Source organism: Triticum urartu, chromosome 3A, assembly GCF_056163025.1.
Source record: "Triticum urartu cultivar PI428250 chromosome 3A, HENAU_Tu73, whole genome shotgun sequence".
Taxonomy (NCBI): Eukaryota; Viridiplantae; Streptophyta; class Magnoliopsida; order Poales; family Poaceae; genus Triticum; species Triticum urartu.
In genome coordinates, this window is record NC_141875.1 from 51813208 (window position 1) to 51885296 (window position 72089).

The following is a 72089-nucleotide window of genomic DNA, read 5'->3' on the forward strand; positions in this document are numbered from 1 at the left end:
CACGATACTTCTTTCGGTCGGTAAAAATTCATTATAAAATCTCCCGAAGCTTTTGACCACCGTACCACGACACAATCCTCCGTTTTTGTTTTGAGTTGTTTCTACAGCATATTTAGAGCAAGATGTCATCTCAAGACTCCGACGGAGAGAGCTATGTCTCACATCCCATTGCTGACCCAAAGACCTTTGGGGACCTATCTCCTTATGGTCGAACTACGTATGATGAGGAGGATGCTCATTTTATGAGGATCGATGATTCAAGTTCGGAGGAGGAGGATGTTCCTCTACCTCAACCTGGGGATATGCACGTGAAGTTCAAGAAGTCTAGTCTTCCGAAGAGGGCTAACCCGTCTAATAACAGATCTATTCCTTCTCATTTTCGACAGAAGAGCAAAGGAGATTTATGTGACAAGATCTTGCAGCTGGAGTTGGAGGTCAATGATTTAAAGGAGGAAATTGCTCTCCTCACTACAATATGAAAAGGCTGAAGGCACAATTGTCATCACCACCACCATCTTCTTCACCACCAAAGGAGAACTGAGCATCGGGTATGGGCACTCCCCTTGGCAACTCCCAACTTGGGGGAGGTGCCCCGGTATCGTATCACTATCACACTTCTATCTTTACTGTTTTTCTTAGTTCGATCCTTTTGGTTATATCTTGATCTAGTAGAATAAAGTTTAGTATGATCTAGCTATAAGTTTTTGTGTTGATCCTTATCTATGTAATCGAGTCTGCGAGCTATATATAATAAATATTAGTCTTGAGTCGAGGCATTGGTTATCATGCTATGATCTTGAGGGAATAAAAGAAAAAAATAAAGAATAAAAAGAAATAAAGAGATCATATTGATCTTATGGAGAGTAATGACTTCACATATAAAGAGTATGATGAATAAAAGTTGTTGAGAGCTGACAAACATAGTTTTGGTCATCGTTGCAATTAATAGGAAGTAATAAAGAAAAAGATATTTTCACATATAAATATACTATATTGGACATCTTTTATGATTGTGAGCACTCATTAAAATATGGCATGCTAATAAGTTGATGTTGGACAAGAAGGACAACGTAATGGGTTATGTTTTCTTATATCCAAAATAAATTATATTGTCATGGATCATCCAACATGTTGAGCTCTCCTTTTCCCCCTTATGCTAGCCAAATTCTTTGCACCAACTAGAGATACTACTTGTGCTTCCAAATATCCTTAAACCCAGTCTTGCCATGAGAGTCCACCATATCTACCTATGGATTGAATAAGATCCTTCAAGTAAGTTGTCATTGTTGCAAGCAATAAAAAATGCTCTCTAAATATGTATGATCTATTAGTTTGGAAAAATAAGCTTTATACGAGCTTGTGATATGGAAGAAATAAAAGCGACAGACTGCATAATAAAGGTCCCTATCACAAGTGGCAATATAAAGTGACGTTCTTTTACATTAAGATTTTATGCATCCAACCATAAAAGCACATGGCAACCTCTGCTTTCCTCCGTGAAGGGCCTACCTTTTATTTTTGTCTTGTACCTTATACAAAATTCATGGTGATCTTCACCTTTCCTTTTTACACTTTATCCTTTGGCAAGCACTATGTGTTGGAAATATCCTGATATATATATCTAATTGGATGTGGGTTTTCATAAAGAATTATTGTTGACGTTACCCTTTAGGTAAAAGGTTGGGAGGCAAAACTATAAGCCCCTATCTTTCTCCGTGTCCGATTAAAACTTCATACCCATAAGTATTGCGTGAGTGTTAGCAATTGTGAAAGACTAAATGATAGTTGAGTATGTGGACTTGCTGAAAAGCTCTTATATTGACTCTTTCCGATGTTATGATAAGTTGCAATTGCTTCAACGACTGAGATTATAGTTTGCTAGTTCTTCAATGAAGTTTCTGATCCATACTTTACATTGTGAATAGATTGTTACTTTAGCATAAGTACTGCGTGAGTGTTAGCAATTGCGAAAGACTAAATGATAGTTGAGTATGTGGACTTGCTGAAAAGCTCTTATATTGACTCTTTCCGATGTTATGATAAGTTGCAATTGCTTCAATGACTGAGATTATAGTTTGCTAGTTCTTCAATGAAGTTTCTGATTCATACTTTACATTGTGAATAGATTGTTACTTTATATATGTTGCTACTCTAAGAATGATCATGATGCCCTCATGTCCGTATTTTATTTTATCGACACCTCTATCTCTAAACATGTGGACATATTTTTCGATATCGGCTTCCGCTTGAGGAAAAGCGAGGTCTAAGATTGGGGAGTTGATACATCCATTTTGCATCATGCTTTATATCGAAATTTATTGCATTATGGGTTGTTATTACACATTATGTCACAATACTTATGCCTTTTCTCTCTTATTTTACAAGGTTTACATGAAGAGGGAGAATGCCGGCAGCTGGAATTCTGGGCTGGAAAAGGAGCAAATATTAGAGACCTATTCTGCACAACTCCAAAAGTCATGAAACTCCACGAAAGTCAATTTTGGAATATATAAAAAATATTGGGCAAAGGAAGCACCAGAGGGGGGCCACCCACCGTCCACGAGGGTGGAGGGCGCGCCCTACCCCCTGGGCACGCCCCTGCCTCGTGGGCCACCTGGAAGCCCCCCGATGCCCATCTTCTAGTATAAGGTGTCTTTTGCCCTGGAAAAAATTAGAAGAAAGTTTTCGGGATGAACCGCTGCCCTCTCGAGGCGGAACCTTGGCAGAACCAATCTAGGACTCCCGCGGAGCTGTTCTGCCGGGGAAACATCCCACCGGGAGGGGGAAATCGTCACCATCGATCCTCCCAATGGGAGGGGGTCAATCTCCATCAAAATCTTCACCAGCACCATCTCCTCTCAAACCCTAGTTCATCTCTTGTATCCGATTTTTTTCTCAAAACCTCAGATTGATACCTGTGGGTTGCTAGTAGTGTTGATTACTCCTTGTAGTTGATGCTAGTTGGTTTATTCGGTGGAACATTATATGTTCAGATCCTTCATGAATATTAATACCCCTCTGATTATGAACATGAATATGATTTGTGAGTAGTTACGTTTGTTCCTGAGGACATGGGAGAAGTCTTGCTATAAGTAGTCATGTGAATTTGGTATTCGTTCGAAATTTTGATGAGATGTATGTTGTCTTTCCTCTAGTGGTGTTATGTGAACATCGACTACATGAAACTTCACCATTGTTTGGGCCTAGGGGAAGGCATTGGGAAGTAATAAGTAGATGATGGGTTCCTAGAGTGACAGAAGCTTAAACCCTAGGTTATGCGTTGCTTCGTAAGGGGCTGATTTGAATCCATATGTGTCATGCTATGGTTAGGTTTGCCTTAATTCTTCTTTCATAGTTGCGGATGCTTGCGAGGGGGGTTAATCATAAGTGGGATGCTTGTCCAAGAAAGGGCAGTACCCAAGCACCGGTCCACCCACATATCAAATTATCAAAGTAACGAACGCGAATCATATGAGCATGATGAAAACTAGCTTGGTGATAATTCCCATGTGTCCTTGGGAGCACTTTCCTTTATATAGGAGTTTGTCCAGGCTTGTCCTTTGCTACAAAAAGGATTGGGCCACCTTGCTGAACCTTGTTAACTTTTGTTACTTGTTACCCGTTACGAATTACCTTATCATAAAACTATCTGTTACCGATAATTTCAGTGCTCGCAGAGAATACCTTACTGAAACCGCTTGTCATTTCCTTCTGCTCCTCGTTGGGTTCGACACTCTTACTTATCGAAAGGACTATGATAGATCCCCTATACTTGTCGGTCATCAGTGTGATATGTGCAGATGGGAGTAAGTGTTGATAGTTAAGAGAAAGGTTTTGTTCTAGTAGTTGAAATAATTTTGTAGCCTTTGTTCTGTTTAGTATAGACAACCAAGACTTGTCGTGGGACTATTTTTAATGAAATGATATTAACTAAGGATAACTGTGCACAAGAGAAAGTCTCTCAATACTTGGGAGTTGAGAAAAGTGTAGTAGAAGTGATGATTGAATTGCTCAACCCCATTGTCAATTTCAATAGACTTGATAGCACTTGTGGATTAAATTGTCTATAGGAAATTAGTTGAAGGGTGAACAAGATTATGCCAAAAATCTGTGTTGTATCTCTTACATGGTGCTTCAGTTCCTTGCTCGTGCCATGGCCCTGCTACTATATGCACGTGTATGTGTGTAAATGTAGCTTCGTCACCTTTCTTGATGTTATGCCGAGGACCGATACGTCTCCAACGTATCTATAATTTTTGATTGCTCCATGCTATATTATCTACTGTTTTGGATGTTTATGGGCATTATTATACACTTTTATATCATTTTTGGGACTAACCTATTAACCCAGAGCCCAATGCAGTTTCTGTTTTTACCTTGTTTTAGGGTTTCGAGGAAAAGGAAAATCAAACGGAGTCCAATTGACCTGAAACTTCACGGAACTCATTTTTGGAAGGAAAGAATCCCAGAAGACTTGAAGTGCACGTAAAGGAAGCTTCGAGGAGGCCACGAGGTAGGGGCACGCCCACCCCCCTAGGGCGCGCCCTCCACCCTCGTGGGCCCTCGTGGCTCCCCTGATGTACTTCTTCCACCTATATATCTACATATACCCTAAAAACATCAGGGAGCACAATAGATCGGCAGTTCCGCCGCCAGAAGCCTCCGTAGCCACCAAAAGCCAATCTAGACCCGTTCCGGCACCCTGCCGGAGGGGGCAATCCCTCTCTGGTGGCTATCTTCATCATCCCGGTGCTCTCCATGACAAGGAGGGAGTAGTTCTCCCTCGGGGCTGAGGGTATGTACCAGTAGCAATGTGTTTGATCTCTCTCTCTCGTGTTCTTGATTTGGCACGATCTTGATGTATCGCGAGCTTTGCTATTATAGTTGGATCTTATGTTTCTCCTCCCCCTCTACTCTCTTGTAATGAATTGAGTTTCCCTTTGAAGTTATCTTATCGGGTTGAGTCTTCTAAAGATTTGAGAACACTTGATGTATGTCTTGCCGTGCGTATCTTGGTGACAATGGGATACCACGTGATTCACTTGATGTATGTTTTGGTGATCAACTTGCGGGTTCCGCCCATGAACCTATGCATAGGGGTTGGCACACGTTTTCGTCGTGATTCTCCGGTAGAACTTTGGGGCACTCTTTGAGGTCCTTTGTGTTGGTTGAATAGTTGAATCTGAGATTGTGTGATGCATATCATATAATCATACCCACGGATACTTGAGGTGACATTGGAGTATCTAGGTGACATTAGGGTTTTGGTTGATTTGTGTCTGAATGTGTTATTCTAGTACGAACTCTAGGGCTGTTTGTGACACTTATAGGAATAGCCGAACGGATTGATTGGAAAGAATAACTTTGAGGTGGTTTCGTACCCTACCATAATCTCTTCGTTCGTTCTCCGCTATTAGTGACTTTGGAGTGACTCTTTGTTGCACGTTGAGGGATAGTTATGTGATCCAATTATGTTATCATTGTTGAGGGAACTTGCACTAGCGAAAGTATGAACCCTAGGCCTTATTTCCACGCATTGCAATACCGTTTACGCTCACTTTTACCATTAGTTACCTTGCTGTTTTTATATTTTCAGCTTATAAAAACCTTTATCTACCATCCATATACCACTTGTATCACCATCTCTTCGCCGAACTAGTGCACCTATATAATTTACCATTGTATTGGGTGTGTTGGGGACACAAGAGACTCTTTGTTATTTGGTTGCAGGGTTGCTTGAGAGAGACCATCTTCATCCTACGCCTCCTACGGATTGATAAACCTTAGGTCATCCACTTGAGGGAAATTTGCTACTGTCCTACAAACCTATGCACTTGGAGGCCCAACAACGTCTACAAGAAGAAGGTTGTGTAGTAGACATCAAGCTCTTTTCTAGCGCCGTTGCCGAGGAGGTTAGCGCTTGAAGGTATATCTTTAGATCTTACAATCGAGTCTTTTACTTTCTTGTTTTATCACTAGTTAGTCTATAAAAGAAAACTATAAAAAATGGAATTGAGTTTGCCACATACGCTTCATCTTTTTAATATCTTTCGTGAGTATGATGGGAAGGAAAATTGTGCTCAAGTACTAGAAGAAGAATTACATAGAATGCTTGGCATAAAATATGTCAATGATGAGCATGATTGCAATGTTGTTAGTACGAATTCTTTGAATATCCATGATGCTAATGATATGCAAAGCCACAAGCTTGGGGAAGCTATGTTTGATGAAGATGATATTTTTTGTCCCCCAAGCTTTGATGTGCAAATTTACTATGATGAAAGCATGCCTCCTATCTATGATGATTGTTGTGATGACACGTATGCTTTAAAGAATAATAATAACCATGAAACTTGTCATCTTGATCTTAATTTTCAATCACATGATAGTTATTTTGTTGAGTTTGCTCCCACTATTATTCATAAGAAAATTGCTTATGTGGAGAGTAGTAAAATTTCTATGCTTGTAGATCATGAAAAGAATGCTTTAGGTGCTGGTTATATTGTTGAATTCATTCATGATGCTACTGAAAATTATTATGGGGGAGGAACATATGCTTGTAGGAATTGCAATAATATCAAGTTTCCTCTCTATGTGCTTAAAATTTTGAAGTTTTGCTTGCTTTACCTTCCTATGCAAGTTGATTCTTGTTCCCATAAGTTGTTTGCTCACAAAATCCCTATGCATAGGAAGTGGGTTAGACTTAAATGTGCTAGTCATATTCTTCATGATGCTCTCTTTATGTTTCAATTCTTATCCTTTATGTGAGCATCATTGAAATCATCATGCCTAGCTAGGGGCGTTAAACGATAGCGCTTGTTGGGAGGCAACCCAATTTTATTTTTGTTCCTTGCTTTTTGCTCCTGTTTAGTAATAAATAATTTATCTAGCCTCTGTTTAGATGTGGTTTTATTGTTTTAATTAGCGTTTGTGCCAAGTAGAACCTTTGGGAAGACTCGGGGAAATTCTTGTTGATCATGCTGTAAAAAACAGAAACTTTAGCGCTCACGAGAATTGCTGCCATGTTTATTTGGAGAGTTCTATTTAGTTAATTCTTTTTGCAGATGATTAATAGATAAATTCCTCAGGTCCATAAATTTATTTGAGAATTTTATGAGTTCCAAAAGTATACGTTTGATTCAGATTACTACAGACTGTTCTGTTTTTGACAGATTCTGTTTTTCATGTGTTGTTTACTTATTTTGATGAATCTATGGCTAGTAAAATAGTTTATAAACCATAGAGAATTTGGAATACAGTAGGTTTAACACCAATATAAATAAATAATGAGTTCATTACAGTACATTGTGATGGTGATTTGCTTTCTTATACTAACGGACTTTACGAGTTTTCTGTTAAGTTTTGTGTTGTGAAGTTTTCAAGTTTTGGGTAAAGATTCGATGGACTATGGAATAAGGAGTGGAAAGAGCCTAAGCTTGGGGATTACCAAGGCACCACAAGGTAATATTCAAGGAAAACCAAAAGTCTAAGCTTGGGGATGCCCCGGAAGGCATCCCCTCTTTCGTCTTCGTTCATCGGTAACTTTACTTGGAGCTATATTTTTATTCGCCACATGATATGTGTTTTGCTTGGAGCGTCATTTTATTTTAATTTGTTTTGATTGCTGTTTGAGTAAATTATCAATATCTGAAATTATTAAATGAGAGAGAGTCTTCACATAGTTGCATAATTATTCGACTACTCATTGATCTTCACTTATATCTTTCGGAGTAGTTTGTCATTTGCTCTAGTGCTTCACTTATATCTTTTAGAGCATGGTGGTAGTTTTATTTTGAAGAAATAGATGATCTCTTATGCTTCACTTAGATTATTTTGAGAGTCCTTAAGATCATGGTATTTGCTTAAAATCCTAATATGCTAGGTATTCAAAGAATAGTTAAAAAAATTCTTATGAGTGTTTTGAATACTAAGACAAGTTTGATGCTTGATGATTGTTTTGAGATATGGAGGTAATAATATCAAAGTTGTGCTAGTTGAGTAGTTGTGAAATTGAGAGATACTTGTGTTAAAGTTAGTGATTCCCGTAGCATGCACGTATGGTGAACCGTTATGTGATGAAGTCGGAGCATGATTTATTTATTGATTGTCTTCCTTATGAGTGGCGGTCGGGGACGAGCGATGGTCTTTTCCTACCAATCTATCCCCCTAGGAGAATGCGTGTAGTACTTTGTTTCGATAACTAATAGATTTTTGCAATAAGTATGTGAGTTCTTTATGACCAATGTTGAGTCCATGGATTATACGCACTCTCACCCTTCCACCATTGCTAGCCTCTCTAGTACCGTGCAACTTTCGCCGGTACCATAAACCCACCATATATCTTCCTCAAAACAGCCACCATACCTACCTATTATGGCATTTCCATAGCCATTCCAAGATATATTGCCATGCTACTTTCCACCGTTCCGTTATTATGACACGCTCCATCATTGTCATATTGCTTTGCATGATCATGTAGTTGACATCGTATTTGTGGCAAAGCCACCGTTCATAATTCTCTCATACATGTCACTCATGAGTCATTGCACATCCCGGTACACCGCCGGAGGCATTCATATAGAGTCATATCTTGTTCTAAGTATCGATTTGTAATTCTTGAGTTGTAAGTAAAAAGAAGTGTGATGATCATCATTATTAGAGCATTGTCCCAGTGAGGAAAGGATGATGGAGACTATGATTCCCCCACAAGTCGGGATGAGACTCCGGACGAAAATAAATAAATAAAAGAGGCCATAGAAGCCCAAATAAAAAAAGAGAAAAAAAGAGGCCATAAAAAAAGAGAAGGCCCAAATAAAAAAATGAGAGAAAAAGAGAGAAGGGGCAGTGCTACTATCCTTTTATCACACTTGTGCTTCAAAGTAGCACCATGATCTTCATGATAGAGAGTCTTCTATGTTGTCACTTTCATATACTAGTGGGAATCTTTCATTATAGAACTTGGCTTGTATATTCCAATGATGGGCTTCCTGAAAATACCCTAGGTCTTCCTGAGCAAGCGAGTTGGATGCACACCCACTAGTTTCTTTTGTTGAGCTTTCATACACTCATAGCTCTAGTGCATCCGTTGCATGGCAATCCCTACTCACTCACATTGATATCTATTGATGGGCATCTCCATAGCCCGTTGATATGCCTAGTTGATGTGAGACTATCTTCTCCTTTTTTTTGTCTTCTCCACAACCACCATTCTATTCCACCTATAGTGCTATATCCATGGCTCACGCTCATGTATTGCGTGAAGATTGAAAAAGTTTGAGAACATCAAAAGTATGAAACAATTGCTTGGCTTGTCATCGGGGTTGTGCATGCTTTAAATATTTTGTGTGGTGAAGATAGAGCATAACCAGACTATATGATTTTGTAGGGATAGCTTTCTTTGGCCATGTTATTTTGAGAAGACATAATTTCTTAGTTAGTATGCTTGAAGTATTATCATTTTTATGTCAATATGAACTTTTGTCATGAATCTTTCGGATCCGAATATTCATGCCACAATTAAGAAGAATTACATTAAAATTATGCCAAGTAGCACTCCGCATCAAAAATTCTGTTTTTATCATTTACCTACTCGAGGACGAGCAGGAATTAAGCTTGGGGATGCTGATACGTCTCCAACGTATCTATAATTTTTGATTGCTCCATGCTATATTATCTACTATTTTGCATGTTTATGGGCTTTATTATACACTTTTATATCATTTTTGGGACTAACCTATTGACCCAGAGCCCAGTGCCAGTTTCTGTTTTTACCTTGTTTTAGTGTTTCGAAGAAAAGGAAAATCAAACGGAGTCCAATTGACCTGAAACTTCACGGAACTCATTTTTGGAAGGAAAGAATCCCAGAAGACTTGAAGTGCACGTAAGGGAAGCTTTGAGAAGGCCATGAGGTAGGGGGTGTGCCCACCCCCTAGGGCGCTCCCTCCACCCTCGTGGGCCCCTCGTGGCTCCCCTGACGTACTTCTTCCGCCTATATATCTCCATATACCCTAAAAACACCAGGGAGCACAATAGATCGGGAGTTCCGCCGCCAGAAGCCTCCGTAGCCACCAAAAGCCAATCTAGACCCATTTCGGCACCCTGCCAGAGGGGGCAATCTCTCTCCGGTGGCTATCTTCATCATCCCGGTGCTCTCCATGACGAGGAGGAAGTAGTTCTCCCTCGGGGCTGGGTATGTATCAGTAGCTATGTGTTTGATCTCTCTCCCTCGTGTTCTTGATTTGGCACGATCTTGATGTATCGCAAGCTTTGCTATTATAGTTGGATCTTATGTTTCTCCTCCCCCTCTATTCTCTTGTAATGAATTGAGTTTCCCCTTTGAAGTTATCTTATCAGATTGAGTCTTTAAAGATTTGAGAACACTTGATGTATGTCTTGCCGTGCATATCTGTGGTGACAATGGGATACCACGTAATTCACTTGATGTATGTTTTGGTGATCAACTTGCGGGTTCCGCCCATGAACCTATGCATAGGGGTGGGCACACGTTTTCATCGTGATTCTCCGGTAGAACTTTGGGGCACTCTTTGAGGTCCTTTGTGTTGGTTGAATAGATGAATATGAGATTGTGTGATGCATATCGTATAATCATACCCACAGATACTTGAGGTGACATTGGAGTATCTAGGTGACATTAGGGTTTTGGTTGATTTGTGTCTTAAGGTGTTATTCTAGTACGAACTCTAGGGCTGTTTGTGACACTTGTAGGAATAGCCCAACGGATTGATTGGAAAGAATAACTTTGAGGTGGTTTCGTACCCTACCATAATCTCTTCGTTCGTTCTCCGCTATTAGTGACTTTGGAGTGACTCTTTGTTGCACGTTGAGGGATAGTTATGTGATCCAATTATGTTATCATTGTTGAGGGAACTTGCACTAGCGAAAGTATGAACCCTAGTCCTTATTTCCATGCATTGCAATACCGTTTACGCTCACTTCTACCATTAGTTACCTTGCTGTTTTTATATTTTCAGCTTACAAAAACCTTTATCTACCATCCATATACCACTTGTATCACCATCTCTTCGCCGAACTAATGCACCTATACAATTTACCATTGTATTGGGTGTGTTGGGGACACAAGAGACTCTTTGTTATTTGGTTGCAGGGTTGCTTGAGAGAGACCATCTTCATCCTATGCCTCCTACGGATTGATAAACATTAGGTCATCCACTTGAGGGAAATTTGCTACTGTCCTACAAACCTCTGCACTTGGAGGCCTAACAACGTCTACAAGAAGAAGGTTGTGTAGTAGACATCAAGGACTTCGCTGGCCAATGAACGATCCACTAAGAGTGATAGCTTGGATTTCGGCTATGAGTTTGTTACTGTACGTAGTGGCAACACTACAAACGCATATTATTCGGTTTCTCTTGAAATGGTGTGTATGTGGTAAATAAAGGGAACTGATCAAAAGAGCTCACAAGAGACATATACCATAGGTCCAAAGTTCCTAAACATTAAGCCACAGCGAAAACCTATGCATGATCACTTAGTTGGCATAATCCCTTCACGTGACAATTAAAGTTCCCACACACAATGATTGGAATAAAGTGCTTAAGAGCCTTGAGAAGAAAATGATTGTGAGTGTGCTTAAGAGTAGATCATCATATTTTATTACATGCTTTCACTCCCTAACCTATGTTTTATTGGCTCTATCTAAAGAAAAACTCTTCCATGCATTCCCGGCAAGCAAGTGTTGTCTAGAATAAATAGAATAGAGTGTTGCAAAGTTGTTTTATCTAGTAGATAAACAAATTTGTGTTGATTATCTTTGCTTCACTAACACTTGCAATATAACCATGACATCGCTAAAACTATTCTAAGTTTTCATGTCAAGAAGCGGAAGGTTATCTAGGCGTGCCGATTGTAAGTGAACCAAAACCTTCTCATTATTTCGGTTTAAACAACTGAGTTTCTTATGATCCAGATTTCTCTTTATGTTGCTCGAGGACGATCAAGTTTAAGCTTGGGAGTTTTGATGAGTGATATTTTTACACTCATTTCACCTTTGTTTAAACCGTGATATTTCAATTAATAAGAGATATTCGCTCTGATATTGGTACTAATGACTAATGAATGCAAAGGATTCCACAAATCCTATCTTTGATGTGTTTCCACAGGAAATGGGCTAAAGAGGAAGTAAATCACATGTGGAAAAGGAATGGAAGAAGAATGGAGGAGGAGAGGATCAACAAGAGGCATCTGCGCAGAGACAATAGCAAAGATGACGTTCCATACGAGCGCGACCATCCGTCTGAGCACCTGTATGTCATGGATTTCGAGGAAGCACGTCCACCTGAACAACTTTCATTAAAGAGGCCTCATCGAAATGTGAACAGACGAGCGAGCATGGAGTAGAACACAACACCCATAACCTTCTTCATCATCATCCACAAACCCTAGCCGCCGCCATCTCCATAGCCATCTGCACCACCACCATAGTGCTCATCCATCTCATTCATACTTGTAATCATGCATCGCACAAGGCATCCATTGTAAAACATATTGCAATCTATCAATCTTATGATGTGTTCTTCAATGTTTTCTTCCCGCAATCTAATCTCTATGTGTAAGTAGTTCGGTAAGGTACGGGTTGAGGCATAAGCCTTGCAACCTGTGGTATTTGTTGAGGGATCAATGGAAGACTTTGATATAATGTCCTGTATGTGTGAACTAAAATTGTTCCATGAAGATGTCTCTTGTCTTGTCCGCGATCTTCATCCCTGCAGGTACCCAGGATCAGGGAGATCGATCGCCGATGAGGCTAGGAGTAGGGAGACGTGAAGTGTTATATCGAACACCTATGACAGTAAGGTTTAGTAGGGTAACATGGATCCAATCCTTAGGAGAAATGATGTGTATTCATTAAACGCTCAAAGCTCTTGTCTGAATTTATTATCTTAATTATCGAGGTAACCCCGCATGACGATAGGGCCTACGGTAGGACAACTGATGCTTGATGCAGGAGTTGTGCCGGTCAAGATGTTATTTGGACACATCCCCCACTTCGATCTGTAACAATCACATCTCGACAGCTGACTTCCAGCGCAAAAACTAGTATCTTATTTGATCCAATCACAAATACCAGGTTGTAAGCATAAGACCTCATGCCATACCTCTTTTTATTATAAGTGTTTGAATCACCATTTGCTTGCTGATCCGGTCAAAAGCTGGATTTTACACTTTGACACAAGTTTGCTAGAGACAATCGCTTCAAGGGAATCTCCCTCTCGTGGGTTCGATAACCCAGGGTCACCTCTGAGGAAATAGGTGTGGGATACTCTTTTATGTTCCAATATCGGATCAATAAAAAGGAGATGTCAATGGTTGGCTCTTTGGCGAGTACCGTGACGATGGTGGTGGCTTTTTCGAGGTGTAATGGTGGGTGACCCGAGCGTGCTCTCTGTCATTGGCAGTGATGGCGCCCCGATCTGGGTCTAGGGATCGAATCTTGTCGCACTAATGCTGAAAACCTCATAGTGGCATGAGGGAGTTGCCGAGTGAAAGCTCCACGCTTTGTCGCCAACGACGGTAACGCTCGTGTGGGCTATTCTCTTCTTGAAGACGTTGTCGAGATGCTCCTCTCCATGTCAGGGTTCCAGGTGAAGACCCTTGTTCGTTATGGACTAGGCAACGGCGACGTCTGGCGTCGTTCTCTCTCCTGATGGCATTGTCGTGGACTTCGGTGTTTAGGGTGTAGTGTGGTGTTGTATTCCTGTGTTCTCCTTCGGTCACATAGTCACATGTGTCCTGCAAGATCCGGTTATTCTAGGATCGGTCTTGTAGGAGGGCTACCTCATCACCTTGTATCGTTTGACCACGTACTTTGTTTGATTGTTGCTTATATATAAAATGGGGCGAAAGTTTGTTTCAAGAGAGATCACATCTTTACAATTTCCATGACGAACAAGAAAATTTCTCAACCATTTATTTGGTGAACAGAGTTATAACAGCTGAGATTTCATCTTGAACGCGGATGAAAATTGATATCAAATTATAGTCAAATATAATTCTCATCTTCGTGTTCATTCATATCACGTTACAAAATAATAATAATCATACCAATAAAAAATTCATATCCCACGTTACTCGCTCAATTGGTCTCATCAAATTATCAATCTCTCCTCGACATCTCTCATCCTTCTCGCAAGAACATATCTCACTTGATCATGTATCCATATCACGTGGCTGCCAAATTCCATCCAAACGGGACATAGGCGTGAGCCACTGCCGCCTAGCGCATCCTCCTTTGCTTCATCTCTTTCCCAACCAGTAAAAAGGTGGGGTGAACCAACTTATGGTTGGACGATTAGGAGGAGAGTGGTATTTCCACCTCATTAGGATTTAAGTCTTGTGGTTGGATAATTAAGAGGACAGTGATATCCCCAGCCCATCAGGATTTAAGTCTTGATGCTCACATTTATTCTTGATTTATTTCTGGATTTCCAGCGATGCTTGTTCAGTGGAAAGACGTTTCCGTCGACTATGAGACGTGTATAGTGACTTTGTAAAATTCAAAATAATATGCCGACTCAGTCTCTCGAAGATCCTCATAAGGATAGGGTGTGCGTGTGTGTGTTTCTAGGGATGAATGTATGCGCGTATATATATGAGCGCTTGCGTCTGTACTGTGTTAAAAAAATAAGAGGTGACACCAGCCCCTTCCAAGCTAAAAAAACCGCACAAATTTTATTTTATTTGAGAATAAAAGAACCGCACTAATGATGAGTTCCTTTCGCTAAACACATTGCGTGTTCGCTTGCACCGCACGGGGACTGTGACGCGAGTTCCAGAGATTCACAATCTCCAAATTATCAGACTCAAAAACCACTTCAGCATAGCCTCGAAGATGCGCAAAAAGAACTCCATCACGTAGAGCAAGGGCTTCGGCTATGAGAGGATTTGTGATTCCCGGGTAAGGTTTGCACCAAGCCGCTAAGAAGGAGGAGCGGGTTCTTGCAACCCCTCCTGCCCCGCCCCTTCTAGCTTCCATTGCAACACTACCATCAGTGTTAATCTTGATCCAGCCCGGTTCCGGTGGTCTCCAACCATGACCCGGAAGAATACGCGCATGATCGCGGGGTAGCTCAAGTACAGCAAGAGCTTCTTGAGTTTTCTTCATAGACTGAATAGGATCAAGTTCTTTCTTATCATGTGTGGCATTGTTCCTTGAAGTCCAAATTGCCCACATAACAGTAACCAATTTCGCTCTCTCGGAATCAGAGAACATAGGGTCACATATGACATCTCTCGACCAGGTCAGGGGGTGTAGCTCCAGTCTCTTGATAGCAAGCCAATCCGGGGCTGCATTCCAGAATCTCCTGGCATGGGTGCAGTCTAACAATGCATGCTTCATATCTTCCTCTACATGAAGACATAGTTTACAGGTGCCAACAGTGGTGATATGACGAAACCTGAGGGTAGATTCAACCGGGAGAATTCCCTGCAGGACACGCCACCAAAACACTCTCACCCTTGGCAAGACCTTGAGTTTCCATAATCGAGACCATAGCTGTTTGTCTGTCATTGAAGTTTCAGTGATCGCCTCTTCCTCTAGAGCACGCTGCTCGTTATGAGTCATTAGAGCACGATACGCGGATCTTACAGTATAGCAACCCGATCTTTCGAGAGCCCATGCCAACACATCATCACCTCCCCCTCTCCTCAGAGGGATATTAAGAATGGCATCCGCGTCAGGGGTGATGAAGTTTTGACGAATCACATCAGTTTTCCACAACCAATTGCTAGTATCAATAAGGTCTGAAACGGTTTGCAATTGTGTGTTGTTGCTTCTGACTGTTGGGGACATGGAGAGGGTGCCGGGGATCCACTTGTCCTGCCAAATGGACACCGCCCTGCCATCTCCTATGCGCTTGATGAGCCCAACTTGCAAAGCATCCCTCCCAGCTATGATTGCCCGCCACATTGCCGACGAAAAGTGTGGGGTCGTGGCTTGCATAAAATCACAATTGGGGAAATATCTACCCTTAAGAACTTTGGCGCAGAGAGAGCTCAGATTTGTCATCAATCGCCATCCGTGTTTGCCAAGGAGAGCTATGTTGAACAGCTCAAGATCCCAGAATCCCATACCTCCCTTTCCCTTCGGCATTGTCATAGCATCCCAAGCCTTCCAGTGCATAGAATTGCGGTCCAGGCTGCTACTCCACCAGTATTTTGCCAAAGAGGAAACAAGGCCTTTGCACACCTTCTTAGTTAGTTTGAAGCAACTCATGCTGAATGTAGGGATGGCTTGGGCAATAGCTTTTATACGAACTTCCCTACCAGCACAAGAAACCATTCTCTCTGATCCACCTTGGAGCTTACTACGGATCCTCTCTCCAATGTGATCAAAAGTACCACTTGTAATTCTTCCCACAGCACTAGGCAGACCCAAATATCGCTCGCTATAAGCCTCAGCGGAAATGTTCAGAGATTGTTTCAGCAGCAACTTGTCCGGAGCAGAAGTGTTCGGGCTGAAATAAACTGAGCTTTTCTCTTTGTTGACTGCCTGTCCGGAACCCCTCTCGTAGATACTCAATATATTATTGAGTCTTTGAGCACTCTCCACCTTTGCTTGCATAAAAATGAGACTATCGTCCGCAAACAAAAGGTGATTGATCCACGGAGATCGATAGCTAACCCGGATGCCTTTGTCGACACTCATTCCACCATAGTGGTTCAGAAGTGAAGTCAATCCTTCTGCACAAAGCAGAAAGAGATACGGAGACGCCGGGCAGCCCTGCCGCAAACCCCTCGAGGGAGTGAAGAAAGGAAGAAGTTCACCATTCACACGAATTGAGAATCTTACTGATGTCACACACTTCATGACTAAGCGAACAAACTCCACACAAAAACCAAGCCTCAACATAATCGCTTGCAGGTAATGCCATTCGACCCGATCGTATGCTTTCATCATGTCCAGCTTGATAGTGCATACCGCATTCCCCCCCTGTTTCCTCCTTCTCATAGCATGCACACTCTCATGTGCAATCACCACATTGTCAGTAATCAGGCGGCCAGGGACAAACGCACTCTGTTCCACCCCAATAATGTCATCCAAAAACTCTCGAACACGATTAGCAATGGCCTTGGAGGCAATCTTATATAAAACCGGGCAGAGAGAAATCGATCGATACTGAGTGATATTCTGTGGGAAGTGTACCTTGGGGATTAGAGTAATAGATGTGTCGTTCATCCCCGTGGGTAGTTCTCCCCCATTTAGGAAATCAAGTACCGCTGGAACAATGTCATCTTTGAGCAAATTCCAGTGGCACTGAAAAAACCCCGCCGTGAAACCATCCACCCCCGGGGCCTTTGATGGGGCCATCTGAAAGAGGGCACGGCGTACCTCCTCTTCCGTAAACGGCTTCCCAAGTTCATCGTTCATCAAAGGTGTCACCCGGGGCGATACATTTTGTAACAATTCCTCCATCTAATGAAAACCTTGCGATGTGTACAACTTCTCGTAAAACTGTTGAACCTCAGCTCGGTCTTCATCGGATTACTGCATGTCGTACCATCCGTACGGACCAGGTTTTCTATATTATTCATGCGCTTACGTTGGGCAGCCTGAGCATGGAAATAGCCTGTATTTCGGTCGCCCTCTCGTAGCCATGGAACACGTGATCACTGACGGAGCCAGATTTCTTCTTGATGCAGTGCTAACTTCAGTTTCTTAGCCACTATTTTCTCTTCATCTGATGGCCCCCCTCGCAAGAAATTAACACGTAATCGGGATAGCTGCTCCCGCAACTTCTGTATCTTGCGCGTCAAGCATCCAAATTCCTTTGCCCCCCACGCTGCAAGGTTGCCCTGTAGCGTCGTGAGAGCTCGAACCACACCCTTTAAACCTTCTCGGCCTGCACCCTTTTGCCATGAATCGAGCACCAATTTGTCATAGTCCCCATGTGTTTGCCACATGTCCTCATATCTGAAAGGTTTTGGTCCTCTAGGTGCTGCCGACCCCAGGTGCTCGCGAAAATCCACAAACACAAAGCAATGATATGATTCTGTTGTTACAATATGTCTCACCTTGATGTGCGAGAACATCTGTATAAGAGCAGAATTACCAAACGCTCGGTCTAGCCGGGCTTTCACATTTGATCTCCCAGGCTGCATATTATCCCATGTATATTTGGTCCCCGACCAGCCCAAATCAATAAGAGAGCACTCGTCCGTCACCTCCCGAAAAGCCCGCATTTGCCACTCCGGCCTAGGACTTCTGGAAAAATTCTCCGAGCCACACAAAGTTTCGTTGAAATCACCTACACACATCCACGCATCATGTTGGATCGCATGTAGCGTTCTCATGAACCTCCAACTGTGATGACGATCTTCCACTTTGGGGGCTCCGTAGAAACCCGTTACCCGCCATTGTTTCATGCCATCACACTTCTTCCGCACCATAAGATCAATATGGCCAGAACTGTAACTCTTCAAATCTGCGTCCAGTTCCCCAGACCAGAACATACCAACCCCCCACTAAGGCCAACACTGCTTACTGCGAAGCAACCAGCGAACCCTAGTAGGAGTTTCAAACCCTCCACTCTTTGTGCAGAAATCTTCGTCTCCATCACAAACAGGAGAACGGGCCCTTCCTACTTCACAATATTGCGAAGCTCACGAACTGCCGCTGGGTTCCCAAGCCCCCGGCAGTTCCAGCTTAAACAACTCATTTGCTCCCGGCGGGGCTGCGCCGCAGCCACCGCTGTTTCCTCCGAAGTCTGAGAATTAGTAGGTGTAGGTTTCTTCTTTTTTGGATCCGGCTCTATCTCGACCTCTCTGTCCACACCCTCCGACTTGTTCTCTCCCTCTTTGAAGACCACCATAGCATTAGTGGCCTCTTTTTCTTGCACCTGCTGTTCGGTTGGAACGGACGGCAGTGCTATTTGCCTATATACTTGCTTCTGTCCTCGAGGGACTCCCTTCCTTTTGTTCTTTTGAGTGCTCTTTTTAGGGGGAGAGACAACCTCCGGATAAGCATCTGTTTTAGCATTCATCGTACGAGCTTCCTTGTTGCTGTTCTGACTGGATTGCTGCTCTTTGGACGAGCCCTCACTAGTCGCTGATTTCTTTTTCTCTTCCGATGCTCTCAGACTAGTCTTGAACGGTAAATCACCGTTCTCATCCCTCGACCCAGGCGTCGGACAATGAAGGTCAGAGTGCCCCAGACGCCCGCAAGAGAAGCAGAAATTGGGCACCTGTTCATACTGAATATCGTACCAGTCCCTGCCGCCCCTCGCCGCTGAATCGATCAAGATCCATCTGCGTAAAGGTTTCCTGACATCAATGGTCACTCTAGCTCGCAGGAACCCCCCAACAGGATCAAATTGGACAGCAGAAGCGTTCTCATCTATCTGCCTTGCTACTGCTTTTCCGCGCGTGTCGTTCCTCAGATTGAAAGTAAGGTTTAAAACCCTAGCCCAAATCCGAAGCTTATCAAACTGTAGCTCTGACGGCTGCATACACTCTTTAAATTCCGTAAGAATCATAGCATGCCTACTCACATGCCATGGAGATCCATCCCACACGCGATCACGATCGCGCTGGGTCTCAAATTCCGCCACAAAGATATTTTCCCCCACCGAGCGGAACGCCAGACCCCTAGGGTTTCCCCAAGCCGGGCGCAAAGCGTTGGCGATCGTCTGAATATGCAACAAGTTTCGGTGTAAAACCTTCCCTGCGATCGCCCACACGGGTTTTGCGCCATCATCAATATCGTCCAAGATCAATGGCGTTGCCTCCTCCTCTGTGAGATCAAGTTTCCCCATGGCTTCCTCCATGCGCGCCCTTGCCGCCCTTGGCGAGAGGGTGTCCTTGCCGCTTGATGAACCTGAGGCCGCAGCCATCCGGTTCCCCCCTTTGCAGCCCGCCGACGAGATCGATCAGCGGCCGCCGTTTTCCACTCGAAACCCTAATCGCCTCCTGAGGTGGCTCCTAGTTTTTCGGGGAACTCTCGCCCATACTGTATTATATGGCCTTATCCTGTAGTAACCAATCGTGGATCGTATTTGCGAAAGACTACATTAGAAGTTTATACATAAAAAACCCTAATCATGTACACTGAAATTAAGGGATGGATCATGGACTAATGCGTACTTGTCGCCGGATACCAGATGGCTGGGTCGCCCTTATGCGGGCACGGCCGACAACGAACAAGGTATCCGCGAACCAACATGTGGTTGGATGGTTAAAGGGACTGTGATATCTTCAGTCCACCAGGATTCAAATCCTTGTGCTCGTATTTACTCTTGATTTATTTCAAGATTTCCGATAAATGCGCATTCAGTGGGAGGAGACGTTTCCGTCGACGACTAGGTGTCTACGGTAACTTCATAAATTTCAAAATGACATGTCGGCTCGGTCTTTCGATGCTGCTCATAAGAGATAAGATGTGTGTGTGCGTTCATAAAGATGAGTGTATACACATATATATAAGCACTTGCATCTGTACCGTGTTTAAAAAAAACGAACAAGGCATCCCAGCGACCAAGGCGCTAAGCGATGGTTGAAGCCTAACAGCCGAGGCGAAAATGATCGATTTGATTCACGGGTACGCGTGCGGCCGTGGCCCCTCTGGACCTAGCCCATTCTATTGTTTTTCTGGACTGTACTGGACTGGGCCCTGGCCCCTCTGGCCGGATACAGCCCAGCTTGGCAAGTCAGCTTGATATGTGTACGTGAGCATCTTTTATTCTCCACTAGCAAAACATGTCCGTGCATTGCAACGGGAAAAATAAATATGGACCTCTACTCAATAATTATTTCTAAAGACCCCCACATGCATATGCCCTCTATTCCAACATGACGTCCCATCCGAGTTGTCGTTTATCCTTTTTCATGAACTCGTCGAGCTGTGTCCACATGGTCATAAAATTGTCCAAATGTGGTCAATCCCTAGGCGACGAGCTTGGCCACCGCACCGCTCATCTATCATTGAATTGCGCCAGTGCAAGATGATGCTTAGACAAATATCGTCAAGTTGGAAGCGAGGGCTGCCCTATATATGTGAGACCTTCCCGGCACCTGGTCCATATACAACCCCCCTACACCTGCTTACTTTGAACTTGCAATAAATTTTTTTGAACTTTTTTTGAATTTGCAATGTTGTGGATTTGTTTCATGAAGAAAGGACATGTCCTGCACTTGTACCACCTAAATAAGGTCTAAACGGTGCTGGTACATAACATGATTATTTGTACTGTACACACATGTGTAGTTATTGGCTAAGTAAACTTAATAAATAAACAGTTAGTCACCCTTGATGGATACTATATTTTAAAAGATCACCTTGTAAAATTCTTTCTACTTTACATGATTGCCGGCGAGATTTAAAAAGTTGAACGGAGTTTTAGATGAACTCCCCAATCTAGTTAAATAAAGTGGGGAAGTGAATTTCAAAAAAAAAAAGTTGAGTGGACAGTGTATGCTGGCGTCGTTTTTGCGCTCCTCCCCTACTTCCTCGTCCTTAGTGGTAATTTTTTATTTCTTTTTTGCTTCATTTCTTTCACACCAAGCCACAGTTGTTTCACACCTACAGCCCACAATCCCTAAATCCTTCCTCCTTCATTTTTAATTTCGTAGCCCACGCAAAGAGATACCTTCAATTTTTTCCTAATTTTTTCTATTTCTTTTTTGCTTCATTTCTTTCACACCAAGCCACATTTGTTTCACACCTAGCCCACCTTGTCAGCCCACAATCCCCAAATCCTTCCTTCCTTCATAATTTAGGGCATTATCATTATGCAAGGAATCACTCTACCATCTATCAATGGTGGGATATTGACAGCAAGACACGTACAACACCATAAGGTTGAAGCTCAAGCTGAGTTTGATTCAGACTTATCAATGGAAAATCTAGAAATTAAGATGGTGTAAAAAGAGAAAACAACATGGTATCTCTACTACCTAAAAGAACCGTAAGGTTCCGTCTCCCCTCTTACGTCGTTAGTTTCGTCAAGCCCTCCCGCACCGCGCGCTATTGATTTTTCTTCAATCCTCCCCGCGTTGGTTTTCCACATGGAAACCACTCCTAAAAAACCGACGCCAATTGATTCCCCTGCCCTATCCCCACCTGTGATCTGGCCGCCGCGAAGCTCCCCGATCTGGCGAACCGGGAGGACGCGCGCTCCCCGTCCTCGACCTCCCACCAGCAACGCTCCAATGTCACCGTTCTGCGAGACCCAAGGATTCGCCGCTGCCGCCCGGACATATTTTGCGGCGTCGAGGAGGGGGGTGGGCAAGAGTTCATGTCCTCCCTAGGCTGCCGCAGCCGGGCTCGTATCGTCAGGCAGACATGGAGTCGGTGCGGCCGCCAGCCACGCCCGTTCTTCTCCCCTCTCCCTCCCAGTACATGCTCCCCTGCCTCTTCCCCCATTCTTGTGGTCAATCATGATGGACTCTTGATTTTTGAACATATATGTTGCTTGTTGTGCTACAGTCGGTGGGTCGTTGAGGTGGGGTGCGGCAACTCGCGATACGACAAGGAGCTACTGCGGTAGGGCGCCGATGGCGACCAGGTCACCTACACCTACATCAACCTCTACCTGACCAACGTCCAGCTCATTTTCACTTGGGAGTAGGTGTTGCTGATTCCATTTGAATTTCCAAGCAATCTCGCCCTTTGCAGCCTTGCAGGTTCGTCTACCCATGTCACTATCCCCCGCAACAAGTGACAACTCGGTAACGAGCATCGCTATGAAAACAAACTGGGAGATACCAATCAACATCTGTGCAGCAGTTCTTGTGGAGGCTAACCCATAATAGCTTACCTTTGAGACTCTCCCTGAAGCGTACAGGAATATTATGACATGATGTGTGTGTGCTGCAAATGATTAGATAAGGACAACCCCCCTTCATAAGATGCAAGGAAGTGAAGAAACTGGAGAAATTTAGAGCTAGGACTACATCCACATGGATGCTAAAGAAGTAGTACAGTCAGTACCAGACCTACCGGAAGGTCAAAGAGTACTTCTTACAAGCATGCTATGGAGGTGGTGGAGCCGCCGAAACAAGGTAAATGCTGGGGAAACAGAGGGGGGGCATATAGTGACACCAAAATTGGGCTTGACATTTCAGTTCCGTGGAGCGCAAACGCACGCAGCTAGCAGCGGCAAGCCAACAACACACTCCTCTGAATCTGATCCTGTCCCAGGTAATTTTTTGATTCATTCCCAATTTCTTTCCTTAAATTTTACTAAGGTGATTGTCTATTTGTCTGTGTTACCATAAATAAATCATGGAAGATCTTGTTCGGTAATCTTGTTGCTTGCAGATTATGAAAAGGCACAATTGTTTAACAAAAGTTTTTAGTTGATAGCATAAACAGTTCACTCAATTGTGTTTACAGTTTAGTGTATGTAACCATTAACCATGGAAGGCTGGTTATTCAATAATGCACCGAGTACTGATTATATCTACTGTAACACTACCTCTATAAACTAATATAAGAAATTTTAGATCACTAATCTAAAACGTCTTATATTAGTTTACAGAGGGAGTAGTATATAAATGGTTCAGAATTTGTATTGTCCTTTAGCTTGGCCCACCTAGCTTTTTGTTTGTAGCTCCTCCACTGAGTTACATTTCTCATTTCTGTATACAAATGCTTTCTGTTCGAGTTGTATCATAAGCATATGATCATCAGATTAGCTAGCCTGAGATTGGCTCCTTTTCCGGTGGCTCAAAGGCAACAGAGGTGATGTCAATCCGTAGTTTACTTCTAATGACTGCATGTCATGTAATAGAGCAAAACTACTTTTTACTACTTCGTCACCATGGACTAATTGTGTTCTTCTTTACTCCCTATGCTGAAAAGCGAGTAAAACACACGCTTTAATGTGTGTTCAAAATTATATTTTTTTCCTTCAAATAAAATCATGGTGTGTAATAATATATTTTCATGAAATGAATAATTTTTATACCTTGGATGAAAGCTGACATGATAGTTTGTGTTCTCTTTATAGGAATTAGATAAACATGTAACCATTGATGCTTAGTTGATGAACTTTTTCGTTATATACATGTGATATTTAGACAAACCCAAATATCCCTTTTTCTTTACATGCTGGGTATAATGGGCCTTTTGATTTATTTTGAAGAATGGTATTTGTGACTCAAAGAACAAGCCATGTCGATGGAGGTGGCGAGCCTGGATTTGTAGGTGGAGACGGTGGGGAGGAAGAACAAGAATAAGAAAAAAAAACTGATTTGACGGTAGAAAGGTTGAAAATGTCACCTGAAGTGCATTAGAACTTAAAGGTGTATGTTCGACAGGAATAGAAATGAGCAACTAGAATGTATGTGCCCTCGTGCAATGCACGGGCATTCACCTAGTGTACGATAAAAAAGCGGTATGTTTACATGTCCCTTGCCGAGAACTCTGCCATGTTATTAGACGATTGTATCCTGTTCTTTGCAAGATGAAATTTATTCCCCTGCTCCATTCTGACTCTTGCTTCTGTTTATCGGACAACAAGATCAGAAATTGTAAGTAAGGACCATCCTCATCTAGATTTGAGATTGAAAGCAGGACTAACCTTGGAAGCAGGAACATGGACATAATATCCAAGTTGTGATGATGTCAGCGGGCACCAAATCGTGCACAGATCAGCCTTGGCACAGATTGATTTTCCTCGGCGGATGTCCATGCTAGAGTTATGGTTCTGCTACAAATATGCCTGCAACTCACTTCTTGGACCGAAGTTCTTCTTCATGAAAATTTGCCCATGCTCTACTGTGGTGATCTCAAACAATTCTGCTCCATCTTCTTTTCCCCCAAAGCTCTAGTGTTGGAGAACGCCACAAAATTGGGTGGCACCTAGAACGGCACATCACATACATGCATGAGTTTGCTGGACAAAGAAATAAAAATTACTTCCCATGTACTGCAACAGCTGTGGCCTGCATACTGCTTCCGCCGCTTGTTCCCCTGCAGGCCGCACTGCTTGAGCCTGTCCTCTGCCTCCCCGGTCAGCGGTGCTGCCATTCGGCCGGCAAGTTGAGGCGTGGCTGACACGACATGGGTAGGAGCATTGAGGCACCCCTAGCGGCGAGATTGGCGGCGGCGTAAGGAGACTGCGAGGTGTGCCATGGTGGAAACGTGCTGACTTGGAGCACAGTAGAGGAAGAACGTAACATGTGCCGCCGGCGAGCGTGTAGCGTATAGCCTGGCGATCATGGCTGCAAGGAACGACGTCAGCGAGGCGCACAAGGATATGACGCTGCATGCACTGAGCGACTATGAGCCGTCTAGGGGGCCTACCAGCAAGGAGCGGAGGCCAGGCCCCAGCAACGACCGTGACACCGGGATTGGATGAATACCTGCAGCGAGTCATCGCCCATGATGTCATCGCGGATGAACGGGTACTCGTCGTCCTAGCTTCGTGGCTGTTTATGGCTGCACAACATGGCAGCGGCGGCAGGCCGGGGGATTGCCACAGCGGCGCTGGCCAGGACCCCGGTGGTTGTCACCCATGATTGGCGGTGGCAGGATGAGCGCAACCTCCACGTTTCGGTCGCGACATTGTGCTCCCGCTCCCTTGCATCGCCGCTGATTGCGGGAGCTTCTGCACGTTTATAGAGGATTTTAATCGGGAGATCCAAGTACGTGCAGGGTTACAATCACAAACTGACCACAAAAAGGAAACAATCAATCAGCCTTGCGGGATACAGAAAACTAAAAACCTAACGCAGCCTTGTGGGAAACAGAGAGGAAGGAAGGATGGCCCAGCCCAAATAAGAAAGGAATTGACGGCCGAATCGCATAACCCAATCAACGGCCCAATCACAGAACGCAGTCAATTAGGAATAAGAAGAACGCACGGAAAACAAAATAATGGAAGGAAAACAACAATAGCGTATGGAAAACCTTGAAATCTTCCACCCTTTAATATTAATAATATTAGGTAAAGATACGCAGGTAAAATAGTACCACCTCGGATGTAGAAAATAATATAGGTGAAAAAAACTGAAAGCGTAAATCCACGGGAAGAAGCGTATTGTGACGGTGAACCCACGAAGTCAATCCATACTTTATTATTAAAAAAAACTAGCACATATGCCCGTGCGTTGCCACGGGGAAGCAAATCCTCTCATGCTTCAAGCGACCCACCCATCTTACACCATGGTCATATTGTTCACCTATTCACGACAAACCTCATAAAATTCAACCCGATGAGGTATCACATCCGTCGCACGCTGCTGTCGCAAGCCCCTCTAGTCGCAATAAAAAAAATTCCTACACTGTCCTTCAAAAAACAGAATGCATGTAAACTGATAAATATCTACCTAATAAAATGTTGCAATGAACAAGCCAAATTATGTGGCCTATCCTAGCTAAATTTTGGCTATATTAAGAAAAAATTTAAGATAGCAAAACTTTGATTAGCTGTTAACACTGAGATGTTTGGGAATGAGAAGATACATCTCTATTTTCGGACGGAGGGACAAGTATACACAACCACCAATCAACAAGGTGCATCAAAGCTGATCATTATTTTTCTTATTTCCCTTCCGTGCATTCTATCCAATTATATCCGCTGTATATATATATATATATATATATATATATATATATATATATATATATATATATATATATATATATATAAGCAATTCCTTCCTTCCTTTCTTATTATCCGCCGAAATTGAGGATTGAAATCATTTTATTTCCCTTCCTTGCATTCTATGCATGTCGTGATCTTTCCTTCCTTCCTTACTGCTCCTTCATTTGGACTGCTTTCCTTTCTTTTCTTACTCTGTCACAAGAACTCAATTCCTTTCTTTCCTTATTTCTCTCACACGTCGACATCTTATTTCCTTCCTTCCTTTCTTTCTATGCATGTCGTCCTCTTATTTCCTTCCTTTCTTTATATGCATGTCGTCCTCTTTCCTTTCTTCGTTTATTTATTCCCGAGATTGCTCCTTGATACATCGAAGATCAAAGGCGTACATAAATTGAGTGGATTAGACGAAAGAAGGCAAGGTGAGACTATTTAATAGAAAGAACAATTTTATCTACAGAAAATATTGGGATAGCTTAGTTGGTTGCAACGATTGATCTGTGAGAGGGAGGTCGCAAGTTCAATTCTCTACAAGAGCAAATATTTTTACCTTACCTTATGTGGGCCTTCTTTCTTGGGCCACGGCGCCAAGTTGGGCTGTGAAGCCCAAAGTGCGTACGCGCTGGGCGTGTAACTCGGATCAAAGCGACGACCAAATTTATGTTCGGAGGAAGATCTTTAGTGCGTACCCCCAAATTAGTACCACCTTGTTTATATTACGATTTTGTTCATACAAATTGTAAAAACGTATTATGACATAAGAAAAAAGCGTATTGTGACGGTGAACCCACGGAGTCAATCCGTGCTTTATTATTAGGGACTAGTACAAATGCCCGTGTGTTGCAACGGGTGATTTTTTTTTTTGTAAAACCTGCTCTGTGTGCCATTACATGACATTTCATATATATAGTTTCGATAAATATCGGTAAACAAAGTGAGAACACAACACGCAAGATGCGAGAATTAGGTTGTGCGGATGTGGCAAGATCTCGAGGGCAAACATTACCCGGCGTGTCTTGAAACAGGACGTGCCCTCACACCATGAAATTGCCTCATGCATCAAGGCGATGAAATTCTTGATTGGTTCCAACTTCCAAACCTACGTGGAAATTGATAATGAGGTCGTGCCTAGGATATATCCAAACCTACGTGGAAATTGATTATGAGGCCATGCCTAGGATATATCGAAGGAACATATATTAACATGAGATAAGAACTTGTTTAGTCTAGCTGCCTGCTCTGGTTTTGAGTAGTGCAGCCTTCACCGAATCTTGTAACAATTTGAACACCCGGCCGGTGTGCGCCTTTTCTTTTGTTTTCTTTGGATCTGGTTGATCTCTGTAGTGTTGAACCAGTTGATATAAAAAAGGGACTTTTAAAATACCATTTGGAAAACTGAAAATATGATGGCGTTATCACGGATTTAGATCCTAAGGACCAATCCAGAATATTATTTGGCCGAAACGTACATTGCCATGAGTAAACATTTTTCCCGGACAAAATAGATACAAAACGCAAAATAAATATGAAAATCCAACACAACATAAGAATAGAATTGTCGCCTGGATGTTTTTTATGTACATGACATGATTTGAAAAGTCATCGAGTCTTATGTAACTGGACTGAATGAATCTTATGGTCATTGGTAAAGACACAAGGCACATGTAACATGCAGGGGTTATAGCCTGGAAGAAGGCACCTTTTTTCTTTGCTTCTTCTTTGCATGGCTAAAATCCATTTTCTAGAGCAGCAAAGGATGTACAGGTTTTCAACCACAATTAAAAATCCTTGGCTTGTTTTACTGCCAAAAAACAACAACAAATTTGCATCTGTTTGGCCGCATAAAGAAAAGAGGAGGATCAAGATGTTTCTGTGATTAAGTCATACCATCTCTTGCTACACATCCTGCTCTGGTAGGGAATTGGCATTGACAACAAATCCAACTGAAACTTCTTCCTCGGATTTTTGGTTTGATCCTATAGTTCTTGCTCCTGCAGCTCATTTTGTCAGCCATTAAATAAACAATAGTAACAGAAGGGTCATACTATCTATGGTGAGAATAAAATGAAGTTCCTGATTCACCATGACCTTATTTTTGAGGTCAAATAGCTCATCAAGTAATACCTTATTCTGCAAAAATATGCGGCTTCGACATAAGCAAGGCAGAACCACTAAAAGCATTGCCATATATAGTTAACCTAACTCTACAAAATTGTCTCAAAAGTTGAGCTAAATCCTAACTACAGTGGATACATCACCATTTAGATGCTCTGAAGTAAAGAGGTTTTCACTATGAGAATTCAAAACTAATACATGTTTTGAAACTGAAGCAGTATTTGTATAGCGGAAAAAGTTCTGAAGCTACTGAACCTTACCTTATGTAACAAGTTTTCTACCTTCCATGAGCTGGTATGCTTGACGGATATTTCTGTTTGATTCTCAATTCTGCTTGACGGATATTTCATGCTAAGTGGACCTATAAATACACCAAGTATATTTGTACTACTACGACTGACGGTTGATAAATTGGAGCAACATTGCAATATACATACAACAAGTAACTGTTCAGCCCCATCTCTCAAAACTACCTTTGTATGCATATTTCCAAGTTTTATAAGAAACTTGAGTATCATCAGGGATGTTGCGTCGTGTTGTAACATTGTTACTGCAGTAAAAAGTAAAGTAAAGCACAAAGCTATAAGCTAGGGACTTTGTGAAAACAAAAATCATTTCTAGCATGAATAAAATAAAAAATGTAGTAATAAACTTTATTATAATATGGCTTCATATTCTGAACAGTGCAGGCAAAGGTTTTTGGTTAAATATTCTGAAAATCTGCATCTGTTGTACATAGATGTTGCGTGAGAATATCCAAACATAGTACATATATATGCAATTAACTATTATAGCACATAATAGAATGAATACAAAGAATTGGAAAACATCAAAGGGTGCTTCTACCTAAACCAAAAGGCGGTTCAATCTTTCTTCTGTAAAGGGTAACCTTATTACAACAAATTTAAGAGGGAAAGAAATATAGTCAATCACTGCCTACATGACACATCACAAAAGCCATATGCTTAATTGCACCAGGAGCTCGATCGCACAAAGTTTCACAGCTCAAACTTCTACACTCATCGGTCCATCCATCATCCATGCCGGATCCACCACATGCTTGGCTTCAAGTGATGGTTTGCCACCTTCATCTCACACGACATGTCACACTGCATCCATGAATCAATCCAGTTAATGTTCCATGACAAGAAAAAAATCATATTTAAATCCATCGATGCATGCATGGGTCGATGAGAGATGGCCGATCAATTGTTCAATCAGATGGATCACAAGTGAGAAGCAGTTGACTGAGATGGCGCACGACACATAGCTCGACCTTTGGATGTCTAATGGTCGCAAAACATAAAGGTGGGATGATTCCGTAACTGTACTGAAGGTTTGTGCTATTAAGACCACTGAAATATATACCTGATTACGAGTATTTCTTCACGCCTTTGCTGGCATTCCTCGGTGATGCCCAACAAATATCGCATTAGACTAAAAACAACAAAGTCTGTTTGTTGTTGCTTGCCTGAAATAAGCAAACTCATGTACATATAATACTGAATTTGACACTGCTTTGTAGTGCTTCCAACTACTGATAGATATATAGAGTTCACTGAGTAGTACATGGTTATGAGTAAGATGATAGTTTAAGAATCGAGGATCAAGTGTTCTTTTCTCATTGATCACTAATAGTTGTAAGTTTCAGAATGTGCATTGTGCACAAATACTGACAGTACAGAGTTCATCGAGAAGTCAAAGGTTATCTGTAAGATAATATCTTTGCAATCAAGGGCGAAATACTCTGAATAGGCGTTCATACAATATCTGCCAAGAATTCAGGACCTACCTTATAACCTACAAAAAGGTGGCAAACCTTTCAAAATGATTGTAGGAAATATGTATCATGCAACTTTGTTTCAAGCACAATACCAATTAAAAACCTCACGTTGCTGCCACAAAAATACATAGAACAGTCTTTACAATTATGCCAAGAAAATTCAGTATGGATGTATGTTAACCTGGAGCTGTCGCAAGGTTCCGTCTTGACCTCATGAACAAATTCGATCTCAAATTGACTTGAGTCGCATGATTTATGGATGAAAAAAATTCAGAAACAGTGGCAATAGACAAATCATGGCATATAAATATATCAAAACAGAGATCTTTTATCGTCCATGCGCTGCTGTGAAGAAACCAATCAAATACGAACCTGTTATTCGATATGGGATATAAAGAACACAATATGGAGCGTAGCTTGCTTTCTGTTTGAATTTTGTCTGCTATCCTCAAGTTCAGATGCTATGATCTAGATGCATCTATGGAAGTAGCTTATAATGATGTATTTCTGGATATGCTAAGTTTTACCTGTCAATGTTCAGTACCAGCAGCAATTTATACCATTCCATTGGGATGGACACTCGAGTGCCTATCTAGAGAGCAGTTGCATTGGCCTTCTCCTTCAACGGATTGATTCTTTCCAAATCAGACACAGGTCTCGCGTGCAAGCACAGCGCCGCTCACGGCCCGCAGCCCCTGAAGCAAGCAGTTCACGCCCGCATCGTCAAGCTGCAGCCGCCGTCGCTGGCTCTAGGACAGCACCTCCTCCTCGTCGCCCGTCAAACCACCGCCCCGGCCCCGGCGACATCGGCAACGTCCCGACGCCGTACTGCCGCGCCCGAGCCCTGGCGAGGCAGCCTCCATCCTCCCAAGCGAGCCCGCCGGTCGCCGCCAAGCCCTCGCAACCGCCGTCGCCCTCGCCAAGCCCCCGCCCGGCGTCCTCCTGCGCCTCCTCGCGCCCGCGCACCGCCGCCTCGGCCTCGCCTCGCCGGCGACAAGCCCCCGCCGGAGCTCCCCGAGCTCGCTCGCCTCCTCGCCGGAAGCCGCCGCCGCCGGGAATGGATTCGCCAACGCCAGCCGCGACGCCTCGCCCCATTCCTGGGCTCGGGCAACGCGTACGCCCGCCTCCTTGGCTCCTGCGGCGTGGACTCTGGCGGCAAACGGCTGCGCGTGCCTGGTGGTGGTGGAGGGAATGGATAATAGGCCGTGGTGCACGGTGGTGATTGCCGGGTGTTTTATGTAAAAATGAAGCGTTTTCTTAATTTAAAATAGGATCACGGGTTGAATTCTCATAACCAGAGGGACTTTTTTTGTAGTTTTGCTAATGACATACGACCAGAAGCAATCGCTGCTTTATTAATTGGTAGAGATAGACTATTTATTATTAACTAGGACAAATGCCCGTGCGTTGCACCGGGAGAGAAATTTAATATATGTCCATCAAAAAGTCTACCAAAGCGACACAATGGCATGCGTAAATATTACATACTTCTCCGCTAAGATATGCTCTCTCGCTTCGGGGTTTTTAGAGTATCTACAGCCGGACTTAGCAATTATGACCCCCTAAACGTCCAAGGACTCGCCTGATCAGTGACCGAGCGTGCCCATTTTAAGCCCATACTTGTCCGTCCGTGCAACCACACTCCTCATTTTCTTTCTCATATGTCTGGTCACTTACACGTGATTGGTGGAGATGAAGAAAGAGAAGGAAAAGAAGTAATAAAAAAAGAGAAAAGATAATCTGGGTTTGGGCAGCGTCCTACATGCATTGCAATGGAGGAAAAAAAATCTTGAAGCATCAACTTAAAGGTATTTCTATTATGAGCATGTGCATAAAGCTGATCGGTTTATCATATCACCACTAACGTCCTTGTGTTCTGTTAAATATGCCTATTTTATCTACAAAGACATCATTATCGCTGTTGAAAACTTAGGAAATTCACACAGTTAGTAAAAAATGCAATACATAAAAAAAAACACATAACTTTGTGTGACGGTCCGTCGGTGCACTGCTTCTCAATGATGGCAGTTGCGGCTTGGCTTCGTGTGGTTTTCGAAACAGCGTGTATAAGGACCGAGTCAACCTGGCCTTTCCCTTGAAGTTTTCTTATCCCTGGTACTTTACTTTTTTCAAGTGTAACATGTCTGGGCATCTTAGGCTTCTATTATTGCATCAATACTACATCTATCAAATTATAATGTTTGTTTCATTTTTTTTTTGCTGGTCATGTGATCATGCTTTGATTTGAACTGAGGTTTTTAAAAAATCCCTCACTTGATTTTTCTTAAATTAGCCTACCAGATGAAATTCAGTAAGTAAATTTTCACAATCTTCGATCTATCTAAATCGAAGGAATTCACATGGTGGTTCTCTTTATAACTCATGAACATAACCCACGTGGGATAACAATCCCATTCATTTTGAATCAAGCACATAAAATTTTGAACATAACCCACGTGGGATAATTTATGTGGAGTTGACACGCCACTCTCTCTTCCCTGTGTTTCCTTTTGGCCAACTCATAGCAGCACACGCCACCATGGCCGAGCTACACATGCCCCTCGCCAAGCCTGTTCAATGCTTCTGCATCGTCTTCTCCCAGGCTCTTGGGGCTGCTTGTTGATTCCCAAGTGGCTTTGTTGATATTTCAGATAACTTGGGAACATATATAAACTGAGACGACTCAATATAACTGAACGAGATGGGATTATCCAACACCCAAGCTGCTTCGTTCGACTCGAGGGCCAGACTGATTGGGCCTAACTCCGGATTCTCACTCCATCAGGCTACGTTTGGCTGGGCGGGCCAGAATATTTAGCCAGCTTTCTGCACAAGATATTAAGAAACGGCTTTTAATCACAACTTGGGGTCCAGCTCAACTGGTTGTGGTTGTAGCATGGGAACGGTAGGTTGGAAGTTCGAATCTCACGCCAGAAATATTTTTCGCAGGAATAGATGACGGGTTAATTAACTAAAAACAAAGGGGTGTTTTTATAATATGGCAGCGACTGCTTTATTAGTAGATAAAATAAAATAAAAAGATAGAGATTGTCTATACAAAGCGTATTATGACATTAAAAGAAAACGTATTATGACGGTGAATCCACGAAGTCAATCCGTGCTTTATTATTATTAAAGAATAGATTATTATTATTACTAGGAAAATGGTCCGTGCGTTGCGACGGGAGAAAATCTCATCGACTATGCTATTTCTAATCCAATCATTATGATTCTCTAAAAAAACATAAGTATGGCCTAAAATATAAGTGATGACAATAAGCATGGCCTAAATATTTTTCGCAGGAATAGACGACGGGTTAATTAACTAAAAACAAAGGGGTGTTTTTATAATATGGCAGCGACTGCTTTATTAGTAGGTAAAATAAAATAAAATAAAAAGATGAAGATTGTCTATACAAAGCGTATTATGATATTAAAAGAAAACGTATTGTGACGGTGAATCCACAAAGTCAATCCGTGCTTTTATTATTATTAAATGATAGATTATTATTATTACTAGGAAAATGGCCCGTGCGTTGCGACGGGAGAAAATCTCATCGACTCTGCTATTTCTAATCCAATCATTATGATTCTCTAAAAAAACATAAGTATGGCCTAAAATATAAGTGATGACAATAAGCATGGCCTAAACCATAAGTGATTATTTGATTTATGACCCACGTCAAATATCCCTAACATGAAGAAGAACTATTATTTGAAACAGATGATCTTTACAAAAAGTCTAGCAAATGTATATGTCGTTGGACTTGCAGGCCATACTTCCTAGTGAGTAAAGGCCAAGCAAAACAAAAACTAAACACTTTTTTTATGAATGGCGCGCTTTTAGGGCAGCTGTTTCTAAGTGTTTTTTAGGCCTTTTATTTTCATTCACTAATTGAGCATACTAGCCTAACCCGCGCGGCGCCACACCGCGCTCAATGATCACTCGCAGATGTGTACTCTATTGATTTTAAAGTGAAACAGTGCATGCTCATTTGATGTAAAAATGACGTGTAGAGATAACAAATAAACCGAACATACGAATATATTGAAATCTTGCAAACACAGGGATACAAAGATACAAATTAAAAGTGGCATACTCTTGAGGCAAACAAATTATTGAAACTACATATAGTTCGCTGCGAACAAAGAACTGTATGTAAAGATACAAACACGTTGAACTGATAAGCTAAAAGTAGCTGCTAGTGGGTTAGATCATCCTAGTATATCCTCCTGCAGGATTGGTGCCTGTGATGTAATGATAAAGTGATTTTGCAAGTTTTTGCATACGTCCACGGGAGGATGTGCGCATGTATTGTGATAATGGGATCGTCGCTGTCTGGGCGCTGGGATACATGCAAAGTGGTAATATGTCAAAGAAGCCATTGCATATCTTTGCCAAAATCATTGTCTGACTTGCAAACTCGTTTTGCTTTTGTGCTTACTTGCTGGCAGGCCATGTTAAATTGCCATTGCTTTGTTTAAGCCTTCTCTCTTGTTGTAAACAATCTTTCCTTTGTGACTTCGAAAGCATAATAATTATGATCATTGATAGAAATATTATAGTCTGCACAGATGCATTTTAATGATTTTTCCATCCCTAACATGAAGAAGAACTATTATTTGAAACAGATGATCTTTACAAAAAGTCTAGCAAATGTATGTGTCGTTGGACTTGCAGGCCATGCTTCCTAATGAGTAAAGGCCAAGCAAAACAAAAACTAAACACTTTCTTTATGAATGGCGTGCTTTTAGGGCAGCTGTTTCTAAGTGTCTTTTAGGCCTTTTATTTTCATTCACTAATTGAGCATACTAGCCTAACCCGTGCGGCGGCATGCCGCGCTCAATGATCACTCGCAAATGTGTACTCTATTGATTTTAAAGTGAAACAGTGCATGCTCATTTGATGTAAAAATGACGTGTAGAGATAACAAATAAACCGAACATATGAATATATTGAAATCTTGCAAACACAGGGATACAAAGATACAAATTAAAAGTGGCACACTCTTGAGGCAAACAAATTATTGAAATTACATATAGTTCGTTGCGAACAGAGAACTGTATGTAAAGATACAAACGCGTTGAACTGATAAGCTAAAAGTAGCTGCTAGTGGGTTAGATCATCCTAGTATATCCTCCTGCAGGATTGGTGCATGTGATGTAATGATAAAGTGATTTTGCAAGTTTTTGCATACGTCCACGGGAGGATATGCGCATGTATTGTGATAATGAGATCGTCGCTGTCTGGGCGCTGGGGATACATGCGAACTGGTAATATGTCAAAGAAGCCATTGCATATCTTTGCCAAAATCATTGTCTGACTTGCAAACTTGTTTTGCTTTTGTGCTTACTTGCTGGCGGGCCATTGCTTTGTTTAAGCCTTCTCTCTTGTTGTAAACGATCTTTCCTTTATGACTTCGAGAGCATAATAATTATGATCATTGATAAAAATATTATAATATGCACAGATGCATTTTAAGGCCACTTGAGCTGATTTTTCCATCCCTAACATGAAGAACTATTATTTGAAACAGATGATCTTTACAAAAAGTCTAGCAAATGTATGTGTCGTTGGACTTGCAGGCCATGCTTCCTAATGAGTAAAGGCCAAGCAAAACAAAAACTAAACACTTTCTTTATGAATGGCGCGCTTTTAGGGCAGCTGTTTCTAAGTGTCTTTTAGGCCTTTTATTTTCATTCACTAATTGAGCATACTAGCCTAACCTGTGCGGCGGCACGCCGCGCTCAATGATCACTCGCAGATGTGTACTTTATTGATTTTAAAGTGAAACAGTGCATGCTCATTTGATGTAAAAATGACGTCTAGAGATAACAAATAAACCGAACATACGAATATATATATTGAAATCTTGCAAACACAGGGATACAAAGATACAAATTAAAAGTGACACACTCTTGAGGCAAACAAATTATTGAAATTACATATAGTTCGCTGCGAACAGAGAACTGTATGTAAAGATACAAACACGTTGAACTGATAAGCTAAAAGTAGCTGCTAGTGGGTTAGATCATCCTAGTATATCCTCCTGCAGGATTGGTGCCTGTGATGTAATGATAAAGTGATTTTGCAAGTTTTTGCATACGTCCACGGGAGGATGTGCGCATGTATTGTGATAATGGGATCGTCGCTGTCCGGGCGCTGGGGATACATGCAAAGTGATAATATGTCAAAGAAGCCATTGCATATCTTTGCCAAAATCATTGTCTGACTTGCAAACTCGTTTTGCTTTTGTGCTTACTTGCTGGCGGGTCATGTTAAATTGCCATTGCTTTGTTTAAGCCTTCTCTCTTGTTGTAAACGATCTTTCCTTTGTGACTTCGAGAGCATAATAATTATGATCATTGATAGAAATATTATAGTTTGCACAGATGCATTTTAAGGCCACTTGAGCTGATTTTTCCATTGCTTCATCTTTTGTATTAGCTGCTTCTCCTTCATATGTAATGGAGGATTCTCTGAAGCTATCTTTTTGACGTGGCAGACCAATTAGCACGGACGCTTGTATTATGCCTTCATGAACGTACCAACAGGTGCACCCTTGTACTTTTAAGCCAATTGTTTCACTCACTGTTTCAAGCATTGGTCCTCTTGGAATATACACTATTAAGATTCTCATCCTGCATGAAAGAGTTCGTAATAATGTAATAAGTTCCTGACTTGCAAGAAGCAAGTATAGAGAAAAAGCTAGGTGAGACCAAGAGCTTACCGAGGTACTTCCGCTTCCATGATTAAAATTCAGTGCTGGATGTTTGCCCTTCTTCCTAACTTGCTTTGCCATGGGGGGCGCTCTCTGGGGATGATAAGTTTCGTTCATTGTGGTGTACTCAGTTGATGTTGGTCAAGAGTGTCCAACTGGTAATATATATAGGTCATGTATGGATGAATGAGTCATCGTTGGGCTTCGTTGGGGTTGCCAAATGGCAACCATTTTCTGCACTCCATTCCAGTAGGTGGCACACTCAGTTCTACGTGGAGATAGAGGGAAAGATGGACGGTTGCATGCCCAGACTATGTACAGAAAGCAGCCGGGGTCATTGCTCCATTTTTTATAATATTATTTCATGTAAGAAAGAGTTAGTATGATACTATTTATTTTTCATGTAAAACAAAATAATTGTTCTCTGATTATTGCCAGTTCAAACAGAGTTATTTAATATTCATATTATTACTGGTTGTAGGCTTTAACATGAGAAATATTACTAATTCCTTAGAGTCAGCATGCAATTGGACACGTCCGCGGCTCGTCCGCATCGTCCCCAGCAACTTTTAGGCTCCTCCCAATGCTTCACCTTATACAGGTGCTAAGCATGCCATGTAGGCGAAAAATCTGATGTGGCAAGACAATTAATAAGAGAGAGATTGATTTGGTAACCCAGGAAGAACCAATGTCAAACGCGTGAACCTAGGCAAAGCATTTAAATGGAGCAAGCTCACCAATGCATGAAAGAGTTTAGTAGCTAAATCATTTAGCTTAGAGCATGGTTAATAGAAGAGCCGGCAACGGACTCTATACGAATGCCAGGTCACTTGTAGCCACCAAGGAAGAACTCTCGTATAATAAAGCTGGCTGCAGGCATTAGCTATAGTAATTAATGTCTACATGCATGGCAGAGAGAAATGCAATTGATTGGAGAGGAGGAAGCCGCGCTAGCTTTAAGCCCTTGCATGCAGTTTCTTTGTCTCGAGCCTTGCGCTGCAGCCGGCGACTCACGGAGCGCCCGCTCCCTTCTCTCTCCTGTATTCTCTTCCCTCCGGCTAGACTTTATCTGAGGTGGAATGGCTTGTAGCCAGCTGACTAGGTGCTATTATACTTGCTCTTAGCAATAACAAGTTAAGCACCTATGCATTATGGACTACAGTTGCTAAAGTATTTAATGCGCTTAGCACCTCATCTAAGCACCAGTCCATTGAAAGAGGTCTTACCAATAGCAGGATTAGCATCAGCCGCGTCCGGGACCAGGACTGCCTGCTATTGGCCGGCGGACAGCTGCAGAAGCTACTATGTACGCTAGCTATGGTCTGGCTGGTTGCATACTACTGATTGCTTTGAACGCTAGCTTTACCTTTGCTCTGGCTGGTTGCACGCCTAGCAAATCATGAGTAAATTATTTCAGCATTTTGCTCTGGCTGATTGCTCTAGCTGGGTGATCAAAGACCAAAGTATAGTATCACTTCCAAGTGCTGAATCATGAAGAGTGCTAACATATTGTAAATATTAATCCAAATTATAGTACCATCTTCAACATTTCACCATTATAAGCACATGGCATGAGCCTTGAAAAAAAAAAGAGAAGAAGGCCAGCGCTGCTAATGAAGACGTAGCTTGCTCACGAAACTCTAAGAGAAGAACACTGTATCCCTGGAGAACAGAGCTATGCTCACAATCATCTACAATAGCTAGGTAAGCAAACCAGGAAAATCACTAATCACACATGAGTATTCGAGATACAGCCATAAAGGTAAGGATGAAGGACCCAGTCCTCACCTTGGGGCATGCCACGAATCAAACCCTGAAGATGAGACCTCGACGTGCTCCATGGGGTGGCGCCATGCGAGCTCTGGGTCACGACTCACGACCATATACATGCAAATTCGATGCGTCCGAGCGCAGGGACCATGACACCATGACAGCAACCCACGCACCACACACGGCGCAGCCGAAGAACGCAAGCCGCGTGCGTGGCAGCGCAACCGCGTCAGGGTGCACAGCCAAGAGCGAGCTGGAGGCAGTCGTCGCGTGCCCACCTTCTAGCAGCTGACGCGGAGGCGGACTGACAGGGAGCTGGGGCACCTTCTCGCATCTGCTTCGGCGGTAGCCTAGGCCGCATCTCTTGACGACAATGACACGGGACGGGCACGGGGTCGGGGTGCCAGTGACGTGGAATACTCGCATGCCAAGCACGAGGTACGACCTGGGCGACATAGGACCGCGGGGTGCTGGTGGTCTCGGCGAGCGTGACCTCGAGCCGTCGGCAAGCTGGGCGAGCTCGAGGTCAGAAGCATCATCACCGCATGCACCCACGACGCTGTCTATGACACTGAAGAAGGCGACGGCACGTCACCACAGATTGCGTTCCACCATCGCCTCCTCTTCTGGGTCGTAGCCTCTGCACCTGCCTCGCCATCGGAGTTATTCCGAAAGTTGGGTTGTAATAAGGCTGAGGGGAGGAAAGAAAGCGCCGGCGTTGCAAATAAAGTAGGGTGAATTCCGTATATGCCACTCAAAACTTGCCCGTATCCGCATATGCCATTGAAAATTTTCCTCTATCAAATATGCCACTGAAAATTTGCATCGCGTACAGATATGCCACTATGGTCAGCTTGACCGTTAGTTGACTGTCAAGTGGAAGGTGAAAAGACGATTTAGGCCACTATGCCACCGAACGGGCGTTGAGGCCACCGGTAGAAGCTTGGGAAGGCCGACGTTGCAAAACGGAACCTCAACGCCACCGAGCTAACAACTCACGCATAAGCCGGTTTCATAACCAGGCTTGTGGATCAATCAATGTTTCTCCTGAACCGCTAGCTTTATAGAATACACACGCCGACGAAGGTCAAGTCACATGCCGCCGCACCTGCCTCGCCACGCTCACCACCACATACGTCCCGGCCGACACGAGGCTGGCATGCCTGGCCGAGCTCCGCAACCTCTCTGCCAAACTCGAGCAAGTCCAGGCTGTGGTCACCCGCGGCATCATGCGCGCGCTCCTGGCGCCCTCCCTACTGGAGCGGACGTATATGATAGCGGAGCCAGCGTTGGGTGTCCTGGCCGACGTGGCGGCGGCGAGCGCGGCGGGGAGGTGGGAGATGGCAGAGGATGAGGAAGCGCCTAGAGCGCTGGTGGAGGCCATGGCATGGCACGGGAGCGCGGGGTGCCAGGAGTACGCGACGTACCTGGTCATGGCGCTCGAGCACGAAAGCGGCCGTCGGGCGCTGCGGTGGAGGATGCGCCAGCTCGGTGCCGTACAGGCGCTCCTCGAGGTGTCTTGCTGCTCGGCAGCCCCCTCGCACACAGCAGGGCGGCCAAGATCCTGCAGTGGTTCAAGGACGACGGGCAGGACAGGATGAAGGTGCACTCCTGCCCTCGCATGAAAGCCACGCCACCGACGACATGCCTTGGCAACGACGGCGATGGGACGAAGGCTTGCCGGAGCGCTGTAGACAGGATAGTGAAGCAGAGTCTGGATATGTGAGCTATGGCGTCCGTGGACATGACCAACGCTAAGCAGCGCCTGGGACACCATGGACGCAGGACGGAGCGAGGCCGTGAGTTCCACACATATACTGATGGCTGTGGCTATAATGCATGAGCGAGAGGAAACACGTATATATAATACTCCCTCCGTTCCTAAATACTTGTCTTTATAGGCATTTCAACAAATGACTACATACGGAGCAAAATGAATGAATCTACACTCTAAAATATGTCTACATACATTTGTATGTAGTAGTTTTGAGATGTTTAAAAAGACAAATATTTAAAAACGGAGAGAGTATTTCTGAACGCCATATCACGGACTAAGGCGGTGATAAACAACCGGAAACATCGATAGAGGCGGCACCGCTCAGTAGATTCCACACAATGCATACGTGCCAATCCCTCAAACGAAACTCCAGCCAATCCACAACGTGCCAATCTCCTCGTACGCCAACACATTCCAAGAGAAAACGGCCACTACCAATCAGCACACAACCTTTGACCAGACCACATGCTGATCAATTTCTTTAACCAGGCCACATGCTGACATGCACACAGGACAACGCCATGCATGCAAGGATCGGTTCAAACAGAAACCGCCAAAACGAAGGACGTACTGTAGTCAAATTAGAGTTTCCATGCATCGCACATGGGGGCAGATGGAATGTCTCAAAATCAGGACCTAAATCGCTGCGTCCACACGAGCCTTACCCCGCCATTTCCCCCAGTAATTATCGTGTCGTCATCTGATTGGCTGCGTTTTCACTGATAAAAAAAGTCAAAAAAACCAGGTAAACTAAACCTGGCCAGGTTTAGTATATGTATAGTTTTATTATACATATAAATAGCGGACCATGCGTCCCTTTGTAAGTGCAAACTTTGCACGTTTTTCTTAATGTTCGGGTTAATTGGAACCAAAGACCAAAACAGTAAGACAAAGACAGTGGATTAGTTTTTATAGCAAATATGTTCATGCGTTGCAACGGAATAAAAAAAAATTAATGCCTGGATGGTGGATACGGCGGCACATGGAATAATTTCTACCTTAACTTATTCCTCGTCCCCGCAATTCGGTCGTCGATGAGTTAGAGGTCTGGTCTTCTCGTCGGTTAGTGGTAAGATAGTGTATTTGGTCGTCGTTCGTTTGCCGTTGTTCTGCATGGCGGCGGTGCCAAATTTGTATTCCACCAAATCCCTTTGGATGGGAGGCTCTTCTTCGTCGGCCTTCGATCTGGGCGCATGGTTGTTGTACAGGAGCGACACCAGTTCTATTACCTTCTTCGTCGATGGTGAGGGAGGTGTGGTGGTGGATCCATTCTGCCTCTTCTTTGGTGCGCTAGGCCGATGGGGCCGTTGTTGGAAGAATTCCCGTCCGCAAAAGGTCTGACTACAGATTTCAGAGACCGCCGACAGTGGCACCGTGCCCTCAATTCGCGGTGGAGTGAGTGGCTGTTGGGTTCCTCAAGGACCTAGATGCAATTTCCTTATTTGCACGGGGGGGGGGAGGGGGGCTTTGTGTCATTAATAAAAATAGGAAAATAATTTACGGATCGACACATTAGCTGATTGCTAGAAGAAACCAGGTGCATCGTTGGCGCTCCTGCATCGTATGGAAACCCACACATGCGCTCCCTAGTTTTTTCCCCGTGTCGCTCCCCAGGGCGATATCGGGTCGAACCCAGCGCCCACGACCTCTATATGCCGGGCACCTCACTGACATTGCCGCTGGCCCACGTTGCGGCGGTGACGGGCCAGGCTGCCAAGGTGGCGCGCGATGTTTTGGCAGCGTAAATTGATGATGTGGCTGGGCGGCGTCGCCGCCCGTGGTGGTGGGGAGCCCCTCCGGTATGGGGCGAAGGAGGCAGGGCTCCTGTCGGGCGGCCTGCGCGCGCAGGAGGCGGGTTGGCGACGGCTCTTGCCGGGGTGGGGGCGTGGATCAGCGCCGAGGCCCCCTCGGGGCTCCGGATCTGGAGTGGTCGTGTGGGCGACGCCTTGCTACCGGGCTTCACTGGGGCGGATGCCGCTCGGCTTGAGGTTGTTGGTGCTGGCGTGCGTGCGGCTGCCGGTGGCGCAAGGAGGATGCGAGGGCTCGTCCGTTTATGTAGAAATCAATGGCATGCTTGTGACACTATTCTTCAGGCTCTCTGTGCTTCTTTATGATTTATTTTTTAGCTCCAACGGCAAATGGCTGGGCACCCCATGCTGCTTGTGACACTGTTCTTCAGGCTCTCTCTCTGCTTCTTTATGATTTATTTTTTGGCTGCAACGACAAATGGCTGGGCACCCCATACTATTTCTTCTTTGGATTCATGGGCTTGTCCTCGTTTTCTCGCTTTAGCATTTTCGATTGATGATGCATAATATATGCGGTAGGCATCTTTCTTCAATTTCTTGGCTAAACATGAATCGCATCTCACCTTTTTCCCTGGCTTGTTGATTTTTGCAAGTCCAAAAGCATATAAGTTGATAGGTTTTGATGTAAAGGGGCAGGATGGAACTATTATTTCGGATCTAAAAGTTTAGCAAAGGCATAATCAAACGGCATTTCCTATTTGGCGCTGCAGGCGCCCGTTACAGTGCAATTTTCAAACGGGCGCCTGCAGTAGACCAAGCCGGGCCGGCCCATCTTAGTTCTTTCTAGTTTTGCAGAAACGAAGCCACGCTAGGTTCGTTACCATCGTTGAGCTCTAACCACCGCTCCATCGCCCTTCTAGTGTGCATAGTAATTCGCTCGCGCATTTTTATTTGTTTCTTCTGGTTCACGAACGCCCGGTTTTGGGAAGCTTCCAGAACCTTCCTAAAATGGTTTTCCCCAGTTCCGGTTTAGTTTACGGGCGGTTTTATTTGGTTTTTTCTTTTTCCTTTTCTTTTTTAAAATGTGTGATTTTTAAAGAATTTTGTGTTTAAAAAATCGATGAACTTTTTTTAGATTACATGAATTTTTTTAAATCCGATAAACTTTTTTAAAAATTCGATGAACTTTTTTTTTCAAATTCAATGAACTTTTATAAACATTGATGAACTTTTTTCAAAATCGTTGAACTATTTTTAAATTCGAGAAACTTTTTTTCAAATTCAGTGAACTTTTTTTAAAATCAGTGAACTTTTTTCTGGTTTGATGAACTTTTATTTAAAATTTGATAAACTTTTTTCGAAAATCACTGAACTTTTTTTGAATATCGATTAACTTGTTTTTCAAATTCGACGAACGTATTTCAAAACCGCTGAACTTTTTATCAAAATTGATGAACCTTTGTCAAATTCGATGAACATTTTCCAAATTTAAGTTTTTTTCCTTTTTAAAAATCTGTGTACATTTTTCCAAATTTGATGAACTTTATTGCAAAATCAATGAACATCTTTTTAAAATCAATGAACTTTTTTCAGATTTGTGAACTTTTTCTCTTTTGCCAAATAATTCAAAAGAATTAAGTGGTACAATAGATGAATGGTTCAGATCAATATACATAGCGCTGTGCACTTGTTATTAAGCATTTTCCTCTGTTAATAATCACAAACGGCAAGTAGTTCTTGTGGATGGTGGCACCTGTGCGTTAGCACGATGTGGGGAGTCCGAAACCTGTACGGAGCAACTTTTCCCCCCATTTTTTGTGAGCTTTTTCCGTTCGCGGGTTGCACGTTTTCGTGGGCCGGTCCAGTGCGGGGCGCTGCAGGCGCCAGGAGCAATCGAACTTTGTTTACCTATACCCTACCCAGCGAGGGTTCCCTAAAAAAAACCTATACCCAGCAAGGGGAGGTCAGAGCAGGCCGTGAAGTTCAACTTTTTAGCAGCCCATAAAAAAAATTGGGCCATTACTTACGAAGCAGTATGGCAGCGAAGACAACGTACGAAATTCGATAATATTGTAGAGACAAAATTTAGTACCACCTCGATTATGTTTTAAATTAGAACTGAAAGCGTAAAATTACGGGAAGAAGCGTATTGTGACGATGAATCCACGGAGTCAATCCGTGCTTTATTATTAGGGATAGATTATTATTATTATTATTATTATTAGGGAAAGATATTCTAAAACGGTGGAAAAGAAAAAACATAAGATTGTGGTTTCATTGCATCTGGGATCTTATGGGACTAAAACTATGTTTATTTACGCCATATGAAAAAACTTAGGATCATTTGCAAGTCCCGAATTTTTGGAAATGTTTCTATGAAGAGCGGTGCAAATGAACCCCTATGAAAAGATCTAAAAATTGTATTTACCATGAAAGACACACCAAACTTGATATAAAAGAAATTAAGTACTCCATCCGTTCACTTTTGTAAGACGTTTTAGACATTTAAGACAACATTCAAAACAGTTCAATTTTAGCTGTCTTAAACGTCTTACAAAAGTGAACAGAGGGAGTATCTACGTTTTATAAACGTCAATAGTATTCTCCTATAATTTATGTTGCATATAAATAAGTTAGGATCGATTGGAAGCTATCCATTTTATAACAATTTAATTGGGCACAAGTAAAATATGATGTGGGGTGTTATTAATGCAGCAAAAGATGCTGATGAAATATTTGTGATAAGAATCAAACTTATCTACACGTCTGTTTAATATTTGTCATTCATAAAAAGCATTAAGGCCATATCAAGTGCAAACATTTTGCTGCACACTTCAAATAGCCAAAAAAATAAAAAGATGAAAATCCTCCTTTATATTTGAATTTGGAGAAAATACTAGTAACATTTTTTTACATGTGAGCGTCCACTACATATATGCACCATTTGATTAAAAATAATTTGTTTACGAGCAAACATTATGCATGCATTGGTATTCAGTGTAACTAACATACAATAAAAATAGTGTAACGTGTATATATATATATATATATATATATATATATATATATATATATATATATATATATATATATATATATATATATATATATATATATATATATATATATACCAATCTTCTAAGTCTGCGGACACGGATGCGGAAGGACGGCATCGAACCGTAGCCGCATTCTGCCTGCCAGCAAATTCAAATTCAAATCTGTGCTGATCCGCATAACGCGCCGGGTCGCATCGATGATCACAACCAGAAGGAGGCAAATATGCTTAGTTTTTACATGTCCGAATCCAAAAAAACATCAGTTTTGCAGTCCGTGCATTTATGCCCTGCTTAAACCGGCCACCCCACTAAGATGCTTCCAGATCAAGGAGGTGTCATCGCCGCCCCGTAGGCAGCCTCCGCATCCGCGTCCACCTCCGCCTCCGCCGCGTCCTCATCTGCTGCCACCGCCAACTCATCTTTCTACTACTCCAGCATCTGGTAGCAGACAGATTGCATGATCGTTATAGCATCGGCATCCAAAGAGTCTATATTCAAGGTCAACATCTTGGCGTCCTCCACATTGACGGTAATCTTCACCCTCTTTTCCTCGAGTGTGGCATTCTTCTCCTCAAGCGCCGCCTTCCTCTCTTCGATCATGGTCCTCCTATTTTCGAACTTGATTTTCTCCTCCGTCGCTTCCATCAACAACTTGAACCTCTCCGCCTTCCGCTCCTCCTTGATGCCCGAGCGCCTCACGCACGCCTCTTCCTTCTTCACCAAGATCTCCTCGAACCTCTCCGTCAGCTTGATCGCCACACTTCTCGCTTCTCCCTCTCCTCCTACCACTTCTTACCCCGCATATTTTTTCTAACCTTCTTCGGCGGTTCTTGGGCTGGATCGGTAGGGTCACCGGTTTCTTCCTTGTTGGCTTGGGTGGAGGTCTTGGCAATGAAAAGGTTTCACTTCGGCTGCCCATTCTACTCCAACCAACAATGCATGACGGTGAAGGACTTCTTCTCCAACTTCTTGCACACTACACAAGCACGAGTAGGCTACAAAAGTGAAACAATGCATATCCGTCTAGTGAGCAACAAAATAATACATGTTCCGCTAGTGATCAACAAAACCAAAGCATATCCGCTAGTGATAAACAAAACTAAAGCACATCCGGCTAGTGATAAACAAAACTAAAGCACATCCGACTAGTGATCAACAAAACTAAAGCATATTCGGCTAGCGATCAACTTACTTGCTCGGTGATTTGTGCACTGCTAGGCCACCGTGCGATGAGATGCTTCAAGTGCCCGCAATACTTGGAGACGACCTCTTGGATGGTGTACCATCGATGGTTGAGGTACTTCCACTCATGGTTACGGATCAACGCGTCGGAGTAGGGCGCGAAATGCTTGTGCTCAAGGAACCATATGTGAATGTTCCTCCAAAATATTGTGCCCTTTTTCTCCATGACATGATGGATGCTGGTGGCCAACCATGCGTCGCACAATAGATCCCCCTCGCATGTTGAAGCTTTCTCCTCTACCCTTCTTCTTCGGATCGCCGATTGTATCATCCGGACCATCATCGTAGCCGTTCTCCTCCTCCTCCCCTCCTGCGGATGCTGCTCTCCGCGGCCCAATCTTGTTGTTGTTGTTGTTGTTGTTGTTGTTGTTGTTGTTGTTGTTGTTGTTGTTGTTGTTGTTGTCGGACCATCGTTGTATGCCATCGCCGGTCTGGGTGTAGGACTGCTGCGTGGCCATCTGGGTGTAGGACTACTGTTGCTGGTAGTTGCCGGACTGGGTGGGATCCGAGTCTTCCACCTGCCCGTCCTCATAGCCCCTCCCCTCCTCCCTCTCCTCCATCGTGCATGATATCGAGCATCTCCCTGTCTGCGCCGTATGCTGGCTCCCCCGCTCTCGGCATTGCAGCAAACAGCGCGCAGGCACCCATCTACTCTCCTCCCGTCGTCCTCTCCTGAATGAGCGACGATGAAGAATACTCGGAGAAGAGCGGCGCCACGGTAACATCGACGATGTAAGGAACTGTATCGGCGGAGTTTGCGACCTGCTTGGCGGCGTAGTAGTACGGAGGCTTGTAAGTCTCCGACCACGGCGTCGTCTGTATTATGGGCGCGCCCGTCTGGCGGCATCCGCCACGGCCTCGCCGACCTCCCTGTTCGTCCCATCCACCACGTCCATCGCCACCACCAGGCCCACCAGGGGCTAGACGCTTCTTCATCTGCTCCTCCTTTGCGGCCTTACCTTTGACGCGGCGATTTCGCCGCTTCTCCAAGCTAATCTTCTGGGCGAGTGTGATGCTCGGATCCTCCGGCACCTCCGGCACCTCCGGCACCTCCATCTCTGACAGGTTCCGACGATTTCATGTGTCATTGGCAAAGGGAAGGAGAGGGTGGCAGAAAAGACTGGGAATTGGGTGGAGAGCGGCAAAGAGTGGGTTATTTTGGCGTGGAAATAATGTGGGATGCTACAAAAGCGCGGGGCTCGGCCTTGGGTGGGCCAGGGGCGGAGAGCGACGATTCCCGTGTCCGGACTCCCGCAAACCTCTCCACGTTTGTCTCCAGTTTGCGGGAGAAATCACGTCTGGATCGCTCCTCGGACCGACACAGGTTGGCATTGGATGGCTTCCATGGTATGAACAGCATGGTCCGGACGGTTGCAGAAGATTTACGGGTCCTCCTTGGAGATACCCTAATAAAGTTCGAAGTTATGAAGTACTTCTACATTTTCAATTTTTCTGAAACTTTAACATGCATTTCCCCCTTGTTTTTCAACCGAGCTCGAAGGAGCCATTCGGTGTTTCCCACGTAGTGTCTTGATATATTAGCATCGTCATTTGGTTTTAGACACTGCATTTCACATATACACAAGATTTTGACAAAACTATTAGCAAAACGGCGTACCACACACTGCCTTCTCCTCTTATGTTGCCTTGAACGTCAACTCTACTTGACACACATAGAAAATCGACTGATCTGGACCGGCTCCGCCGCATAATGTCTGAACTCTCTCTATAAAATGTAAGATCATCTAGAACCGAAAATGGACAAATTCACACTCTAAACGTAGTTGGATGCGTCTAAACGCGTCCGCGGACGGCTCCAGCCGGACCCTCATTTGTCCTCCCGGACAACCACACCCCTCATATCTAAACCTTCATATTTTATGAAATGCACGTCCATCATATAGCACAAATTCATCATTGTTCAACAATCCAAGAAAACAAAAAAAACACAATTCAATAATTTAACACATGCAAAAATAAATTCAACAATTCATACATAGATAGATGATACATGAATGAATCAAACATCTTCATTGTTGCGCTTGTTGATCCTCTTCTTCATGTTGATCAACCACTTCTTGCCTTCCTCATCCAAGAGGTTAGTGTCATGCAACATGATTCTCAACTCGTCTGTTTCTCTAGCAAGTCTGAACATCTCTTTCTCAAGCTCAATTCCTTGCATTGTAGATGCCATTTTAAGCTCCTATTTTGCATTTTTCTCTTGATTCTCCAAGTCTACCTTTTCTCTCTCAATGTTCAACTTCTCTTTTATCCTCTCCTAACCGAACTCCATTCTCTCCCTTTGCACATTCAAGAAGAGATTGTACCTCACCTCCTCCTTTCCCTCCTTGGCAAAATAAATGCCCATCCATGTGACGGACATTTTTCTTGCCGCATCATCATGCGCAACCCTCTCCTTCTCTCACTTGTTTCCCACCACTTGTCGGTTCCTCTTTGACATGGTCACTCGTCCATCTGTCCCTCTACTTTGTTCATCGTCGTCACCCAGTCTAATAGATTGTTAGGAACTTGAGCCAACATTTTTCTTCAACTTCTTCATGGGATTTTGAGCTCACTGAACAGTGAAAACGAACGGCGATGTGGAGGGGGGAAGGGTGGAGGATGGCGACGACTCATACAAGGGTGCCGAACAAACCAAATGTTTGGGCTGGCTTTGAAGGGTCCGATTGGGTGGCGTTTTTCGGTCCGAGTAGTGAAAGATCTTTCCCTCGAACATTTGGAACATTTTTATAAGTTTGAGAGACCTAGTTGTAGATGTTCCAAGAGCATCTCCAGCTGCTACGTAGTAAATCCCTCCAAGGTCGGGTTGTAGGGGCTCTCAAAATAAATGTATTGGATTTCACAAGTGGTGTGCTCTAGCAGATCCTCAATACAACTTCTATACACAACTTGGAAAATGTGCCACACCTGTCAATGGGTGATACGTCTCCAACACATCTATAAATTTTGATTGTTAAACGCTATTATGTTATCATTTTGTATGCTCTATATATTCTTTTTCTGAACTAACCTATTAACTTAATGCCCAGTGCCAGTTCCTGTCTTTGCTTGTTTTTATTTTGTAGGAAAATCATACTTACAGAAGTCCAAACACGACAAAACTTTTTGACGATTTTTTGTGGACAATAAGAGACCCTAGAGGCTTTGAGAGAAATTGAGAGGATCCACCAGGCAGCCACATGGCCTGGTGACCATGCCATGATTGCTTGTATCTGCGTTGGTATTTCCCCGAAGAGGAGAGGATGAATGATGCATCACAACAATGGTAAGTATTTCCCTCAGTTATGAAACCAAGATTATCAATCCAGTAGGAGAACCAAGCAACACCATGTAAACTCCTACACACAAATAACAAATACTTGCAACCCAATGCGTAGGAGGGATCATCAATCCCTCCTCGGTATTGAGATAGATTAAATTGTATGAGATTTGATAAATAGATCTAACACAAACACAAAATAAAAGAACGAAAGAAAAGTGCAGCAAGGTATTTTTGGGTTTTTGGAATAATAGATCTGAAAACAATATGATAAAAGATAGACCCGGAGGTCATAGGTTTCACTAGTGACTTCTTCCGAGAAAATATCATACAGTGGGTAAGCAAATTACTGTTAGGCAATTGATAGAATATCAAATAATTATGACGATATCCAAGGCAATGATCATGTATACAGGCATCACGTCCAAGATTAGTAGACCAAAATGATTCTGCATCTACTACTATTACTCCACACATCGACCGCTATCCAGCATGCATCTAGTGTATTAAGTTCATGGAGAAACCGAGTAATGCAATAAGAACGATGACATGATGTAGACAAGATCTATTCATGTAGGAATTGAGCCTATCTTTTTATCCTTAATGGCAACGATACATGTGTGTCACTTCTCCTTCTGTCACTGAGATTGAGCACCGCAAGATTGAATCCATCACAAAGCACCTCTTCCCATTGCAAGAAAAATCAATCTAGTTGGCCAAACCAAACCAAAGTTTCGGAGAAGAAATACGAGGCTATAATAATCATGCATATAAGAGATCAAAGAGGACTCAAATAATATTCATAGATAGAACTGATGATAAACTCACAATTCATCGGATCCCAACAAACACACCGCAAAAAGTCATTACATCAAATAGATCTCCAAGAACATCGAGAAGAACATTGTATTGAGAATCAAAAAGAGAGAAGAAGCCATCTAGCTACTGCCTACGGACCCCTAGGTCTGTGGTAAACTACTCACGCATCATCGGAGGAGCACCAATGAGGATGATGAACCCCTTCGTGGTCGTGTTCCCCCTCTGACAAGGTGCCGGAATAGGGCTCTAGATTGAATCTCGTGGTTCTGGAACTTGTGGCGGCTGGAATTGTGTTTCGTCAACTCCCCTAGGGTTTCTAGAATATTTGGGTATTTATAGAGCTAAGAGGCGGTGGAAAGGACCTCCATGGGCCCCACTACCCATTAGGGCACGCCAGGGGCCTCTGGCATGCCCAGGTGGGTAGTGGTCCCCATGGCCCTCCCCCTCTGGCACTTCCTTGGCTCCCAAGTTGTCTTCTGGGCAAAAAAATCTCTAAAAAGTTTCGTTGCGTATGGACTCCATTTGATATGGATATTTTGTGAAGTAAAAAACAGCAACTGGCACTGTGCACTATGTCAATAGGTTAGTCCCAAAAATGATATAAAGTTGCTATAAAATGAATATAAAACATCCAAGAATGATAATATAACAGCATGGAACAATCAAAAATTATAGATACGTTGGAGATGTATCATGCTTGGTTTTTCTTTTCGATCTTGTCTTCTCTGGCCAAAATAGACGAGTATTTCTTTAGAGAGAGTTGCTACCTCTTGAGATTGTGTTGGTTTTTCCCTTGAAGAGGAAAGGGTGATGCAACAAAGTAGAGATAAATATTTCCCTCAGTTTCATAACCAAGGTATCAATCCAGTAGGAGAAGAACGCACAAATCACGAATACCTGCACAAACAATCAAACACTTGCACCCAACGCGATAAAGGGGTTGTCAATCCCTTCATGGTCACTTGCAAAAGTGAGATCTGATAGAGATAGATAAATAAAACTAAACAAAAGATAAAATATTTTTGGGTTTTTTGTTGTATAGACCGGAAAGTAAAAGATTGCAAAATAGTAGATCGGAAACTAATATGACGGAAAATAGACCCAGGGGCCATAGGTTTCACTAGAGGCTTCTCTCATGAAGGCAAATAATATGGTGGGTGAACAAATTACTGTAGAGCAATTGATAGAAAAGCGCAAAGTTATGATGATATCCAAGGCAATGATTATGTAATATAGGCATCACGTCCGTGTCAAGTAGACCGACTCCTGCCTGTATCTACTACTATTACTCCACACATCGACCGACTCATGCCTCCATATAGAGTATTAAGTTCATGAATTACAGAGTAACGCTTTAAGTAAGATGTCATGATGTAGAGGAATGAACTCAAGCAATATGATGTAAACCCCATCTTTTTATCCTCGATGGCAACAATACATAACGTGCCTCACTACCCCTACTTTACAAAGGTATCAAATCATGCATATAAGAATTCAGATGAGATTCAAATAAAATTCATTGATAATCTGATCATAAATCCACAATTCATAGGGTCTCGACAAACACACCGCAAAAGAAGATTACATCGGATAGATCTCCAAGAACATCGAGGAGAACATGATATTGAGAATCAAAGAGAGAGAAGAAGCCATCTAGCTACTAGCTATGGACCGTAGGTCTGAGGTAAACTACTCATGCTTCATCGAAAGGGCAATAGAGTTGATGTAGATGCCCTCCGTGATCGAATCTCCCTCCGGCAGGGTGCCGGAAAAGGCCCCAAGATGGGATCTCACGGGAACAGAAGGTTGCGGCGCTGGAAAAGTGTTTTCGTGGTTGCTTCTGGAGGTTCGGGAATATATGTGAATATATGGGTGGAAGAAGTAGGTGTTGGAAATATGCCCTAGAGGCAATAATAAAATGGTTATTATTGTATTTCCTTATTCATGATAATTGTCTATTGTTCATGCTATAATTGTATTGATATGAAACTCAGATACATGTGTGGATACATAGACAACGCCATGTCCCTAGTAAGCCTCTAGTTGACTAGCTCGTTGATCAATAGATGGTTACGGTTTCCTAACCATGTACATTGGATGTCAGTGATAACGGGATCACATCATTAGGAGAATGATGTGATGGACAAGACCCAATCCTAAGCCTCGCACAAGATCGTATAGTTCGTCTGCTAAACCTTTTCTAATGTCAAGTATCATTTCCTTAGACCATGAGATTGTGCAACTCCCGGATACCGTAGGAATGCTTTGGGTGTACCAAACGCCACAACGTAACTGGGTGGCTATAAAGGTGCACTACGGGTATCTCCGAAAGTGTCTGTTGGGTTGGCACGAATCGAGACTGGGATTTGTCACTCTGTGTAAACGGAGAGGTATCTCTGGGCCCACTCGGTAGGACATCATCATAATTTGCACAATGTGACCAAGGAGTTGATCACGGGATGATGTGTTACGGAACGAGTAAAGAGACTTGCCGGTAATGAGATTGAACAAGGTATCGGGATACCGACGATCGAATCTCGGGCAGGTACTATACCGGTAGACAAAGGGAATTGTATACGAGATTGACTGAATCCTTGACATCGTGGTTCATCCGATGAGATCATCGTGGTACATGTGGGAGCCAACATGGGTATCCAGATCCCGCTGTTGGTTATTGACCGGAGAGTCATCTCGGTCATGTCTACATGTCTCCCGAACCCGTAGGGTCTACACACTTAAGGTTCGATGACGCTAGGGTTATAGGGAAAGTATGTACGTGGTTACCGAATGTTGTTTGGAGTCCCGGATGAGATCCCGGACGTCACGAGGAGTTCCGGAATGGTCCGGAGGTAAAGATTTATATATGGGAAGTCCCGTTTTGGTCACCGGAAAAGTTTCGGGTGCTATCGGTAACGTACCGGGACCACCGGGAGGGTCCCGGGGGTCCACCAGGTGGGGCCACCAGCCCCAGAAGGCTCCGTGGGCCAAGTGTGGGAGGGGACCAGCCCCAGGTAGGCTGGTGCGCCCCCCACCAAGGCCCAAGGCGCAGGGAGAGTGGGAGGGGGCAAACCCTAGGTCCAGATGGGCCTTAAGGCCCACCCTAGGGCGCCCCCTCTCTCCCTCCCCCCTCTGGCCGCCACCCTAGATGGGATCTAGGGCTGCCGCCCCCTTGGGGAGAGAACCCTAGAGGGGGCGCAGCCCCTCCCCTTCCCCTATATATACTTGAGGTATGGGGCTGCCCAACATATGATTTGATCTCTCTCTTGGCGCAGCCCTACCCCTCTCCCTCCTCGTCTCTCGTAGTGCTTGGCGAAACCCTGCTGGAGTACCGCGCTCCTCCGCCATCACCATGCTGTTGTGCTTCTGCTGGATGGAGTCTTTCCCAACCTCTCCCTCTCTCCTTGCTGGATCAAGGCGTGGGAGACATCACCGGGCTGTACGTGTGTTGAACGCGGAGGCACCGTTGTTCGGCGCTTAGATCGAAATCGACCGCGATCTGAATCGCTGCGTGTACGACTCCACCAACCGTGTTCTTGTAACGCTTCCGCATTGTGATCTTCAAGGGTATGAAGATGCACTCCTCTCTCTCGTTGCTAGTCTCTCCATAGATTGATCTTGGTGACACGTAGGATTTTTTTTGAATTTCTGCTACGATCCCTAACAGTGGCATCATGAGCCAGGTCTATGCGTAGATTCTATGCACGAGTAGAACAGAAAGCAGTTGTGGGTGATGATTTGTTCAATTTGCTTACCGTTACTAGTCTTATCTTGATCCGGAGGCATTGTGGGATGAAGCGGCCCGGACCGACCTTACACGTATGCTTACGTGAGACTGGTTCCACCGACTGACATGCACTTGATGCATAAGGTGGTTGGCGGGTGTCTGTCTCTCCCACTTTAGTTGGATCGGATTCGATGAAAAGGGTCCTTATGAAGGGTAAATAGCAATTGGCATATCACCATTGTGGTTTTGCGTAGGTAAGAAACGTTCTTGCTAGAAACCCATAGCAGCCACGTAAAACATGCAACAACAATTAGAGGACGTCTAACTTGTTTTTGCAGGGTTTGCTTTGTGATGTGATATGGCCAAAAGGATGTGATGAATGATATATGTGATGTATGAGATTGATCATGTTCTTGTAATAGGAATCACGACTTGCATGTCGATGAGTATGACAACCGGCAGGAGCCATAGGAGTTCTCTTAATTTATTTATGACCTGCGCGTCAACATAAACGTCATGTAATTACTTTACTTTATTGCTAACCGTTAGCCATAGTAGTAGAAGTAATAGTTGATGAGGCAAATTCATGAAGACACAATGATGGAGATCATGATGATGGAGATCATGGTGTCATGCCGGTGACGAAGGTGATCATGCCGCGCCTCGAAGATGGAGATCAAAAGGCGCAAGATGATATTGGCCATATCATGTCACTTTATGATTTGCATGTGATGTTTGTCATGTTTTTACAACTTATTTGCTTAGAACGACGGTAGCATAAATAAGATGATCCCTCGTTAAAATATCAAGAATTGTGTTCCCCCTAAATGTGCACCGTTGCTAAGGTCCATTGTTCCGAAGCACCACATGATGATCGGGTGTGATAGGTTCTAACGTTCGCATACAACGGGTGTAAGCCAGATTTACACACGCAATACACTTAGGTTAACTTGACGAGCCTAGCATGTACAGACATGGCCTCGGAACACGGAAGACCGAAAGGTCGAACATGAGTCATATAGTGGATATGATCAACATGAAGATGTTCACCGATGATGACTAGTCCGTCTCACGTGATGATCGGACACGGCCTAGTTGACTCGGATCATGTATCACTTAGATGACTAGAGGGATGTCTATCTAAGTGGGAGTTCATTAAATAACTAGATGAACTTAATTATCATGAACATAGTCAAAAGGTCTTTGCAAATTATGTCGTAGGTCACGCTTTGGCTCTAACTATTTTAGATATGTTCCTAGAGAAAATTTAGTTGAGAGTTCACAGTAGCAATTATGCGGACTGGGTCCGTGAACTGAGGATTGTTCTCATTGCTGCATAGAAGGGCTATGTCCTTAATGCACCGCTCAGTGCGTTGAACCTCGAGCGTCGTCTGTAGATGTTGGGAAACATCTGTCATACACGTTTTGATGACTACGTGATAGTTCAGTGTGTAATACTAACGGTTTAGAATTGTGGCACCAAAGACGTTTTTGAAACGTCGCAAAACATATGAGATGTTACAAAGACTGAAATTGGGATTTTAGACTAGTGCCCACATCAAGAGGTATGAGACCTCTGACAAGTTTCTTAAGCCTGCAAACTAAGGGAGAAAAGCTTAATCGTTGAGCATGTGCTCAGATTGTTTGAGTACTACAATCACTTGAATCGAGTGGGAGTTAATCTTCCAGATGAGGTAGTGATAGTTCTCCATAGTCACTGCCACCAAGCTATTAGAGCTTAATGATGAACTATAACATATCAGGGATAGACATGATGATCCTTGAGCAATTCGCGATGTTTTGACACCGTGAGAGTAGAAATCAAGTAGGAGCATCAATTGTTGATGGTTAGTGAAACCACTAGTTTCGAGAAGGGCAAGGGAAAGAAGGGATACTTCATGAGACGGCAAATTAGTTGCTGCTCTAGTGAAGAAACCCAAGGTTGAACCAAACCCGAGACTAAGTGCTTCTACAATGAGGGGAACGGTCACTGAAGCAGAACTACCCTAGATCCTTGGTAGATGAGAAGGATGGCAAGGTTGACAGAAGTATTTTGAATATACATTGTATTATTGTGTACTTTACTAGTACTCCTAGTAGCACCAGGGTAATGGATATCGGTTCGGTTGCTAAGTATTAGTAACTCGAAATAAAGGGCTACGGAGACTAGCTAAAGGTGAGATGACGATATGTTGGAAGTGTTTCCAAGGTTGATGTGATCAAACATCGCACGCTCCCTCTACCATCGAGATTGGTGTTAGAACCTAAATAATTGTTATTTGGTGTTTGCGTTGAGCATAGACATGATTGGATTATGTTTATCGCCATACGGTTATTCATTTAAGGAGAATAATGGTTACTTTGTTTACTTGAATGATACCTTCAATGGTCTTGCACCTAAAAATAAATGGTTTATTGAATCTCGATCATAGTGATACACATGTTCATGCCAAAAGTTATAAGATAGTAATGATAGTACCACATACTTGTGGCACTGCCTTTTGAATCATGTTGGTATAAAACACATGAAGAAGCTCCATGATGATGGATCTTTGGACTCACTTGATTTTGAATCACTTAAGACATGCAAATCATACCACATGGGCAAGATGACTGAAAGGCCTCATTTTTCAGTAAGATGGAACAAGAAAGCAACTTGTTGGAAGTAATACATTTTGATGTGTGCAGTTCAATGAGTGCTGAGGCATGCAGTGGATATCGTTATGTTCTTACTTCACAAGTGATTTGAGTAGATGCTGAGTATATTTACTTGATGAAACACAAGTCTGAATTATTGAAAGGTTCAAGTAATTTCAGAGTGAAGTTGAAGATCATCGTGACAAGATGATAAAATGTCTATGATATGATCATAGAGATGAATATCTGAGTTACGAGTTTGGCACACAATTAAGACATTGTGGAAATTGTTTCACAACTAATACCGCCTGGACCACCATAGTGTGATGGTGTGTCCGAACATCATAACTGCACCCTATTGGATATGGTGCATACCATGATGTCTCTTATCGAATTACCACTATCGTTTATGGGTTAGGCATTAGAGACAACCGCATTCACTTTAAATAGGGCACCACACAATTCCGTTGAGATGACACCGTATGAACTATGGTTTAGAGAAACCTAAGCTGTCGTTTCTTAAAAGTTTGGGGCTGCGATGCTTCTGCGAAAAAGTTTCAGGCTGATAAGGTCGAACCCAAAGCGGATAAATGCATCTTCATAGAATACCCAAAAAAACAGTTGGGTATCTCCTATTTCAGATCTGGAAGCAAAAGTGATTGTTTCTAGAAATGGGTCCTTTCTCGAGGAAAAGTTTCTCTTGAAAGAATTGAGTGGGAGGATGGTGGAGACTTGATAAGGTTATTGAACTGTCACTTCAACTAGTGTGTAGCAGGGCACAGGAAGTTGTTCCTGTGGCACCTACACCAATTGAAGTGGAAGCTTATGATAATGATCATCAAACTTCGGATCAAGTCACTACCAAACCTCATAGGTCGACAAGGATGTGTACTACTTCAGAGTGGTACGTAATCCTGTCTTGGAAGTCATGTTGCTAGACAACAATGAACCTACGAGCTATGGAGAAGCGATGGCGGGCCCGGATTCCGACGAATGGCTCGAGGCCATAAAATCCGAGAGAGGATCCATGTATAAAAACAAAGTATAGACTTTGGAAGAACTACTTGATGGTCGTAAGGCTGTTGGGTGCAGATGGATTTTAAAAGGAAGATGGACAATGATGTTAAATGTCACCATTAAGAAAGCTCGACTTGTCCTTAAGATGTTTTCCGACAAGTTCAAAGGAGTTGACTACGATGAGACTTTCTCACTCGTAGCGATGCTAAGAGTCTGTTGGAATTATGTTAGCAGTTACTGCATTATTTATGAAATCTTGCAGATAGGATGTCAAAACATTGTTTCCTCGACGTTTTTCTTGAGGAAAGGTTGTATGTGATATAACCAAAAGGTTTTGTCAATCCTGAAAGATGCTAACAAGTATGCAAAGCTCCAGCAATCCTTCTAAGGACTGGAGTAAGCATCTCGGAATTGGAATGTACGCTTTGATGAGATGATCAAAGATTTTGGGTTTATACAAAGTTTATGAGAAACTTGTATTTCCAAAGAAGTGAGTGGGAGCACTATAGAATTTTTGATGAGTATATGTTGTTAACATATTGTTGATCAGAAATGATGTAGAATTTCTGGAAAGCATACATGGTTATTTGAAAAATGTTTTTTTTTCAATGGAAAACTTGGATTAAGCTACTTGAACATTGAGCATCAAGATCTATAAGGATAGATCAAAACGCTTAATAGTACTTTCGAATGAATACATACCGCGACAAGATTTTGAAGGAGTTCAAAATAGATTAGCAAAGAAGGAGTTCTTAGCTATGTTACAAGGTGTGAATATTGAGTAAGACTCAAGACCTGACCACGGCAGAAGAGAGAGAAAAGACAAAGGTCGTCCCCTATGCTTTAGACGTAGGCTCTACAGTATGCTATGCTGTGTACCACAGCTGAAGTGTACCTTGCCATGAGTCAGTCAAGGGGTACAAGAGTGATCCAGGAATGGATCACACGACAGCGGTTGAACTTATCCTTAGTAACTAATGGACTACGGAATTTTCTCGATTATGGAGGTGGTAAAAGAGTTTGTCGTAAAGGGTTACGTCGATGCAAACTTTTACACTAATCCAGATGACTCTGAGTAGTAAACCAGATTCGTATAGTAGAACAGTTATTTGGAATAGCTCCAAGTAGCGCGTGGTAGCTGCATCTACAAGATGACATAGAGATTTGTAAAGCACACATGGATCTGAAAGGTTCAGACTCATTGACTAATAAACCTCTCTCACAAGCAAGATATGAACAAACCCCATGGGTGTTGGATTCATTGCGATCACATAGTGATGTGAACTAGATTATTGACTCTAGTGCAAGTGGGAGACTGTTGGAAATATGCCCTAGAGACAATAATAAAATGGTTATTATTGTATTTCCTTGCTCATGATAATTGTCTATTATTCATGCTATAATTGTATTGATAGGAAACTCAGATACATGTGTGGATACATAGACAACACCATGTCCCTAGTAAGCCTCTAGTTGACTAGCTCGTTGATCAATAGATGGTTACAGTTTCCTAACCATGGACATTTGATGTCATTGATAACGGGATCACATCATTAGGAGAATGATGTGATGGACAAGACCCAATCCTAAGCCTAGCACAAGATCGTATAGTTCATCCGCTAAAGCTTTTCTAATGTCAAGTATCATTTCCTTAGACCATGAGATTGTGCAACTCCCGGATACCGTAGGAATGCTTTGGGTGTACCAAACGCCACAACGTAACTGGGTGGCTATAAAGGTGCACTACGGGTATCTCCGAAAGTGTCTGTTGGGTTGGCACGAATCAAGACTGGGATTTGTCACTCCGTGTAAACGGAGAGGTATCTCTGGGCCCACTCGGTAGGACATCATCATAATGTGCACAATGTGACCAAGGAGTTGATCACGGGATGATGTGTTATGGAACGATTAAAGAGACTTGCTAGTAACGAGATTGAACAAGGTATCAGGATACCGACGATCGAATCTCGGGCAGGTACTATACCGGTAGACAAAGGGAATTGTATACGGGATTGACTGAATCCTTGACATCGTGGTTCATCTGATGAGATCATCGTGGAACATGTGGGAGCCAACATGGGTATCCAGATCCCGCTGTTGGTTATTGACCAGAGATATGTCTCGGTCATGTCTGCATTATTCCTGAACCCATAGGGTCTACACACTTAAGGTTCGATGACGCTACGGTTATGGGGAAAGTATGTACGTGGTTACCGAATGTTGTTTGGAGTCCTGGATGAGATCCCGAACGTCATGAGGAGTTCCGGAGGTAAAGATTTATATATGGGAAGTCCCGTTTTGGTCACCGGAAAAGTTTCGGGTGCTATCGGTAACGTACCGGGACCACCGGGAGGGTCCCGGGGGTCCACCAGGTGGGGCCACCAGCCCCAGAAGGCTGCGTGGGCCAAGTGTGGGAGGGGACCAGCCCCAGGTAGGCTGGTGCGCCCCCCACCAAGGCCCAAGGCGCAGGGAGAGTGGGAGGGGGCAAACCCTAGGTCCAGATGGGCCTTAAGGCCCAGCCTAGGGCGCCCCCTCTCTCCCTCTCCCTCTGGCCGCCACCCTAGATGGGATCTAGGGCTGCCGCCCCCCTTTGGGAGGGAACCCTAGAGGGGGCGCAGCCCCTCCCCTTCCCCTATATATACTTGAGGTATGGGGCTGCCCAACATATGATTTGATCTCTCTCTTGGCGCAGCGCTACCCCTCTCCCTCCTCGTCTCTCGTAGTGCTTGGCGAAGCCCTACTGGAGTACCGCGCTCCTCCACCATCACCACGCTGTTGTGTTGCTGCTGGACGGATTCTTCCCCAACCTCTCCCTCTCTCCTTGCTGGATCAAGGCCTGGGAGACGTCACCGGGTTGTACGTGTGTTGAACGCGGAGGCGCCGTTGTTCGGCGCTTAGATCGGAATCGACCGTGATCTGAATCGCTGCGTGTATGACTCCACGAACCGCGTTCTTGTAACGCTTCCGCATTGCGATCTTCAAGGGTATGAAGATGCACTCCTCTCTCTCGTTGCTAGTCTCTCCATAGATTGATCTTGGTGACACGTAGGAAATTTTTTGAATTTCTGCTACGATCCCTAACAGTAGGTCAGGGGAGTCATGGGGGGGGGCACAAGGTAGGGTGCGCGCCCTCCGCCCTTGTGGCTCTTCTGACTTGGTCTCCAAGTCTCCTGGGTGTCTTCTGGTCCAAGAAAAATCATCACGAAGGTTTTATTCCGTTTGGACTCCGTTTGATATTCCTTCTCCGCGAAGCTAAAAAACAAGGAAAAACAGAAACTGGCACTAGGCTCTAGATTAATAGGTTAGTCCCAAAATAATATAAAATAGCATATTAATGCATATAAAACATCCAAAACAGATAATATAATAGCATGGAACAATACAAAATTATGGATACGTTGGAGACGTATCAAGCATCCCCAAGCTTAATTCATGCTCGTCCTTGAGTAGGTAAATGATAAAAACAGATTTTTTGATGTGGAATGCTACCTAACATATTTATCCATGTACTTTTATTTATTGTGGCATGAATGTTCAGATCCATAAGATTCAAAACAAAAGTTTAATATCACATAAAAACAATAATACTTCAAGCATACTAACAAGCAATTATGTCTTCTCAAAATAACATGGAGAAAGAAAGTTATCCCTACAAAATCATATAGTCTGGCTATGCTCCATCTTCATCACACAAAATATTCAAATCATGCACAACCCCGATGACAAGCCAAGCAATTGTTTCATACCTTTTATGTTCTCAAACCTTTTCAACTGTCACACAATACATGAGCGTGAGCCATGGACATAGCACTATAGGTGGAATAGAATATGGTGGTTGTGGAGAAGACAAAAAGAAGGAGATAGTCTCACATCAACTAGGCGTATCAATGGGCTATGGAGATGCCCATCAATAGATACCAATGTGAGTGAGTGGGGATTTCCATGCAACGGATGCACTAGAGCTATAAGTTTATGAAAGGTCAAAAAGAAACTAAGTGGGTGTGCATCCAACTCGCTTGCTCATGAAGACCTAGGGCAATTTGAGGAAGCCCATCATTGGAATAAACAAGCCAAGTTCTATAATGAAAAATTCGCACTAGTATATGAAAGTGACAACATAGGAGACTCTCTGTCATGAAGATTATGGTGCTACTTTAAAGAACAAGTATGGAAAAAGGATAGTAACATTGCCCCTTGTCTCTTTTCTCTTTTTTTCTTTTCATTTTTGGTGGGCTTCTTTGGCCTCTTTATTTTTTTTGTAAAGTCCGGAGACTCATCCCAAATTGTGGGGGAATCATAGCTTCCACCATCCTTTCCTCACATGAGACAATGCTCTAATAATGATGATCATCACACTTAATTTACTTACAACTCAAGAATTACAACTCGATACATAGAACAAAATATGACTCTATATGAATGTCTCCAGCGGTGTACCGGGATGTGCAATGAATCAAGAGCGACATGTATAAAAAATGATGAAGGTGGCTTTGCCTCAAATACGATGTCAACTACATGATCATGCAAATCAATATGACAATGATGAAACATGTCATAATAAACGGGACGGTGGAAAGTTGCATGGCAATATATCTCGGAATGGCTATGGAAATGCCATAATAGGTAGGTATGGTGGCTGTTTTGAGGAAAGTATATGGTGGGTTTAATGCACCGGCGAAAGTTGCGCGACACTAGAGAGGCTAGGAATGGTGGAAGGGTGAGAGTGCGTATAATCCATGGACTCAACACTAGTCATAAAGAACTCACATACTTATGTTGCAAAAATCTATTAGTCATCGAAACAAAGTACTACAAACATGCTCCTAGGGGGATAGATTGGTAGGAAAAGACCATCGCTCGTCCCCGACCGCCACTCATAAGGAAGACAATCAAAAAATATCTCATTTTTTATACATGTCGCTCTTGATTCATTGCACATCCCGGTACACCGTCGGAGACATTCATATAGAGTCATATTTTGTTCTAAGTATCGAGTTGTAAGTAAATTAAAGTGTGATTATCATCATTATTAGAGCATTGTCCCATGTGAGGAAAGGATGATGGAAGCTATGATTCCCACACAAGTGGGGAGGAGTCTCCAGACTTTACAAAAAAATAAAAGAGGCCAAAGAAGAAAGCTCAAAAAGAAAAGTAAGTGGGTGTGCACCCAACTTGCTTGCTCATGAAGACCTAGAGCATTTTGCGGAAGCCCATCGTTGGAATATACAAGCCAAGTTCTATAATGAAAAATTCCCACAAGTATATGAAAGTGACAATATAGGAGACTCTCTATCATGAAGATCATGGTGTGATACGTCTCCAACGTATCTATAATTTTTGATTGTTCCATGCTATTATATTATCCGTTTTGGATGTTTAATGGGCTTTAATATGCTCTTTTATATTAATTTGGGGAATAACCTATTAACCGGAGGCCCAGTGCCAGTTTCTATTTTTTTTGCCTATTTTAGAGTTTTGCAGAAAAAGAATACCAAACGGTGTTCAAACGGAATGAAACCTTCGTGATGGTCTTTCTTGGACCGAAAGCAATCCAGAAGACTTGGAGTCAAAGTCTGGAACTCCATGAGGAAGCCACGAGGCAGGAGGGTGCGCCCGGGGGGTAGGCGCCCCCACCCTCGTGGGCCCCTCGTAGCACCACCGACGTACTTCTTTCGCCTATATATACTCTTATACCCTAGAAACATCAGGGGGCCACGAAACCACTTTTCCACCGCCACAACCTTCTATACCCGTGAGATCCCATCTTGGGGCCTTTTCCGGCGATCTGCCGGAGGGGGAATCGATCATGGAGGGCTTCTACATCAACACCATTGCCTCTTCGATGAAGCGTGAGTAGTTTACCACAGACCTTCGGGTCCATAGTTATTAGCTAGATGGCTTCTTCTCTCTCTTTGATTCTCAATACAAATTTCTCCTCGATGTTCTTGGAGGTCTATTCGATGTAATACTCTTTTGCGGTGTGTTTGTCGAGATCCGATGAATTGTGGATTTATGAACAAGATTATCTATGAATATTATTTGGTTCTTCTCTGAATTCTTATATGCATGATTTGATATCTTTGCAACTCTTCAAATTATCGGTTTAGTTTGGCCTACTAGATTGTTCTTTCTTGCAATGGGAGAAATGCTTAGCTTTGGGTTCAATCTTGCGGTGTCCTTTCCCAATGATAGTAGGGGCAGCAAGGCACGTATTGTATTGTTGCCATCGAGGATAAAAAGATGGGGTTTATATCATATTGCTTGAGTTTATCCCTCTACATCATGTCATCTTGCTTAATGCGTTACTCCGTTCTTATGAACTTAATACTCTAGATGCATGTTGGATAGCGGTCGATGTGTGGAGTAATAGTAGTAGATGCAGAATCGTTTCGGTCTACTTGACACAGACGTGATGCCTATATTCATGATCATTGCCTTAGATATCTTCATAATTATACGCTTTTCTGTCAATTGCTCGGCAGTAATTTGTTCACCCATCGTAATACATGGTATCTTGAGAGAAGCCACTAGTGAAACCTATGGCCCCCGGGTCTCTTTCCTATTATATTACATCTCTTTTATTTACATCGCATCTCGTTTACTATTTTGCAATCTTTACTTTCCAATCTATACAACAAAAATACCAAAAATATTTACTTTATCTCTATTAGATCTCACTTTTGCGAGTGACCGTGAAGGGATTGACAACCCCTTTATCGTGTTGGTTGCAAGGTTCTTAATTGTTTGTGCAGGTACTTGGTGACTTGTGCATTGTCTCCTACTAGATTGATACCTTGGTTCTCAAAACTGAGGGAAATACTCACGCTACTTTGCTGCATCACCCTTTCCACTTCAAGGGAAAACCAACACATGCTCAAGAGGTAGCAACACTACTGCAGGATGGTCCAAACACAACACTTCAATCGGAGACCCTTCGACGAAACCATCAAAAAAGGTGCAAAACGTCTGCGATGGCGGAGCTATCAAACACGGTTCAGATTTTAGTTGCGTGTGCGATGCATGGCATACGGTTCAGCTCAATGAACTGTTTGCGATGAGGCGGAACAAAAGAAACGGGCAGCCTGATGAAGGCGTGTGCGATATAAAGCATACGGTTCACTCAGATGAACTGTGCCGGGGTGCTGATCCACGGACACCTATGGGACCGGCGGACCGGGTCCCTTTTGGTTCGGCGGGGGCGGAGGTCGCGCAAAGAGCAGATCGAGGCGAAGCACGCGGGCGATTTACCCAGGTTCGGGCCGCACGGATGCGTAAAACCCTACTCCTGCTTTGTGGTTTGGTATTGATTTCTAGCTCGGGAGCGCGGAGTGCTACAGTACACACCAGCAGCTAGCAGGACCGAGTGTGAGTGTTCGAACTGGCTCTCCCCTCCCCCCCGTTGCACACGGGCCTCCTTTTATATGCTCAAGGGGTTACCGACATATGGCAACGGAGGTAAAGGGCAAAAATGGAAAGGCGCTGTGGTAGGTACAGCTACTTGCTACAGTGTTATCATACCTAACCCTGACGGCAGGGGACAAGGGCATTAATTGCCCGTCTGTGTCGCCTAAACAGTACCGAAAGGGACCGCTAGGGACGCCACCGTTTGCCATGATGGTTATCTTGTCAGCGCCTGCTTGCCACCTCGCACCCCTAGCCGCACAGCCTCCTGCCACGTGCGCTCGGGAGGGTCCTAGAGCGACACGTTGGCAGGTGTGCTGGAGCGCGGGCGCGAAGTGGGGGTTTCCCGCGGCAAGCTCCTTGCCGCGGTCGTCGTCTTGTCGTGTTCGGGAGCTTGTCACTCACCGGGTCTTGCCGGGACGTGTGGCGCGTTGCGGCAAGTTCCTTGGAATGCCTTGAGTGGCCTTCCCGGCAACCTCCTCTTGCCGGGGCCTTGGTTTGAGTACTTTGTTCTTGAATGGTCTTCAAAGTGGCCGCGGAGGGTCTTGGCAGTCACTCGGCAAGCCTTGCCGTGGGATGCTGCGACTGCCCGTGCACAAGTTCGGGATACTAGGGTACCCCTACTCTAGTGCACCGACAGGAGCCCCCGGGCCTGGGCCAGACACGGTGCCGAGCGCTGTTGGGCCAGGCCCAAAACAGTGCATGGGCACGCGCGGCCTAGGTTATGCCATATTTCACTTCGTATCCACCGCGCCTTCCCCGGACGGCACGCGTTGAATGCGGCGTCGTGGGGGAGGTCGTGGGTGGTTATTTTATTCGGAAATGCGGAACGTCCGCCCCTCCCCCTTTATAAGCAGAGGAAATGGGGGCAGTTCGCACATTCGTCCGTTGCTGTTTCCAATCTTAGAAATCTCCGCCGCTCCCTTGCTTCCCCAAAACTGAGAGAGAGAGAGCAGCGCTCCGCCCCCCATCGCCACTAGCACCACCAATGCCGTCGACCTCCTCCACTACTTCCGCCATGGCTCCAAAAGCCGACAAGGGGAAGGCCGTGAAGTCGACCGAGGCGCAGCGGCTCGCGGCGCTGCGGAAGGAGCGGGCAGTTTTCCCCCCAAAGCTTGACGCGAAGGAGCTGAGGGAGAGGTACTACCTCTTCTGGTCGGCGGAGACGCGCGCACACCAGCGCACAAAGGTACTCCCCGCCATTGCTTGGAAGAAGGCTCCGAACGGATACCCCTTCTTCGCTCTGTTCTTCTACTGCGGGCTCTGCCCGCCCTTCTCTGATTTCTTCTGCGACATCATGAACACTTATGGATTCCATCTCCTTGACTTCACTCCCAACGCCGTCCTGACAATGGTGGTTTTCGCACACCTTTGCGAAAACTTTGTCGGAGTCCTTCCCAACGTAGCCCTCTTCCGCCACTTTTTCATACCCCGAGTAGAGAGAGGAGAGCCTCTATCCGGCGGGATTGCCTGGATCTCAAGGGCCGGCAAGAAGGAGACCTATCTGGATGGAGAGTTCCGCGGCAAGTGGGAGGAGTGGAGAGCGGATTGGTGCTGGATTGACGAAGAGGATCCGCAGCCATTCACCGCCCAGCGCAAAACCCTAGTAGCACGCGGCGGCGATTGGAGCGACATGGCTCCGGAGGACGCCAGGCTGAAGATTGCCGTTACCAGGATCCTGCGCCTGAGGTTTGCCGGGCTTACTGTTGGCGCTGTTGGCGCAGACTTCCTTCGCCGCCGCATCGCCCCCCTGCAGGAACGGGGGAGGCCCACTTGGGAGTTCAAGAACGCGGCAGGCATCATGAGGCTGCGGCCAGGCCTCAATTAGAACTTCACAGTCCTGGAGCTCGACGCGATGCTGCAGGAGCTGTTCAGATATGACTCCCAGCATCCCGAGGTGTTCAGGTTGTCGGGGGGCGTCGTGCCTTTGTGCAACAATTCCGAGCTCGACCGCATTCGGGCAATGATGCCGGAGTGCGACTCGCACGGGATTGTGCCAACTTGGCAGGAGCCCGCAGACGAGGTCGTGCAGCAATTCTTCGACGACTTGGTGGAAGTGCCAATCCGCCTCGACGAGAAGGACGGCCTCACCCGCGACACCACGGATGCCGAGATGGCGCTCATCGCCACTAGGCTGGAGGAGGCAGCGGCAGCGGCAGCCGCGGGCGAGTTCGGGTTCATTGCGGAGGAGGCCGACGCAGCAGAAGCGGCAAGCCGTGCCGAGTGAGGGGAGCCTGCCGGCAAGAAGGGGCTTGCCGGGCAGGACGCCGAGCCGAGCGAGCCCGCCAGGGACACGAGCGGCTCATTGCAAATCGACTCTTCTTCCACCTCGTCTTCAGACAGCCCACCAGAAGCAGAGCCTCCGGCCCCACCAAGAAGGCACCTCCGCAAGGTTGGCGATGTGGCGGAGCGGCAAGCGGGCCAACAGTCGCCACGCCGCGTGACACGCTCGACCACGGCAAACACCGTTGCCGCGGGAGCGCCTCATGCTTCGACGGCAACCGGAGCGGAGTCTAGCCGGACCACCGCTTCAGCCCCTGCCGCTACTCACGCCATGCCAACAGCCGGAGCGGGGTCGTCTCAGACCGTCGCCACTGCTCCCGGCAAGCGGCCGAGGGAAGCTTCTCCTCCGCCTCCTTGTGTCGGGCGCGCGCCGGGCTTCGACTTCTCCGCGTTAAGCTCCGACGAGGAAGAAGAGGAAGAGTAAGCTCCTCTTGTTGTACTTGCATTTCTTCAAATCTTGCTGTTTGCTTTGTTTCTCACTTGCTTTTCCCTGAATCTGTCTCTCGTTAGGACTCTGGCCCAGAGAGCGGCAAAGAGAGCCAAGGCCCCGGTGATCGTTGTCGAGGACGAGCCCGCTGCGACAGCAGGTGGCGCGCCCGAGACAGGCTTGCCGGACCTGGCGACTTTCCTCCATGGCAGCCCCCAGCGTAAGTGTGTGAATTATTTTCTGCGGCGAGGTGCGCATGGGTACTTGTCTTTGCTGATATTCGCTTGTTGACTTGTGTAGGAGCCGAGCAGCCCCACCAGGAGCCAAGGGAGAATCCCCCGACAAGGGAGAATTCTCCGGCAAGGGAAGGCTTCCCGGTGAGGGAGAAGTCTCCGGCAAGGGAGGGTTCTCCGGCGAGGGACAGCGCCAGCGGCCCCCCGACGACGGAGACCACGACCGCAGAGCCTGGTGCAGGTACTCCCCTTGCTTCAAAACTTCCCTCGGATCCTTCTTTTCTTGATCTTTATGAGTTTCTGCTGGATTCTGTTTGACTCTTCTCCCCTTTTCGGGCCGTCAGATCCATCCGCTGCGGGGCAGATGGAGACAGAGGTCGCCGCTGACGAGGCAACCGGTGGTGGCGATGCCGCCGACGCAGAGGCCGCCAAGGCAGACGCCGCAGCAATTGGCGAGGGGTCCGGTGATCGTACTGACGGCCCTGAGGCCGCAGGAGCGCCAGGCGCTACACCGACTGTCGATCCGTCCGCCGCTGCCGCAGCGCCAGGCTCCGGAGAGCCCCAGCCAGGCGTCTACCTGAAGGCCGGCGATGACGTCTTCATTAATCTTCCCTGGGCATCAAGCTCCAGAGCGCCGGTCGAGGGGGAGGTCTTTGATGGAGAGGTGCTCGCCTCCGCGGGGCTGAAGCTGGTCGACGCGCCAAGCGGCAGCAGCAACGAGCCCGAAGAAGAGCGGCTGCTGCGCAGGTTGACATCGCTCTACCGCGCGCGACATGCCAAGCTGGAGTCCCGCGAGGCACTTGTCGCGAAGGCGGGGGCCGACATTGAAAAGCGCGCAGAAGAGCTCGGGGGTTTCCACCGGGAAGCCCTCCGATCCTTGGCGGAGGAGCGTGAGCGGCTCGTTGAAGCGCAGAAGGCCTTTCTCCTCGAGAAGGCTGAAGCCGAAGAGCGCCAGCGACTTGCCGCTGTGAAGCTAGCCGTGGAAGAGGGCGAGCTGGCGCAGCGGAAGGTCAATCTCGACGCCCACGAGGAGGAGCTTGCCTCGCGCGAGGAGAAGCTTGGTGGAGCCCTCAAGCAAGCGGAGGACGCTGCCGCCGCCGCCGAGGCCGCCAAGGAGGAGTTGAAGACGAAGGTGGCGCGGCTGGAGGCCGATCTCTCCGAGAAGGGCAAGGAGCTCAGCGTCGCCAAGGCCTCCAACGTGGATCTTGAGTTGAAGCTAACTACTTTGACCAAGACTCTGGACAGCGCCAAGAAGCAGGAGGCGGCCTTGAAGGAGGAGATCAAGGCCGACAAGGCGCTACTGGAGAGCGCTGCCACCACCCAGAACACCTTCAGGGAGACTGTGGCGCTCTGGACGGAGAGCCTTGTGAACGCCGCCACGGACATCGACAAGGAGCTCACGCAACTAGGGATAGAGGATCTCGGGTATTCCACCGACGACAACCTCCAACCCAGCGCCAAGCTCGTCCTGTTCTTCAAGGGTGTGGCGACGGCCCTTCAGCGACTCCGAGAGAGGATCCCCAAGCAACTAGCTGACGAGTCGCGCGAGATCTGCGCAGGAGCCCTGGAGAAAGTGTTGATGAAGGTGGCCTTCCGCAATCCGGGCCTCCGCCTCACCAACATCCTTAGGTCCTTGCCGCCCGAAGCTGATCTGGAGGAGCTCAAGGCCCTTGTCGCACCCATTGTGGACAAGGTGAGCGGGATCAAGCGGGTCGAAGGCGATCGCGCAGATTAGGCCGCTCATTTCTTCTTTTCTTGTCGCTGCCCATTATGTCATGAAAAGGATCCGTTAGAGCTGCGACAAGCTATCTTTGTAATATAACTTGATTCTGGGTAGCCATTGCAATGTTATTCCCTCTACTTGACTCTTTGCTTTGTATGCTTTTACCCTACGCTTTTTAGGGAACTTGCCGGTGCGGGCACCTAAGCCGCGAGCGCTGAGTGTGGAACGTCAGCAGCCTGCTGGCGGTGCCGCTACCGGCAAGAAACCTTGTCGCAACTAGTTGCAGCTCACTTAAGTTGCTGAGCGGACTCGAAGCAAAGTAAGGGCGCTAGCGGCTCACTTAAGTTGCTGAGCGGACTCGAAGCAAAGTAAGGGCGCTAGCAGCTCACTTAAGTCATTGAGCGGACTCGAAACGAAGTAAGGGCGCAACTAGCTACGAGTTGGTTCCTCCGCGCACAGGTTTTTCATACAAAGCGCGGTCGTTCAAGGGAGATAACTTAAAATTTAAAAAATTTGATTGCTCGAACTTTGGCAACTTATCTTTTCTGTTGTTTGCTTCCCGGCAAGGCGAAATTCTTGGACGACGCCTGGTCCATACCCTTTTCTTCTCCTTTCCCCCCGGCAAACTTGTGCGCGAGGAAGCCTTCCTTTCCTTGTTAAAAAGAAAGAAGAGAAAATACAGATATGGAGCCTTATGGCTCGTTATTGCTTACCGTGGAGTAGGTGCTGCACAAAGTGTCAGATCATATATGCCAGAAAATAGGAAGCACAAAATTGAAAAAATGCGCGGAGCACATGAGCTTTACTTATGCACGGGGTCTGCGCCCGGCTTTGTACAAAGGATCACATGCAACAGCGGCAAGACTTGTACAAAAGGGTGGTTGCCGGACAGGGTCCGACAACCGCGCCTTACGGGTGAAACTTACGAAGATGCTCGATGTTCCAGGAGTTGCTCACCGGAATGCCATCTTTGGTCTCAAGGCGGACAGCGCCAGGCCTAGTGACTCATTTCACCCGGTAAGGGCCTTCCCACTTCGGCGTCAACTTGTTGGAATTCTTGGCGGAATGAATGCGCCGAAGAACAAGGTCGCCTTCCTCGCGTTACTCCCTTTACTTGATTCCTTCCTTTGTATGTTTTTGCCCTACGCTTTTAGGGAACTTGCCGGTGCAGGCACCCGAGCCGCGAGCGCTGAGTGCGGAACATCAGCAGCCTGCTGGCGGTGCCGCTACCGGTAAGAAGCCTTGTCGCAACTAGTTGCAGCTCACTTAAATTGCTGAGCGGACTCGAAACAAAGTAAGGGCGCTAGCGGCTCACTTAAATTGTTGAGCGGACTCGAAACAAAGTAAGGGCGCTGGCAGCTCACTTAAGTTGTTGAACCGACTCGAAGCAAAGTAAGGGCGCAACTAGCTATGAGTTGGTTCCTCCGCGCACAGGTTTTCCATACAAAGTGCGGTCGTTCAAGGGAGATAACTTAAAATTTAAAAAATTTGATTGCTCAAACTTTGGCAACTTATCTCCCTTACTCGTCGGCAAGTTGACGCGCATGGTGGTCCAGAGCGCTCCGAGATCCACCAGCTCGATCTTGATCTAGCGAACGCATGGTACCATGAGTACCATGACGCTGCCGGTCCCGCGTCTCCTGAGATGGGCGCGGTGCATGCACGGACGCCGAGGTCTTGGAGTGCGCCCGGTCGTTGTGGGAGCCGGCTACGCCACCGATGGGCAGCGCAGCCTTGTCCTGGGACCCGG

At 44.7% G+C, this 72089-nt stretch overlaps 1 protein-coding gene, 2 long non-coding RNA genes and 1 pseudogene across 3 annotated transcripts; 1 reads left to right on the plus strand and 3 right to left on the minus strand.

Annotated features, from left to right (window-relative positions):
* Window positions 1-18617: 18617 nt before the first annotated feature.
* Window positions 18618-19868, minus strand: LOC147978438 (uncharacterized). The gene has a single exon (XM_087514755.1). The coding sequence runs from the start codon at window positions 19866-19868 to the stop codon at window positions 18618-18620; it is 1251 nt and encodes a 416-aa protein (XP_087370881.1).
* A 4426-nt stretch (window positions 19869-24294) lies between these two features.
* LOC147978439 (uncharacterized) lies at window positions 24295-25842 on the minus strand. The gene is made up of 3 exons (XR_015599585.1): window positions 25342-25842; window positions 24558-25200; window positions 24295-24478 (listed from the first exon to the last, which is right to left on the minus strand). It is a non-coding gene; the product is annotated as an uncharacterized LOC147978439 (long non-coding RNA).
* A 3618-nt stretch (window positions 25843-29460) lies between these two features.
* Window positions 29461-31672, minus strand: LOC125542710 (uncharacterized). Its single transcript, XR_007298010.2, has 2 exons — window positions 30066-31672; window positions 29461-29806 (listed from the first exon to the last, which is right to left on the minus strand). It is a non-coding gene; the product is annotated as an uncharacterized LOC125542710 (long non-coding RNA).
* A 7673-nt stretch (window positions 31673-39345) lies between these two features.
* LOC125546627 (uncharacterized) lies at window positions 39346-40830 on the plus strand (annotated as a pseudogene).
* Window positions 40831-72089: the final 31259 nt, after the last annotated feature.

What these genes read in the sequence shown, in the direction of transcription:
- LOC147978438 (XM_087514755.1), bottom strand. Translation starts at nt 19,868, where the DNA reads ATGGCTGCGGCCTCAGGTTCATCAAGCGGCAAGGACACCCTCTCGCCA.